Source organism: Apium graveolens, chromosome 7 (genome assembly GCF_009905375.1).
Source record: "Apium graveolens cultivar Ventura chromosome 7, ASM990537v1, whole genome shotgun sequence".
In the NCBI taxonomy this organism is placed as follows: domain Eukaryota; kingdom Viridiplantae; phylum Streptophyta; class Magnoliopsida; order Apiales; family Apiaceae; genus Apium; species Apium graveolens.
Window position 1 is genome coordinate 53345930 of NC_133653.1, and position 72089 is coordinate 53418018.

The following is a 72089-nucleotide window of genomic DNA, read 5'->3' on the forward strand; positions in this document are numbered from 1 at the left end:
CAATTCAACAAAAATAGTATCGGAAAATGCCGTTAAGCCTAGGGTCGTAAATGAGTGTGTGATTATATGAAACTAGCTCTATAGCCCGTGCGAGGCACGGGCATGTTCTAAAATATTATAATTTTTTTTATTAATTTTGGTGTATTTTTTGAATATTTGAAAATTTAAATTAGTGATTAATATTGGGGTTACCAATCTTATTTTTCTCTATATTTTTTAAAAAAGTTCTTGATGGCAGTTATATTATTGTCGACTTGTCCATGTATATTTGATATTGCATAATATATATATATATATATATATTATATTTTGTATTGTATTGGTGATATTCCGTGTAACACACGTGTATATTGTACATGGGACAATATACTATCGGCGTGACATTATATATTTTAAACTGTATAATATGGTTTTTGTGTTGTATTGATAAGAATTTCATGTAATAAATGTGCATGATGATGTGAATGTGATTATATTATTGTCTATTTTGTAAGTAAGTATTTGATGCTTTTAGTATGTCATAAATAATCGTATTAAATGTTAAACAATTTTAAAAAAAATATTATGGTTTACAATTGTACTATAAAATTAGTTAGCGATGATTTCTTTTTATCAGCTGCTTAAATCATAATTAATATGATACATGTTAATAAAAAATTGATGTAATTTAACCATGCTATATTAAGAACTATTTCAGATATCTAATTTTTAATTAAATTTATAACTTTTTGAATAATATATTATATTAAAAATAATTAATATGAAATAATATGCTTTAATATGAAATAATGATATATATATATGTAATTGTGTATGTATCTCTATATCTATTAATTACAAAATAATTAATATGCTTTAATGAAGAGTAGCTATTAATTGATATTAAATAGGGTAAGGGTTAAAATCGTCAATTTATATTAAATAAATTGTCTCACTCAACCCCCTATTTGTTCTACTATATATATATAATAGATTATTAGTTGTTTTTCAAATTGAACACGAGATATGTAAAAAAATTATTTTTCATGTTCATGAGAAATTCTTAAACATTAACATGCAAGGCACAATTCGTTAACAAACAATTTTTTTTCTAACAAGCCAAATTTAAATTTTGAACTTTATGACTGATTTCTATCGAGTAGCTCAACCATTTTTGAACAAATTATAACTTGATTACTTAATTGTGATTAATAGTTTGACTGGGCTAAAGTCATTTACGATCCTAAACAAAACGCTCAGCACACTTGATTCCCCAGTGGATATTATAAGAATTTGACAACTATAAATAAAATAATCAATTTGATGCTAACAAGATAAAGAGCCGGCCGCCCTCTCTAGTGTCACATAATTTAACTTCCAAAGGCCTTGTAATTTACACACATAAATCATAAATGGACCATTAAATTAATGTACACTTATTTAGCAACTAGAGACCATTCTCCAAAAAGCAACAACCGCGACTAATTAAATATTTAAATCATAATATCATACTTAACTTTAGAAATGTATATGTCGCGCTTAGATTAAACAATAATTATGATCGTGTGTGATAGTTATGTTTATGGTTGTGGCACTATCAAGGTGGGATTATGTTATGTAATTGCATTAATATAGTAATAGATATTGGTGAAGATTATGCAAGATGTCTACCCAATCTTTCTCTTGCCACATTGCCTAGTTAGTGAATAAAGTTTGGTTATAAAAGTAGAGTAATATATTAGGATTGTTATTACAGGGAGTAGAAGATTGTTAAGGCTATTAAACAATTGAAAAGAGGTTGGGACGGCCAACATTTGTTGGTGATTCACTTCATTCGGAACTGAACAAGTCAATAAGAAGAATATGCGTGACATCGCTCTTGCTAACACAGAAGTCTCTTCCGGAAACTTGATTAAATGTGTGCGGATAAGTTCCCATGTCACAGCTTACACCTCTGTTTAACCAAAAGACTAAAATTATCAACAAAAAGAGTAAAAACATGTTTTGTTTAAATTTAAATGTTAGGGCAGTGTGGGTTATAGGCCCAACAAGGCTCATCGAACGAAGGCCTAATGTGCAATTAAGCTACTGGGCCGAAGGTCCTTCAGGCCCGCGAGATGAAGGCCCACGGAAATCCCAAGCCAAAGCCCACTCTTCTTCCAGACCGTTGGAAATAACAACGGACATAACGCCCCTTTTTCACTCCCTCCTTAATGATACGTAACGAACGAGCAATCATGGCAGAATTGAATATAAAAACCCTTGAGAAGTAAGACAAAAACACACGCATTCTCGCATACACTCTGCTTTTCTTGTATTATTACCACACCCTTACAACCAGATTCTTATTCTCAAACCGGAGGTGAATCGGGGTTACAAACCCTCGCATTCTCTTCACTTTCAGGCATCAGCCGAAGCCACCTTCAAGGCATCCGAAGCCTGTTCAAGCTTCCGAAGGAATCAAGGCGTAACATTTGGCGCCGTCTGTGGGACATACAAGAGTTACAAGCTGAGAACGAGAACATGACAGAAACAATTCACGAACATTCACCGCCGCCTGGTTTTTCCGACAAAGGACAACCATCCACCCTAATGGACGGGGACGGGGTCATCACATTGACTCCTGAAGAAGAGGCCTTACTCCTAAAGATCCGGGCAGAAAAGGCCGCGGAGAAGGGTAAGGCCAAAACTGATCAAGTTGACAAAGAAGCGGAAGCGCGAGCGAAGAAAAGATAGGCTGATGCGCTCCGGCTAAAAGCCCTGCAGCTCCAAAGGGAGTAGATTGAACTGCAAGAACAAGCCTTGCGCGAAGCAATGCGGGCCGATAAGCACGGCAGAACGAATAAGGATAGAAGAGAACGGCGGGTGCATGACGAAGAAGATGAGTCAGACTCTGATTCGCATCCCCGAAGGAAAAGGACCAAGCAACCCATTTCTTCTGATTCGGATGAGGAGCCCGATGGATCCAGCCTCAGGCTCAATCGCCTAGAGAATGCCCTGTTCGGTGATAGAAGGCCCGATCGAGAACCGGTCGTGACACAAGAAATTGAGCAGTATCGACCCCCCCCCCGGCGAAGAGAGGCAATTCCCTAAGATGAGCGAGTTCAATGGAAAAGGAGACCCCGAGGAACACTGCGAAAAATATGAACTCCTGATGGTTGGGATGGGTCACAATGATATTATGTTGTGCAAAATGTTCAAGACTTATCTCAAGGGGTCGGCTTCGATGTGGTACAAGTCCCTCAAGCCCAGGTCCATTGGGTCCTACGAGCAGTTGAAGAGGAAGTTTTTGAAGTACTACTCGCACCTGTGCCGAAAGGCGTAGGATACTGAAGCCCTGGTCCACTGCAGATAACGGGCGAACGAAGAGATGGGGGATTATCTCGCTCGATTCAAGGAAGAAGCTAGGATGGTCACTAATCTGGACAAAATCAAGGCGATGGGCTTCTTAACGGCGGGGCTGGACCCCTATAAAGGTAAGAAGCTTCGCTCATCTCTTTACGATTTTTCCGCAAAATCCCTGAATGATATATATATGTGAGAGGCGAGAACATTCTCCGAAAGATGTAAAGTATTGGGTGGTATAAGGATTCAAGAAGGGATGACCGATAAAAGCGAGCCGACAGATATGAAGGCTCAAGATCAGGTTTTGACCAAAGGGATAGTAGGAAAGAAGGAAGGAAAGAAGCGGATCGTGGGGCCGAACGACAGCGGGATAGAGATTCGGCCGTATTCACCCCATTGAATGCGCCAATCTACAAGATTCTCCGTGAGATTAAGGGCAAACCAGGATTCGTCCATCCCGCCAAAATAAAGGTCCCAAACCACAAGAAGAACCCCGATAAATATTGCGACTATCACAGGGACAAGGGGCATAACACCGATGAGTGCTACCACCTCAAAAAGATCATTGAGTGTATGATCAAAGACGGTGAACTTAATCAATTCATCCAAGATCTGAGAGATAGGCTTGGGCCGAAGGAGAATCAAGAGGAGGAAACAGAGGCCGAGGAGCCAGAGCGAAGGGACGGGATAAGGGGCGAAGTAAAAACTATATATGGGGGCAGCATTCTGGACAAGGATAGTAAGACAGCAAAAAAGAAATATGCCCGACAAGTGTACAATCTATATCAGTTCGGACAGGCGAAGCCCCATATGCCCATGACCTTCAGCACAGAAGACTATGAGGATGTCATTCGCCCGCACGAGGACCCTCTAATCATCAATCCTATCATCGGGCAAATAAGATATGGAAGATAATGGTGGATACAGGCAGCTCGGCCAACATACTGTTCCACAAAACCTACTGCAAGATGAACTTGGCCGGAGAGCAACTAGAGCCCTGCAATGAGGCTCCCCTTTATGCCATTGGAGGGCATCCCATTCAGTTTGAAGGAAAAATTACTCTACCAGTCCTCCTAGGCAATTTTCCATATACTGTCGAGAAGCTAGTGAAGTTCTACGTAGTTCGGATCGAAAGCCCGTACAATGCAATATTTGGCAGGCCGTTCTCGTCGACCTTTGAAGCGGTGGAGTCTATACCCCATCTTAAGCTCAAGTTCCCAACTAAGAAAGGGGTAGGAGAAATGAGAGGCGATCATAAAACCGCCCGAATCATAATGCTGGAGGATCTCGAGAAGGATCAGGAGTACGAGGGGCCGGACGGAACTGAAAAGAGAAAGCGGGCTGAGTTCGAGCCCAGCGGAAGCCGAGAAACATTAAATATTGAGTTGGAGAAATTTGGGGCCGACCTCTCGAGCCCGATTGTTGAACCCGCCGTGGAAACCGAAGAAGCGGAATTGTACGCGGGCCATTCGGGAAAGATGGTTCGGATTGGAAAAAAATATGGGGGCAGATCTGAAGACAAAGGTAATAGTTGTCATTCGGCAATACCATGACGTGTTCTCCTGGGGGCCGGAAGACATGCCCGGATTGGATCCCAAGACGGCAAAGCACTGCTTGAATGTGCAGCCCGAGGCCAAACCGGTGAAGCAGAAGAAGAGGATATTTGAAGTCGAACGACAGAAGGTCGAAGTGGAAAAATTGTTGGAAGCTAAATTTATCGAAGAAATTGAATATCCCGACTGGCTAGACAACGTGGTGGTCATCAAGAAGTCGAATGGGAAGTGGAAGATGTGCGTGGATTATACGGATCTCAATAAAGCATGCCCGAAGGATCACTATCCATTGCCCAGCATCGACCAATTGATAGATGCCACGGCAGGATATGAGGTACTTAGTTTTTTGGATGCTTTTTCTGGTTATCATCAAATTGCTATGAATGACGAGGATGTGCCCAAGACAGCGTTCATAACTCCGAAGGGGACTTATGCTTATATTAAAATGCCCTTTGGACTGAAGAACGCTGGAGTCACATTCCAACGAATGGTAAATAAGGTCTTTAAAGAGTAGATCGGAAGGAACATGGAGGCATATGTGGACGACATGATTGTAAAATTGTTGTTCCAAGATCATGCCGAAGACTTAAAAGAATGCTTCGAAACGCACCGAAGGAACAACATGAGGATCAATCCGAACAAATGTACCTTCGGAGTCTTCAGTGGCAGTTTCTAGGTTACATGGTCAGTGCCCGGGGGATAGAGGCGAACCCAGAGAAGATCGAGGCATTTATTAATATTGAAACTGCCAAATACATCAGAGACATCCAGAAATTGACAGGCCAGCTCACCGCCCTTCGGCGCTTCATTTCCCGGTAGCCGAGAAGGCACTCCCCTTCTTCGTCGTGCTCAAATGGTCAAAGAATTTTGAGTGGGGGCCCGTGAAGGGTATTTAGCACATAGATGCAACGAAAACGTAAATTTAAATCTTAAAAAAAAACTTAAACCCTCCGCAAGATCCATGCGAAAAATAATATTTAATTCGTAGTTCAGTATGTTTATCTTAAGAAGCTTTACGTTAATGGAAAGATGGAGGTCTTTAATAGCGATCCAAGAACGATGAACGGAAATCCCTAGCGGCTGCTCCTCAAGTGTGAACCACTCCACCGGTATCCACTAAGAAATAACTATAATGAAGGAGGAGGAGATGGAGAGAATTAGGGTTTTGTAAATCTTTTTGGTTGAGGCAAAAATAGGGTCTATAATAATATATTTATAGGCAAAATTTTCAGCTGAAAATTTTCCCATAAAATATTATTATCATTAACCCTTTATTATTCTCACTAATAATTAAAACACCTTTTAATTATTAATCATTTTTCTAAACTCTTTAGAAATAATTCTCTCACTTGATTTAATTTCCAAAAATTAAATTCTTAATTAATAATATTAAGAACCTTTTCTTAATTAATTAATAATCAATTAAATCTTATTTAATCAATTATTAAATTTGCCAATTAATTATTTATTTCATAAATAAATAATTATCAACCATTATTAATTAATTCCTCCACCATTAAATCATTCTCTTTTATGGTGTGACCCTATAGGTTCAATATTAAGCCGGTAGTAGAAATAAATAATAATAAAACTATTTTATCATTATTTATATAAATTCTCTAATTCATTAAATATGATTAATTAATTAATCATATTTATTCTACATCGTGAGGGATACTTCTCAGCATATCGCGACTATCCGGATAATACGAATTCACTGCTTAGAATACCAAGAACCTATTCAGTGAGTAGTTACCATACAATTAATTCCTTCTACCCTGCAATGTCACGATTAAATACAAGGCATGGAATTTGTGTCAAGCCTATCTTATTTAATCACTTGCTTTCCCATTCACTATGCTTAGTTCTATTTAATGTAAATTAGAAACTCCTTTCTAATTTCATTCACTCTGACCAGAGATTCCTGAACTGACATAAGTGGATCAGCATTGAACATTCTCTTCCTACACTGGAAGGGGTGGAATCCTTTATTGATCATACACTATCTTCGTGTACAAATTTCTATACCCAGTAGAGCCCTTATAATTGTCCTTTGAGACTAAGAACTAAACCAAAGCATAGTTCAGTGTACACAAGATGACTATGATGACCTCAAGTCTAAGGATACTTGTACAACTATCATTATGTGAACAACTGCTGACACGTGAGTGAACTCCATCAGTTGTTCAGTTGTGTGAGTCATGTTCAGTGAACTTATTCTATAATAAGCACCTACATACTAGCTATAGTGTCACCACATAAATGTCTATGAGAACAGACATTCTTCATAATGAAGCAAGCATAGTATGTACCGATCTTTGCGGATTATTAATTACCAGTTAGTAATCCTACGACCAGGAACTATTTCAGTTTAGAGTTATCATCTTTTAGGTCTCAATATTATGATCTCATCACAATCCATCAAAAGCTTTACTCTAAACTGTGGTATATCTTATTTAAACATTTAAATAGATAGAGCCCGCAATAAAAACAAAACAAGCCTTTTATTAATATCAATGAAATCAAAACAGATTACATAAAAGTTATTCCTAAATCCTCATACATGATTGGACTTAGGACATCTCTCTTTCAATCTCCCACTTGTACTAAAGCCAATCACTCTGGTATCTAATACCCATCTTGTCTTTATGACGATCAAAGTGACTCTGAGAAAGTGGCTTTGTGAGTGGGTCTGCTACGTTGTTATGCGTGTCAACTCTCTCGATGTTGACATCTCCTCTTTCAACAATCTGAATTGCACCACCATTCAGAGTAAACACGTACCCTGACATGGATTTGCTATCACTTTCTGATTGAAAACTAGAGTCAATATAACCCTCTATTTTCAACTCAGATTCACCACCAGAAACAAGAAAAATGTCTTGAGTCCTTCGCAAGTACTTAAGGATGTTTTTCACTGTTTTCCAGTGGTCTTCACCTGGATTGGACTGATATCTGCTCATCACACTAATTAAATAAGCAACATCAGGCCTTGTACACAACATCGCGTACATGATAGATCCTATTGCTGAAGCATAAGGAATCTTACTCATACGCTCTCTTTCCTCAGGTGTCTTAGGAGACATTTTTTCGAAAAGGGACACTCCATGGCTTATCGGTATGAGACCTCTTTTGGAGTTTTCCATGCTAAACCTTTTAAGCACTTTCTGGATATATGTACCCTGGGTAAGACCTATCATTCTTCTAGATCTATCTCTATAGATCTTCATACCGAGAATGTAGGATGTTTCTCCCAAGTCCTTCATGGTGAAGTTCTTTGATAGCCATACTTTGACTGATTGTAGCATCGTTATATTATTTCCTATAAGAAGTATGTCATCCACATACAATACAAGAAATGTTACCGCGCTCCCACTAACCTTCTTGTAGACACATGGTTCATCAATGTTTTTGATAAAACCAAACTCTTTGATTGTCTCATCAAAACGGATGTTCCATCTACGAGAAGCTTGCCTTAAACCATATATGGTTTGCAGCAGCTTACACACTAGGTGTTCATTTCCCTTGGAAAGAAAACCCTCTAGCTGTGTTATATACACTCCCTTCTCAAGTTCCCCATTGAGGAAGGCTGTTTTCACGTCCATTTGCCAGATCTCATAGTCGTAGTAAGCAGCAATCGCAAGCAAAATCCGAATTGATTTTAACAGGGCTACAGGCAAAAAAGTTTCATCAAAGTCAATCCTTTGCCTTTATCTGAATCCTTTTGCCACGAGCCTGGCCTTATAGGTCTCCACCTGCCCATCTGCTCCAATCTTTCTTTTGTATACCCACTTGCACCAAATAGGCTTAACACCTTCAGGCGCCTCAACCAGAGTCCATACTTGGTTGGTATACATAGATTCCATTTCGGATTTCATGGCACTATGCTATTTCTCTGAGTCAACACTACTCATACCCTCATTATAGGTCACAGGGTCGTTATCATCAATGATTGACAACTCATTGTCATTCTCAATGACAAGGCCATAATACCTCTCAGGTTGGCGAGACACTCTCCCTGTCCTACGAATGGGTTGTTCCACAGAAGGTTGTTCAGTCTGAACAGGTGTTTCCACTTGATCCGTAGTAGTTTGTGCTTCTTGAACTTCATCAAGTTCAATTTTGCTCCCACTGTTTCCTTCAAGGATAAACTCCTTTTCCAAGAAGGTAGTATATCTGGAGACAAACACCCGATGATCGGTGTAAAAGTAATACCCTAAAGTCTCTTTAAGATATCCCACAAAATTACATTTTACGTATCGAGATTCCAGCTTATCTGGGTTAACTTTCTTGACATAAGCTGGACATCCCTAAATCTTAACGTGTTTAAGACTCGATTTTCTTTCTTTCCATATCTCATATGGTGTTTGAGGAACAGATTTGGAAGGCACCTTATTCAGTAAATATGCTGAGGTTTCCAATACATAACCCCATAGGAATACTGGAAGATTCGCATAGCTCATCATGGACCGAACCATGTCTAACAAAGTTCGTTTTCTCCTTTCAGATAACCCATTTAACTGTGGAGTATATGGAGGAGTCCACTGGGAGACTATACCATTTTCTTTGAGATAATCTAGAAACTCTCCATTCAAGTATTCACCACTTCGATCTGATCGAAGAGTTATAATACTGTGTTTGGTTTGTTTCTCCACTTCATGTTTATATTCTTTGAACTTTTCAAAGGCTTCGGACTTGTGTTTCATCAAATACGCATATCTGAATCTAGATCTATCATCTATGAAAGTAATGAAGTACGAAAATCCACCCATGGCTTGCGTAGAAATTGGTCCACATATATCTGTATGTACCAATCCTAGCAAATCTGCAGCCCTCTCTCCATGTCCACTAAATGGAGATTTGGTCATTTTACCCAATAGACAAGACTCGCATGTAGGATATGATTCAAAATCAAAGGGGTCAAGTAACCCTTCCTTATGTAATGTCCGCAGTCTATTTTCACTAATATGACCTAGCCTACAGTGCCATAAATAGGTCAGATTTTCATCATCTCGTTTTCTTTTATTAGTTTTTTCAATCTAAAGTAAATCATGCTCTACGTCACATACATACAGACCATTACTTAAAATGCCGCGTCCAAAAAAAAGAACATTATCTCTAAGGATAGAACATTCATTATTCTTAATAATAAATGAAAAACCATCCACATCCAACATAGGAATAGAAACAATATTCCTCACAATAGAGGGAACGTAATAACAATTATTCAAAATAATAGTCTTGTTCGTAGGCATATGTAAACTAAATGATCCTACAGATATGGCCGCAACCCTTGCTCAATTGCCCATACGTAGAATCACCTCATCTTTTTCAAGAGTCCTACTTCCCTTTAGTCCTTGCAACGAATTACAAATATGAGAACCACAGGCGGTATCTAATACCCGAGTAGAAATTTGACCTAGTGACATATTAACTTCGATCATGAACATGCCTGAATCAGAAGCGGTAGTCTTACTACCCTTCTTCTTCTTCAATTCTGCAAGGTAAACCTTGTAGTTCCTCTTCCAGTGCCCCAACTTGTTACAGTGAAAACAAACAGCTAAATTAAGACCAGTCAACTTGTGAGCATCTAGTATGCTCCGGAGTGATAGTGCAGAAGACATGACGAATATAGTAAATCTATAAACGATAAACACATAACAACACTTAACAAATATTCAATTTCATTTCAAAACACCATATGAATCGGGTCTTTATTCATAAGTGTCTCCCACTAGTTTATCTAATTTTTTTCAACCCCCTAAGTGAAAATTAAGCATTCATAATGCTAGTGGGAATAGGGATCCTACATTCCATCACACAACCTCGGTTGTGGCACGAAACGTCATGTGTTGTTCAATAGGCAGATAACATTTGTCAATTACATCTTATGTTATTCCCTAATATAAGTTTAGCCTCTTGAATAATTGAGTCACAGATGTGGCACGACAAACTCAATATTCTAAGTCAAGTCTAACCCAACATTTCGTACAATTGAATCAGTCTCCAACGGCCCACGGTTGTAGCACGTACCAACCTTTAGATTCTAATTCAATGTACACATCTCTATGTAATAGACAAGTATTTCTTATTTTAAAATCAAAGCCCTCGACTGTAGCACAAAACGACAATGATTTAAAAATAAGAACCATTTTCTACCATGTTGGAAGGCTATGACAGACACAAGCCCGTTGTGTCATTGGCCAATTACTACTTGATATTATTTAATTTTAGAGGGTTTATATTACGTTACAATCATAATCATATTATAAAGAGATTCTTTCTTTTAAATTAAATGTTTCAAATCAATAATCGATAATCAGATGATTCCCAGATCGGGTGGAGCATTGTCAAGAGGCGTCACTTAATAACCCTTTCTTACAGATAGAAATCTGTTGTTGACAGAATCATCCTTTCTCTCAATATTGAAAATTCATATTCAATTACGTGTTTCATAAACACAAGAATCTCATGATCGTATTCATAATATTTATATTAAGGCAAGAAACGTTTCCTAATCTAGATTTTCTAGAGCACGCCTTATATTGATTTAAGTTCACCTAAATCTATCATCGCATGGTAAACATAGGCATATATCTCATATATGAAATTAAATAAACAAGTAAATGTAAAGTGAAATAAAGTAAATGTGATTGGTTATGGCCCCATCCTATGTGATCTTTATCAAGCTCATGATAAACGCAACAAAAACGTAAATTTAAATCTTAAAAAAAAAACGAAACCCTCCGCAGGATCCATGCGAAAAATAATATTTAATTCGTAGTTCAGTATGTTTACCTTAAGAAGCTTTATGTTAATGGAAAGATGGAGGTCTTTAATAGCGATCCAAGAACGATGAACGGAAATCCCTAGCAGCTGCTCCTCAAGTGTGAAGCACTCCACCGGTATCCACCAAGAAATCGATATAATGAAGGAGGAGGAGATGGAGAGAATTAGGGTTTTGTAAATCTTTTTGGTTGAGGCAAAAATAGGGTATGTAATAGTATATTTATAGGCAAAATTTTCAGCTGAAAATTTTCCCATAAAATATTATTATTATTAACCCTTTATTATTCTCACTAATAATTAAAACACCTTTTAATTATTAATCCTTTTTCTAAACTCTTTAGAAATAATTCTTTCACTTGATTTAATTTCCAAAAATTAAATTCTTAATTAATAATATTAAGAACCTTTTCTTAATTAATTTATAATCAATTAAATCTCATTTAATCAATTATTAAATTTGCCAATTAATTATTTATTTCATAAATAAATAATTATCAGCCATTATTAATTAATTCCTCCACCATTAAATCATTCTCTTTTATGGTGTGACCCTATAGGTTCAATATTAAGCCGGTAGTAGAAATAAATAATAATAAAACTATTTTATCATTATTTATATAAATTCTCTAATTCATTAAATATGATTAATTAATTAATCATATTTATTCTACATCGTGAGGGATACTTCTCAGCATATCGCGACTATCCGGATAATACGAATTCACTGCTTAGAATACCAAGAACCTATTCAGTGAGTAGTTACCGTACAATTAATTCCTTCTACCCTGCAATGTCACGATTAAATATAAGGCATTGAATTTGTGTCAAGCTTATCTTATTTAATCACTTGCTTTCCCATTCACTATGCTTAGTTCTATTTAATATAAATTAGAAACTCCTTTCTAATTTCATTCACTCTGGCCAGAGATTCCTGAACTGACATAAGTGGATCAGCATTGAACATTCTCTTCCTACACTAGAAGGGGTGGAATCCTTTATTGATCATACACTATCTTCGTGTACAAATTTCTATACCCAGTAGAGCCCTTATAATTGTCCCTTGAGACTAAGAACTAAACCAAAGCATAGTTCAGTGTACACAAGATGACTATGATGACCTCAAGTCTAAGGATACTTGTACAACTATCATTATGTGAACAACTGCTGACACGTGAGTGAACTCCATCCGTTGTTCAGCTATGTGAGTCATGTTCAGTGAACTTATTCTATAATAAGCACCTACATACTAGCTATAGTGTCACCACACAAATGTCTATGAGAACAGACATCCTTCATAATGAAGCAAGCATAGTATGTACCGATCTTTGCGGATTATTAATTACAAGTTAGTAATCCTACGACCAGGAACTATTTAAGTTTAGAGTTATCATCTTTTAGGTCTCAATATTATGATCTCATCACAATCCATAAAAAGCTTTACTCTAAACTGTGGTATATCTTATTTAAACATTTAAATAGATAGAGCCCGCAATAAAAACAAAACAAGCCTTTTATTAATATCAATGAAATCAAAACATATTACATAAAAGTTATTCCTAAATCCTCATACATGATTGGACTTAGGACATATCTCTTTCAGCCCGAGTGTCAAAGGGCATTCGAAGAAGTAAAAGAGTATCTTATAAAGGCACCACTCTTGATGACACCCGATCCGAAGGAAACCTTTCAGCTTTATCTAGCTGTGTCCGACAGAACTCTGGGGGCGGTACTTGTGAAAAACTACGAAGGCAATCAACATCCCGTGTTCTATGTGTCCCATATCCTCAAGGATGTAGAGTCAAGGTATCTCAATGCCGAAAAATTCGCCTATGGGCTGGACATGGCCTCCCGAAAATTGCGACATTATTTCCAAGGCCGGACGATTCAAGCTGTTACCAGCCAACCTCTGAAGAAGGTTTTAACAAGGCCCGAAGCCTCTGGAAGAGTCGTGGCATATTCCATCGAACTCAGGGAATTTGATCTCGAGTACGTTCCCCGAACGGCGATTAAGGCTCAAGCTTTGGCCGACTTTGTGGTTGAATGCAAATTCTCGGGTCCGAAGGATCTTTCACCCGACCAACAACTAATACGGATCCCAGGGAAGTGGAAACTTTTTGTAGATGGGTCGGTAGCCGAAAAAAAGTGTGGGGTCGGCTTAATTCTCTCCAGCCCCAAAGGATTCGAAATATGACAGGCTATAAGATTCGACTTCCCTTGACGAACAATGAAGCCGAGTACGAGGCACTCCTCGCAGGGATGGAGCTGGCCCGAAGCCTTGAGGCGAAGCATCTAATGGCCTTCAGCGACTCCATGCTGGTTGTAAAACACTTCACGGGGGAATATGAGCAAAGAGATCCTCGAACAAAAACCTATGCTGCCAAGGTAAGAGATGCCTCTTTGTCATTTGAAACCTTTGAGCTAAGTCAAATTGGCAGAGAAAACAATGCTCGGGCAGACGCCCTTTCCAGGCTAGCTTCGGCCGAGACACAGAACCTAACTGGTTCTATTTACCTCACCGAAGGCAAGACGCCTTCGATCGAGAAGAAAGAATGTCTGGAGATTCACCAGGGAAACGATTGGATGATCCCGCTCAGGAACTTTCAGGAGAAAGGCATTCTACCTCCAGACCGAAGGGAGGCGCTAAAAATAAAATACAGAGCGTCGAGCTACACAATTATTAAGGGGCAGATGTATCGCCGATCAGTTAGTCAACCCCTTCTGCGATGTTTAAATATCGAAGAACAGCGACAGGCTCTAGATGCGGTGCACGAAGGAATTTGCGGCGAGCACCTGGTCGGTCGGTCCCTCGCCTTTAAAATTCTCCGACAGGGATTCTTCTGGCCCACCCTGAAGGCCGACGCCATCAACTATGTAAAAAGGTGTGTACAGTGCCAACTGTTCGCCACTGTCCCAAAATAGCCCCCAGAAGAGATGGCTTCGGTCCTAAGTCCCATTCCGTTCGCCGTGTGGGCCGTGGATATTATGGGCATTCTCCCTAAAAGCATGAGGCAAGCAAAATACTGCATAATTATCATCGATTACATGACTAAGTGGGTCGAAGCCCGACCTCTCTCTGCCATTACCGAAGACGCAGCAAAGAAGTTCTTCTTGGAACAGATTATTCTCCGGTTCGGGATTCCGAAGATCTGAATCTCTGACAATGGGACCCAGTTCATTGGAAACAAATTTCGTAAGTTCCTGCACCACTTCAGAATTGAACAGAGGTTTAGCTCAGTCGCCCCCCGCAAGGGAATGGAGCAGTAGAAGCGGCGAATAAATTAGTCTTTCAAGGAGTAAAGAAGAGGTTGGGAGAAGCTAAAGGAATATGGGAGGAATAACTCTCTTGGATCTTATGGGCCTACCAAACAACCCCTAGGACATCAACGGGAGAAACTCCCTTCAGAATGGCCTATGGAACCGAAGCCCTGATTTCAGTCGAAGTAGGCTTGGAATCATATCGAACTGAAACCTACAATGTAGAAACTAATAGCTTCGGGCTAAGGGCGAACGTAGACTTATTGGAGGAGGAAAGAGAAGCCGCCCACCAAAGAAACATGAAATACTTGCTACAAGCGGCACAACATTATGACTCCAATATCAAGAAGAGGTCTTTCGGAGTCGGAGACCTAGTCCTAAGGGAGCTGGCCGCATCTATGGCGGCCAAACAAGGAAAGCTTCAGCCTAACTGGGAGGGGCCCTATAAGGTGATCGAGGTCGTTCGGCCCGGAACATACAAGCTTGAAACATTACCGGGCGAAGCAATCAAAAACACTTGGCACGCCAGTCGCCTTCGGAAATTTTATCAGTAAGAAATTTCTTTAAAGTGTACTTGAATTTTATATGAAGAATGTAAGCAGTTCGAGTATAAATAAAGACGCATTTTCTGTCACATTTCTTTATTTACCAATATCGCGGCCGCATGAGTATTATCTGAGGGCGATCCCGAAGACGATAAACTCTTTGGCCGCCGCCATTGTCTAATTTGTTAATGAAGCATGTAACATAAGGGGCAATCACCCAAAACTCAAACATCCTTCACTACACTACTATTATTTGATTTGCATGTAGGGCACACGAAGGGCCTTAAGGGGCGAACATAAGATCAGCCCGCATCCTTCTCCCTTCCCTTTATTCGTATGATATTAAAGAGGTTCGAAGGAAACCCTGTCCAGGGGAAATCTTAGAGAAGGACATGATCCTTCGGCCTCAATCGTGTATGTATTTAAAATATATAAAGAACAAAGACGACGGGAAATCCCGAAGAAGACCAGCCGAAACATCTTATTAACCGGATGAACAAAGACATGCTGGATGAGGGCAATCACAGAACGATCAGCATCCTTGTTCCTTCGCTCAAGAGCAGCCTTTTAAAGAATTAACAGTCTGAAATCACCTTCGGCCTTTAACCCTTGGGACCATAAGGGGTAGTAAGGCATTGCTAAAATTGTTTGTTAAGGCGAATAAAGCCGAAGATACAATTCATTCTATTAAAATTGTTAAGGAGAATAAAGCCGAAGATACAATTCTTTTTATAAAAATTGTTAAGACGAATGGATAAAGCCGAAGATACAATTCATTTTATTAAAATTGTTAAGGCGAATAAAGCCGAAGATACAATTCTTTTTATTAAAATCGTTAAGGCGAATGGATAAAGCCGAAGATGTGATTCATTTTATTAAAATTGTTAAGGCGGATAAAGCCGAAGAAACAATTCTTTTTATTAAAATCGTTAAGGCGAATGGATAAAACCGAAGATGCGATTCGTTTTATTAAAATCGTTAAGGCGAATTGATAAAGTCGAATAAGCGATTCATTTTATTAAAATAGTTAAGGCAAATCGATAAGGCCGAAGAGACGGTTCATTTTATTAAAATTGTTAAGGCGAATAAAGCCGAAGATACAATTAGTTTTACTAAAATCATTGACAAATAAAAGAAATAATGATGACGAAAGATGAAAGATGCATTAAAATATAAAAGCCTGAAGGCTAGTTAAATTATAAAAGCTCGAAGGCAGGAGTACATATTACAAAAAATAAAATTACAAGTTAAGAAGACGAACGAAGAAAGCCGCTGCAAGAGTTGGGTACGACCATGGAAACACCAACGGCAAACTTCACAACAAGATCATCTTCCATCATATCAAGCACCTCAGTGTTGAAAGCTTAGGCCTGAGGGACTTCATCCGAGAGCTCTTCGTCTTCGCCGGAGGAGACATGAGGGGCTTCAACTATTGGCCGGTCGATAGGATCCTCCAGGCTGTCGTCCAGCAACTGCTTATAGTCCCAGTTCAGGCCATGGGCCTTCTCCAGGACATAGTCAGTGCCGAACTGGAAGCAGCGCTCCTCCGTCTGGTCCAGCTGCTTCTGCTTCTTCCGAAGCTCCTTGCGGGACCTCTTCAGCTGGACGTTCCGGTGGGAGATCCTGCGGTTCGCCTTCTCCAATTCATTCTCCAGCCGGGACTTTTCCTCCTTCAGCACGGTAGCCTCGCCGTCCAGGACCCCGTTCTGGGCTTTCACCCTTACAAGTTCCTCTTCGGCCGTTGTGGCCCTCCTCTCCATCTCCTTCACCTCTGCCATCCGAGTCTCCATGTCCCTAACTTTATCCTCCACGGCTGCGGCCCAAGGAGCAGCCTGCAAAAAAGACAAGACAAAAGCATTAGAAATAGGTGCCGAAGGAAAAAAGGACGAGCGAAAGAAAAAATGAAGAAAAATTAAAAATATACCAGGGAAAAAAGGATAGAAGCTCGGTACAATCCTCGGTCGGAGAAGCCGAAGCAAAGGCCGGCAGATCGGCCGGGAGCTGGAGACCGTGGCACAGGTTCGAAGCAACCTCCTTCATAGAGTGCCTCGCCAGGTAGACGGTGTGGTCGGACGTCAGCACACCCCATCTGGGGAGATAGGACTGAACGACCCCCTCCCGACCGTGGGTCCTCTTGGAAGGGTTCCCTTTCCTCACCACCACCGGCTCGTCATCATCCCTATCAGAGGCCGCCGGAGCCTGACGGAGCGGCGTGACCCTCTCCGCCTCGAGTCTGTCCTCCGTCTCCTCGGAAGGATTCGGTGTGGCCCCTCCATCAGCAGCTTTCTTTTTCGCCGCCTCTTCTGCGGCCCTCTTTTCGGCCGCCCTGACCTTCTTCCTCTCTATCAAGGCCTCTCTTGAAGATACTGAAATGTAAACAGGAGGCAAGTCAGCATGAGCATGTATAACAGGAATGCATAAAAAGGACAAATTATACAGGCGGTGGAACAAAACTAATTAAAGAAAGAACGAAGGAAGGAAGAAGTTTTGTTACCCCCACCCCACAAGCTGAGGAGCCAATCTCTATCCCGAAACTCCTCGGGACCCAGCTTGCTCACGTTGACGTCTACCAAGGTCGCGTAGTCCTCCTTCTCCCTCTCTGTTAGGCTCGGAGCGAGGAGCAGCGAAGGGTTCACGTCCCGCCAGACGGACAATGGAACCAATTTCCGATCACTCACAAAACACCAGTGAGTATGGGTCTGCTTGTTACTGGAGTTGGTGGCCGTCCAATCTGCCCGGCTAGCCCGACGAGCAATGGTATAAAATCCCGGGCTCTTCGGGTTCTTTCGGAAGTCATAATGCCACCAGAATAGCCTCGGAATTGGGCAAACTCCGGCATGAAGGCACCTATTCTGGAAGCAGTTGATATGGATGAACCCATTAGGATCCATCTCCCCATCTGTCTGAAGAGATACTTCACCATCTTCAGAATCGGCACTCTAAAACCGTACTTGAACGCCGCCTCCGAGATCTCGACGGCACAGTCACCGTACCCTTCAGGCACTCCAGGCGTGTCGTAAATCCGTTCGTTCTCCTTAGGGGCATAGAGCCAGAAGAAATTCCGAGGGACAAAGAAATCTGAATACATCTGAATTATCCTCTCCTTCGACAACTTCGACCGGTTATTCGCCGCCAGGTAATTCGCCACCGATCCGAAAAGGTCCCAAGTCTCTGGGGGGCGATTCGCTCGGTCCATGTCCCTGTATTCGGAAACAGAGCGACATTAGTCCATGTACTCGAGACAAGACAAAGGAAAAATGAAAAATATTAGAAGGCCGAGTACATGTCCCAGAACCGAGTGAACAGAAAAAAGATCTGGAGTCGGCTCCCGAAGGCTGTTCTAAAGGGCAAGTCCCCCGAAGGACGTACTCACCCCCAGAAAACCCTTCGCCTGCCATCTTTAAACTTCAAACCGTCTATCTGCCCCTGGGTCGGCTCCCGAAGGACGTTCTTAGGCCAAGAACCCCCCGAAGATAGTTCTTGGCCAAAAAACGCCTCGCGTGCCATTTTTAAACCCATGGGGGAACCCAGAAAAACTTCTATTTCCTACCCAGAAATGCCCACAAAGTTAAAACAGTCCAAAAAAAACAACAACGCACGCGTAAAACCCAGAAAAGTCCCATAAACTCAAAGCCCAGACAAAAGCCATTGAGCCCACATGCAAACACCATAAAACACAAAAACTTGCATGCAAATGTAAAAGGCAACTGAAAAGCAAGAAAATGGACTTACTGATTTGAAGGTGTTCTTGGATTGAGATGGGATAATCTGGAAAGACGGAGTTGTTGTTGCCCGTGATTGAAAAACTCGTCGCAGTTCGTTGCTGTGTGTAGAGAAACTGAAAATGATAAAATGAAAAGGAAATGCACAAATGGGCTTTATATAGGCGCCTAAAATGAATTCAGAAAGGCGACATTTGGGGGTTTTTAAAATAGACGTCCCAGATTAAAACGGTTGAGATTTAACGGCTGAGATTGAGCCATGAAACGACGTGCCAACAGTTGTCGCGTTAATGCACTACAAGTTCCCACAAGCTTGCCACGTGTACGACCGAAGATCGAGGCGGAACTGAAGCAGTCGCCCTAGGATTTCTTCAACCCAATATGGGCCGAGACCGGTGTCCATCGGTCGGCCCGAAGGCCCAGCCGAAAGACAGGGACATGTTGGTTATAGGCCCAACAAGGCCCATTGAACGAAGGCCCAATGTGCAATTAAGCTACTGGGTCGAAGTTCCTTCAGGTCCTTGAGACGAAGGCCCACGGAAGTCCCAAGCCAAGGCACACTCTTCTTCCAGACCGTTAAAAAGAACAAGGGATATAACGCCCCATTTTCACTCCCTCCTTAATGATACGTAACGAACGAGCAATCATGGCAGAATTGGGTATAAAAACCCTTGAGAAGTAAGACAAAAACACACACATTCTCGTATACACTCTGCTTTTCTTGTATTATTACCACACCCTTGCAACCAGATTCTTATTCTCACACCGGAGGTGAATCGGGAGTATAAACCCTCGCATTCGCTTCACTTTCAGGTATCAGCCGAAGCCACCTTCAAGACATCCGAAGCCTGCTCAAGTTTCCGAAAGAATCTGGGCGTAACAGGCAGAGACAATCTTCAATTCTTCGTAAATCTGTCTATTATTTCACGGGTGCTTGGATAGATACGTTTTCTGAACAGGTCAAAAAATTAATTCGATTAAAAAAAGAGCCACAAACACTACAAATGTCATACGCCATTATCGTACCCGAATATTTCGATCGTCAGCTGCCTAATAATAATCAGACCACCAGCTTATTTGACCTTTTCATACTACATGCAATAGACAAGCATCAGCCCGCATACTTATTCCCTTCCTTTTAGTCAGATGCAACTTGAAATACAAACAGGCAAAGAACGGGAGAGGGACCTTTGATGATGTAGATAAAATACACCCAAAATTGAAAATTTTAATATTTTACTTGGTACTTCCTACGTCCCTAAAAACGTTTTCTATTTATGTTGAAAACATTTCTATGCACAATTTTAATTGTTAATATCTTTAATTTCGGATTAGTATTAAATATTAAAAATTCATTGTATTAATATATTCATAAATAAAATTCAACAAAATCAGACTATATTTGATCTTATAGATTAGACGTAAATTAATAGTCAATCGATTATCATGAATAATACAAAAAATCAAAATAGGAAATATTTTTTGAGACGGAAGGAGTATATATTTTTATATGATTGTTGAGAAAAAATATCAACACAATTTTAATTATTAATATCTTTAATTTTATTTACACTCTTGTACAAGTCAACCAACCAAAAGAGGTGCAGCAGCATCCATGAATGCCGCCCGCCATTTAATTTTTAGCTCTTTCACACCTTTTCTCTGGGAGTACTAGATAGAGTGGATGACTATTTTTATGCACGCACCTCTATTAGTTATCTGCCTTTTTAACGTGTGCCCAATGACACACATTAGTCATTAACTCTAATAAAAATAGTCTTTTTTATTGATGAAACTAATGCATGGGTCATTAATATTTATTATTCAACCACTAATAAGAAGAACCAATTTATATGAGAGTTAATTTATATGAGAGTTAGTGACTATTATGTAGGGACACCATAAAAAATCTCATTAATTATTACTAATTATTACGTGTGCCTTTCAAAGCGGTGAATAGCCAACACCAATTTTGGAAATATTTTCCCTAAAGTTTATTGCTGCAAAAATTCACCAACAATATTGGTAACCATATCTCAAATTTTGCATTTCGTTTTTAGGTGTATTTCTCTCGTGCTAAATTCACTTATTTTTATTTTTTTAATTCGTGTAAATACAAGGGGTTCGTCATATTTTAATAAATTTAGTATTCGATTCGGTGTTTGTAATATGAAAAATATTATGAAGCAACTTACAAATTAGTTTCAGATAAAATGTTAATAAATTAACCCAGTAACATTTAAAATCATAAATATAAAATTGATACAGAGGTTATAGTAAAAAAATACATCAAATGCAAAAATATTCAATCTATAAATTTGTATTAGCTCTCCTCTCCTCCTACTAAACTAATGTGTAACTTCCGATTTGAATATTAAAAGAGAATGATATTTTCAAGATTAACTCAGTAAATTTATTTGAGGTACAAAATTAAATTATTTTATATTTGATAATTGTGTGTGGATATTTAATTAAAAATTATTCACTTCTCATACCCTGTATACAATCAATTATATTTTTTTCTTAACACAAATACATTTAATTATATTTATGACATGTGTCATATTTTTATTAAATTTTTTAGTATCATCTCCTATATGTTTTGTGATATAATTTCAAAAACTTTATTCTCAGGTTAAAATAATACTAATGGGAATTTATTTACTTTCATTTAGGAAGAAATTAGATAATATGTTATATTTTGTTACATAATAATAAAAAATTTAACCATCATTCGAAATTTAAAATGCGGACGGTTTTAGGGGGGCTACGCAGTACAGCCTCGAAAACAGATGGGACCCATAAACAGTGGTAAAAAGAGTCAAGGGGTGTGTAGGGTAAGTGGTCCCTTCCTTCAATAAAAAAGTAAGTGGTCCCACCAAATTGATATGTCGGCCGGAGAGGCATCGCATCGAATTGTATGTATACATACTTTTGAAATGTCGCGGCGACTCCGTCACGTTCGTTAATTTCACAGCACCAACGTTGACGGTCGTTTAATCAAGCTGCACATCTCCCTTGTCCGATTCTAATCATCACACTCCACTTTCACGGCGCCGTTACGTAAAGTTTGAGGCTACGTACGCGTCTCTTTATTTTTTAAACCCAATCAAATTGCTCCCCAACAAAAGTCTAATCATGTAAACACAAGTTCGTGTTTTGAAAATTTGTATGACGTAGTGGGATCATGTCTGGGTTAGAATCCGAGTTACCGGGTCTATCCTCTATTTTCCTTCTGAGAATAACTCGAGCGACCAGGTCCCGCATTTGGTATATTCAATTTTTTTGGATTTATATCGAATTCGATCAAATAAATTTATTTTGGATTTATAACGAATTCGATCAAATTATAAGAATGGCCTTCTGACATATATGGACTAGGATATGCAGTACTCCCTCAGTCTATAGTGTTTGACTTTTTAATAATTTAGTTGACTAATTTTTAATTGAAAGAATGCCCATAATAACTCATTTTACAGTCCTAACTGTCCAAAATACTCAGATACGCACGGACTGCTCAAAATACCGACGGATTACGCAGTACACAACCTTCAATTTTTTTTGTAAAGAATACGCATGTCTGCTATGCATATTCACTTTTTTGAAAAACAAGGAATACGCATTTCACACATGCGTGTTCCCTAAAAACAAAAAACTGAATACGCATGTTATGCGAATTTTGACAGGTAATTTGGGCACTCCGTCCCGCCAAATGGTATTTTGGGCACTAAGCCCCCAAATGATGGATATTTTGGTTTTTCACCATTTTTGATTGAATATTAAAATTTATTTGTTTATTATTTTGAAAAAATGAAAATTATACATTAAAATAGATTAAATATAACTTTTAAAATAGATTATTTTTAATTATTGATATAATAACACAAATTTCTATTACAACTCAGTCAGTTAAATTATCAAAAGTAAAAATATGATAAATGAAATGGGAGTAATATAACAAGGTTTTTTAATAATTTTATTTGAATAACAAGGGTTAGATAAAGCTTTGAGTAATTTATTATAACTTTATAATAAAACTCATAAATCTTTTTTACAAATTTAAGCAGGATATCGATTCTAGTTGGTCCTTTTGTGATTATAATCAAAGGCTATACTGTATGAGCAGGATGATGTTCAATTGACCGGGTCATTAGGTTCTAGATTGCGCCAGCTAATTGCACCTTTCATATCTTAAATCCGCTAAAATACATTCTCATCGTTGAGCTCCAAACTAATGTTCGTTTCTGGATTCAATCTTAATCAAACAGTTAATCTTTTGACATACACAACTTGTCAAAACGGATGTAAATTAAACAATTTGTAAATGGGGGTAAACTGCTGGCCTTAAGATTCTTCTTGTCACGGTTGGACCTAGAGCAAAATAATTAAAGTAATAATCCGTACAAGAAAATGCGAAGGTTCCTGACAAATTTGGTTTATTATTGACATTAGGTAAGAAAACTAGAAAAAGTAAACAGAAGGGTGGTGTCAGCTCAGAATGCAACAAGGTAAAAACACTGACATACATGTAACACATCCTTACACAAACCCATTCCCACCAGCCGCCCATGTCATAACGAAACAAATCGACCCAAGGAGTACTACTGGTATTTATTCGGAGCCAGCTATATTCATTTATGATTACGGTATACGACATATGAACACAGTACGAACTAACACGAATAATTAATGTTTGATTTCGAAAATTTGGTACCCGAACACGAAATAACACGAATATAATTAGTGTCGGGTTTAGGTTTCCGATATAGGTACACGACACGGAACGAAAGTACACGGAATAAATAAATAATTAATTTTTTTAAAAATATATAATATACATATATATATGCTAAATACCAAATGTTAATTTTATCTATTCTAAATTATATATATAATTGTAAATACTAAAATATATTTTATTATTCATTAACTACGTGAGTGAACATTTCACCATTTAATTATCTATTGCACTTTTTAATAATTAATATTTTTTGTATATAATCTGTGTACTTTAGTGTACTAAAACGGGTAAATACGAATATATTAGTACCGGTTTAGTGTCACCAAATTGGTACACGAATGCAAATCTGGGTCGGGTTCGGGTTTAAGGTTTGGTATACGAAAACACGAAAGTACACGGAACGTTTGTACACGACACCAAACCTTGTCGATCTAACCGTGTCTGTGACAGTGAAATCAATAAATATGTGTCGTTAATATATTTGATACTCCCTCTATCCCATTGAATTCTCTACATCACTTTTTAGCACGATTTTCAATGCTCCTTTAAAATAAAACTCCATTCTACTTTTTTAAAATATAATGCTCCCTCGTCAAGTGAAACCGAAGCCTGACAAGGTATCAAAGTGTTCCGGAACGTACGCAAACTAGTTTCAAGTTCTATGTAGCAAACTACTCAGTGATCGGGTTCTAATTCTAATACATGACTAAGACCGGGGAATTCCAAAAATTTATTATCTTATTAATCACAGATAACATGGCAAGTTACACAATAAATATGGAGCAACGAACAGTTATGTACATATTCATAACATTTAATCAAATAACTATCATACAATAATAAGGAGCAACTGATAGTCACTTACAGAACACATAAGCAAATATGTAATACGGAACAACGAGAATACTTGCCTCAATCACGTAAACATATAATTGACATTAGAGCACACATACAATCATTCGTAATCCATTAAACACAAAGCATCTAAAATCTTGATCTTCTCCACGATTCCAATTCTGATCAGATCCTTATTTTCACTTTTTGACCCTATAAACGATATTTTCTTGAAAAACACGAAACACGAAAGTTGTATAGAACGAAAAGACCTTTTCGAAAAGTCCAGAATCAACGAATTTCGATTTACGATGAATTTTCTACGAATTTTAAAATATTACTAATTTATGCTGATAAGAGCCCTGCAAATTATATGAATAAAAAATGTAAGACGACTATGGTGTATTTATAACGATATAAAATCCTATGTCTTAACCTAAAAGTTATCCATATTAAAATCTGATCCAAATTTTAGACCTATTACGTCTTGCATATTGCAAGTTCTTATGTCTTGTTCATGTAACAAGTGTTAAGTTTTAAGTTTGTCGTTTGTTTTTTATCGTAACAGGGTCAGAATTATGGCAAGTGGGGGAATGAATCTGGAAGACTTATATGCAAGGCTTAATTTGGAAGAGAAGGGAGATGGAGGGATTATAATCGGACAGGAGGATGCAGGACAGAGTAAGGATGTCTTGGTGTTGATTGGACGTTTTTTGACGGATAGGAATATAAATTTCTCAGCCATGCAGAATGTTTTGACGTCATTGTGGAGGCCTAGAGAAGGAGTAGAGATTCGTGATATAGGGGGCCAGAGGTTTTCATTTGTGTTCATCATTTATTTATTAAAAAATTTTAATTGTGGTATAATTAATATGAGTATACATGCATGTATTAATGCATGTATGCACATATTAATTATAAAATAATTAATAAGTTTTAATAAATGAAAGATTAGGTGAAATAACTATTATTTACATATTAATGTATGGGTATAATCACTATATTAATTAAATTTCTCACCAATCCCCTCTATTGTTATATTAATAATAATAATAATAATATTAATAATAATAATAAATGAAATATAAATCGTACATATATATATAAATAGTTTATTTTATTTTTTATTTCAGATAATTTAATATAATATTTGGCTATTTCATTGTGTTGGCGAACGATGTTAAATTGATGATAAATAAGAATATATGAGTATGTATTCATATATTTATGTGTGTACGTGTTGAACATGTGTGTGTATATTTGTGTATGCATGCATGCATGCATTAATATATATATATATATATATATATATATATATATATATATATATATATATATATATACATATTTATTGTTTGTATGGATGCATGCACATATTAATTGTATAATAATTAATAATTTTTAATAAATGAATGATTTATTATATGTATGTATGTATGTATGTATGTATGTATGTACATATTAATCATATAGCAATTAATAATTGTTAATAAATGATGATAGGGTAAAATAAATATAATATGTGTATTAATGTAGGGGTATAATCGTCATATTAATTAAATTGCTCATCAAATCCGGTGTTGTTGTATTATATATACTAGCTTAAAACTCGTGCGATGCACGGATCACACATTTTTTTTAATATTATATAACTTTTTTTAAAAAAATTGAATTCAATTCTTAATTTTGTTCATTTAAAATTTTAAATGATATGACTTCATAATAATTATATCAGTAGACGTGTATGTTCAGAACTTTTTAGAACATTTAAACTTATTTAAAGTGATAACATTGGTAAAGGGGGAAATGTTATTTTAACGAAATTATTATTTTATTGAGGGTAAAAATATAATGTCTACATCATGCTGGGACCTTAAAAAATATTATTTTAGCATTATGATTATTTAATCGACTAACTCTAATTTTATAAAAGATATTTGAAAAGGATAATATTATTGATTTAACGATATAGTTTTATTGATAATTTTATGTATATTTTTAAAGAAATAATATTTATGTTTTAATTAAAAATTGATTTTTTAGTTCACAGCAATAGGATACGAATTATACTTAGTTTAATATTAATTTGATTTATCTCCGATCAGTGGTTTACATTATTTTATTTTAGCTCAATGCCCAATACACCGACCGAATCAAACTAATTATTTTTAGTTTAATTTTAACGTTTTAAAAAGTCTAGACCAATAAGATAATTTTGTTTTAGAATGAATAACTAATATATATATGATTTTATTTTTGTTGGTCGAATTGTATTTTTATTTTAATTTTGTGTTAGTCTGAATCAATTGTATAATGTACTTTTTTTATCGTGGATAAATAAAGTAATATATTTTTTATCCAAGTTCATTAGTATATTTTTTTTAGGAGTATTGATAGTATTATTATTTTATCTTAACTCGATTCGCATGATGTATCAACTAAATCTTAATAATTATGTTAGTTCACTTAAATTTAATTTAGCCCGAATTAACAAATTAGAATAATATAGAACTCGGTATGAGTTAAAATATAAATTGATAGAAGAAAGTTGAATTTAATATAAATTACAATGATATAGAGTTCGATATAAAATAGTATTGAAATTGGTAAAGTAATCGAGGAAGTTGACTTTAATATCGATTAGAAATTAGGATTGATGACCCAATAATTAGAATTAGAATAATTAAGTAATGGTAATTAAATAATTTTAGCAAGTACCGACCGACCGACCGACTACCAAACTTTTAATGTTTCGTCTATTATATTATAGTATAGATAATAGATAATAGATAAATTATAAGAAAAATTGATAATGAATTATTTTTTATCCAACGAGATTTGGAAATAAATCTAATCAACAACAAGAAACTCTTTTTTATGATGAAAAAATAAATGAAGGAAATCTAAACCCAATACCGACAAATATAAAACTTTCGTTCTTCCCATAATTTAAGCCGGTATATAATGTATTAAAAAAATGAATTATATCAAGGAAGTTTTTTTTTTTTGTAAATGAAAAGAAAAACATTAATAAAAAGAAAGAAAATATATCATATTTAAAGAGCTATGCCAAAAGTGAAGTTTAATAACGAAATTCAAAGACAAATCGAAGCTATGTAACAATATCTGTATAGGCTACTTATTTAGTGGCGTACAGCTTTTCCCGGAAAGAGTCGGCTCTATCAAAAGCAAAATCTTCTCCAAGATTTAGAGGACCACATTATGGGTCCCTTTAACAATACCCGCCGCGCTTTTGTTTGCGCCGCCCGCGTGTATTGGGCCTACATCTATTCATCCCTTTATTTTTTTATTGATCAAATAATAGTTTGAAGTATCTTGTATTTTAGGAGAAAACATAATCAAATCAAACATATCTTAAATATACTTCGACTTGTTCGAGGAGAAGTAAGATGTACACAGAAATTATGATAATCCTCGAAGAAGTAAAAGAGTTGTTAATATTTTCTTTTTTAAATTAGGTTAATTTATCATTATGAATATCTTAGTAATTCGTACCTTTAACAAATTATAATAGGGTTATAAAATTTATCTTCTCTCGATACATTTTTATCTTCCAGTGTTCCAAATTTTGAATACAATTTTCTTACTCTTTCTTAAAATAAACATATTATTTTAATATTATTTATATTAAAAGATCCCTATTAAAAAATTGCATTATTCCACAAAATATCACAAATTCAAAAATATCAAGATTATTTACTGTGCGTTCCCGAGTTCATAAAAGAAAAGAAAAGAATAGAATATGAGTTATTCTTTTTTCTTTTTAAAATATTTTCAAAAGTTTTTTTTATCATAAATAACCTGCAGCCACTATCCTTTAGGTGCGCATTGGTTAAACCCTGATTTATCAGACATAATCATAAATTCTCCTCCAGTGAGATTCGAACCTGTGACCAAGAAGATAATTATTTATTATTTAACCGACTGAGTCAACCGTTGAGGACATTTTTATATTTATTTTTCAAAAGTTGGAAGAATTTTTTTTGAAATTTAATATTGAAGAAATTTTTTTCCAAATTTTTAATTTTTTTTCCTTTCCTTCTTAAAGATTACTCGGAAACATGTTAAAAAATTAAAATTTTCTCTTTCTTTTTTTTTTCTTTCAAAAAATTATCTCTGGAACACATAGTAATTAATTAGGTATTCAATTTTTTGATGAGGCATAAGTAATCAATGTTAGGGCACCTAAAACGCAATTTAACTTTTGTTTTTATAAGATTGAGAAAATAAAAAAATGAAAGACAGGTGAGAGGGGGGTACATTACACGTGACGAGAAAGCAGCTGGAATCTCGAGAGGGAGAGGCTAGCTTGCTTCTTCAAAGTTGATGGGTCAACGTGAAATTAGATCCGGTCGGTCTTTACCCAGAAGCCGCTAATCATGGACCCACTATTTTGCCTCCATTATAAGGTAAGCACGTATATATACTCCTCCCTCTTTTTTTGCAAAAATGCTTATCCTATATGCGCTAGCTGATGTCAATAAGTTTGAAAATCAAACAAAAATTAGTGGTCCTTGAAAGCAGTGCACTGGGAGATGTATCTCTAACCGCAGTCGTTGGAGGAATCAAACACATTGCAAGTAGGGTTGAAGTTGATGGTTTAACACAAGAAGCCTTCCTCCCAATTTTTTACGATTCAGCGAAATTATGAAGTAATAGGTACACGAGTTAGGATTGGGGTTAAAAATGTTGTTAAATAAAATATTTATTTTTAGTTTTAATTTATTTAATTTTCATTCTAAATCTATTTTGGGCACTACGAAGTCAAGCTGAAACAAATGTCATTCTCAAATAATCCGATGACGTACAAATATCTAATTATTTTATAAATAATATTTAAAATGGGTGGCAATTCATGAAGAGCTCTTTTTGATAGAGATTCATAGAAAATCATTATTTAAAAAATGTAAATACATAATTAATTTTAATTTTCATCATATATAGTTACAAATTTTAATTACCAAATTATAAACGAAATTGCACAATTTTTTATTTAAAAAATCATTGAAATTTGATAAAATAATTTAAAGTGGTTTTGTAGTCAATTACAGTAAAATCACACTTATCCAAAATTATTCCATAGTAGAATCAAATTTAAAATCACTTATTTTTTTCAAATTTCAATTGTTAAACATTTTATTGTATTTAAATATAATTATTATTCTATATTAACAACGAATTTGATGAAATTACATAATAGAATTATGAATTCTCTATATAACCTCTCTTGAAAAAAGGCCATATACAAAATTGTATAATCCTAATTTAAAACAGGGCAAAATATCGTGTAATCCGAATATTAGAAAACTGTAAAATATCAGTGCCGATATTTTTGCAGTCAATTTAATCAAAATTTAAATAAAATAAGATCACGTACAATTAAATTATTGAAAAAACCATATTACAGTAAAGTAGATTTAATATCTTTTAAATATATCTTGTTATTTTTTAACATTTTAAAATAATAATTTATTTTCTTTTGTTTTAAAAAGATGCACCTCAAAAGAATAGTAGGTTAATGTCTTAATGACAACAGAAAACGTACAATGGCTTTTTAAAATAACTAGTATATATCCCGTTTGATGCACGATTATTTTTAGCATATATATTATAAGTTATAATATTGATTAGACATATTAAAGAATATTAATTTTTTTATAATTTTAATATGTTACCGGTAGGATTCGAACATTATAACTCTCAGATAATACTAATTTTTAAAAATAAATCTAACGGTCAACAACAACCGACAACCAAACTTTCAATATTTCGTCTTTAATATCATAATATAGATAATAGTATTCTCGGGATTTAATATAGATTCATAATGGGATTATAGGATGATTAGCTTGTGTAATGTTTGTATCGGTTTCAAAATTAAAATAGCAAATTAAATAAAGTATAAGAAATAAGACTTTGATATTAGTTAGAATGATAATAAAAATAATTAAGGGTAATAATGTAATTTCAGCAAGTACCGACTACCAAACTTTTAATGTTTCGTCTATTATAATATCCAGTACTAGTTTAAAACCCGTGCACGGATGCACAAATCTTTTTTAATATTATATAATTTATTAAACATAAATATTTTGAATTGAATTTTTTATATTTGTTTTTTTAATTTTTTTATTTCTAACTTTTTAAATGATATGACTTCGTGATAATTATATTGATACACGTTTATGTTTATAGTTTTTAAAAATATTATTATAGCGATTTTATATTTTTTGAGAATAAAAATATAGTGTTTCTATTATGTTGGAACTTTAACAAAAATATTATTTTAGAAATGTTATTACTTAATCGATAAATTATAAAAGTTATTTGAAAAAAAAATCATAATACTGATTGAACGATATAATTTTATTGATCATTTTATGTGTGTTTTAAAAATAATAATTATAAGATTATGTTTAGTTAAAAGTTAATTTTTGGTTCATATAAACATGATACGAATTATGCTTAATATGATATTATTTTGATTTATTCCATATTAATGGTTACTTTATTTTATTTTAGCCTGAAGTACATTACTACGACCACATTCAACTAATTAAATTTAGTTTAATTTTAATTTTGTATTTCTAGATCAATAAGATAATTTTGTTTTAGCCCGAATAATTAATATATGCGATTTTATTTTAGTTGGTTAAATTATATTTTAATTATCTTGGATTACTAAAATATATTATTTTTTATTTTAGTTTGGAATATCAATTAGAATAATATAAAACTAAATATGAATTAAAATTTAAAATTGGTAGAACAAGTTGGCTTTAATATCAATTAATAATAATATAGAGTTGAATATGAAATAGAATTTAAACTCATAGAGAAAGCCGACTCAAATATCAATAAAAATTGTAATTGAAAGATCGACTAGTTGCCCAATTAGATATAGAATAAATATTTGAGGGTAATTAAGTAATTTCAGCAAGTACCGATCGCTCGACTATCAAACTTTTAATATTTCGTCTACTATAATATAATATAGTATCATTTATATATAGGATAGGTTCTATAGTGAATTATAAACCATATTAAACAATACAATACATACGTATTTTTATGTATTTTCATTTGTTGGAAGAAATTATTTTTATTTTAGAAAAGGGATGTTATCATAAGTAAAATCAAGGTATGCACACAGAAATAAAAGAAACACATGCTTATTGCAAAAGACAAATCTGCCGGCCGACAGGTTTGTATGTCAATGAAAGCCAACTCGATTTCAAACTTCCAGTACCTCGTTGCTGGGAAAACAACCCTAAACATTTCTAACCATAAAAACGCACAATTGTATAAAGAAATTTTATTAATGTAATTACAAACTTCCAGTACCGCGTCGCCGGGAAAACAACCCTAAACATTTCTAACCATAAAAACGCAAAATTGTAAAAAGAAATTTTATTAATGTAATTACAAACTTCCAGTAACTCGTCGCCGGGAAAACAACCCTAAACATTTCTAACCATAAAAACGCAAAATTGTACAAAGAAATTTTATTAATGTAATTACAAACTTCCAGTACCTCGTCGCCGGGAAAACAACCCTAAACATTTCTAACCATAAAAATGCAAAATTGTACAAAGAAATTTTATTAATATAATTAATAATATAGCCAGTTGTTTTCAATAGAAGAATTACAGTTGAATCTCAAAACAAACAGTTGGAAACCATTGCAAAAAAAGATCACAACGTTTTCTTCTAGAAATACTTCAATTAATTTCACTAAAATTAAATATCAACTATCAAATTTCCTCCACGACACCGTTTCCTTCAAAAATATTCCGGCTGTGGTAGCTCGTTGAGATCAATCATAAGTCCTCTCCGGTTCATATTCACATCAATAACCGAAGACGAGTCCGAATCACTCTGGGACCCGCCCTTAACCCGACCCGGCCCACATTCAGATTCCCGATAACTCGCCGCCGGCCATCCATTAACCGGAACGAACCCCAAAATCTGAACCGGCTGAATTTGAAAAGGGTACAATATGGGTGACCCGAACCCAGATCCACGATCCGACCCGACTTCATTAGCAGCAACGTTGAGATCCAACGTTAAAAACCGTTCCTGACTCGAAGACTCAACAGTACTAGTCGGGCTCTGACTCAGCTTCACATCATAATCATTCATAACTTTAGTACTGGTATCAATCTTCCTGAAATCATTCATATTGATAATCTCATCAGGAGTTGGAAAATTTGTCTTGGCCTTGTTGTTACGAAACCCGCGAGCGGCGGCATCGTAAGCTCGTGCCGCCGCTTCGGCGGTATCAAATGTTCCTAGCCATACCCTAGTTTTTTTGCCAGGGTCTCGAATTTCAGCTGCGTATCTGCCCCAGGGGCGTTTACGTACGCCCCTGTAATGTACTTCATCGACGTTGTTTTGCTTTTTGCATGGCACAGCCGTCTTTTCCTTAGGTGCCATTATTTAGAAAATATGAAGCGTGTGTGTAAATTTGTGTTGAGGGAGAGAATGGAGTTGAGGTGATGAAGAAAAGTGTGTGAAATGTGTGTGTATAAATAGGAGGGAGAGGCGAGGTTTGACTAATAATACGGAGGGAGGGCGGAGCCGCCCTATACGTGTGTAGTGGCAATTGAGTAATTAACATGCATGGTGGTGGTCCACGTGGCAACCAGGGTTTCGTTGGTGGTATCATTAATTTATGCCGTATATCTTGTACATGGGTGAATGAATGGAGGCCTCCCTAAATAATGGATGTGTATTTTATTATGACCAGCGTATTTACCAAGTTTGTTCCTCAGCTATATTAAATGATAATGTTTTTTTATATTAAAATAGATTCAGTTAGATATTTTTAAATGAAGATTAAAATTCATAAATTGAATGAAACTTACAAATAATTTCCTCAGCCCACACCTCCTGTAGAGAGGGTGTGTTTGGCGGTGAGTCTTTAAACTTAAACTATTTTTTTTTAAAAAAAATATTCTTTTAAAAGAAACTGAAATGCAAGGTTAGTTTCGAAAAAATAAATAAGGACGTAAGAAGATGACGGTTTGAGTCCTCCGATCCACGTCTGCAGAATTATTTCACACTTCAGATATGTAACAGACAAGTTGATCCTTGCATTATAATTTCAAATGGATCAATTTTACCTTTATAATAAAAATAAATAAGTTGAACGGGCATAGATGTACAAAGCAGCAATACATACGGACGGCAGACAACTATACTTTAAAATACAGTGTGTAAAAATGTGGTTGCGTGCCGTAAAATGTGTTTAAAAATTTAAAGTGCAAGTATTGACAAGGACAGACACCATATAATTTGTACAAGGGAATGGTGTTGCTACAAATTAAAGTTTTGTATATACCATAGTAAAGCTTCAGCATTCTGTTAGTATTTCATGATACGGGTGATTTTTTATATGGTTATCGGTATTGTCGATAGTTTTAGAATACATGTTTATTTTTTAAACAGTTTTTTCATTTGCAGGAAAAAAAATAAATTTTTATATAAGAAGCAGGAAATGAACTACGGTAGAACCTCGATAAATATATATTCAATAAATGAATAATTTCGTCAAACAAATAATTTTTAATGTTCCCAACATAATATAAATAATGTATTTTTAAATTGGATAATTGAATTATCTTATTAAATTAATTAAATTATCGGATTTCGTGTGTATTCAATTATCGAGGTTTAACGATAACATTTACTACTATATCTTGGCTGGACTTAAAAAAATGATTTCTACAAACTCAAGTTATAAATATTTGTTAGATAAAATAATTACAATTTATTTGTATTAAATAAACCCATGCACACTTTGACCACCTCCGCATGAAGCTTACTCAGTACTACGTCAACCTTTTTATATATATATATATATAAAAACACTGGTATGAGTTAAACGTTTTTTTTTAGAATTGACAGAAGTTCAATTATTTACACTTAAGAAAATGAACTGATAAGTAGTCAGTCGAAAGAAAAACAGAAAAGAAACATTCCAATTTCCCGACATAATTCAAATAGCAAAGCTTCCCCTAAAGGCAGGGTATGATAAATTGATTAACCACCTAAAATTCGTAAATATTATTCTGAAAATGTACTACTTCAAAGTGAACAAATGTCAATCTCCCAAATCCTGTTAGAGAATCCATCCAAGTAAATGAAGGTAGATAATCGAGTAGTGATTATTGAAGAAGTATACCAAAGAAGGGAACAAAAGTATCAAGTGGTCGTGATTATGTTATTATTTCCTCCAACTCAGTTCTTAACGTTTTAATTGATTTACATAGGTATTAACAAAATCATAAAAAAACAAAAGAAAAAGAAAATGCGAGTTAACTTTTTAAAAGTATTAAAAATAAAATCAGAATTCAACGAAAATTGACAAAATCTGAAACTAATCAATAGATTATTAGGGATCGAAATCCAAAATAGTGGGCATCAGAAAGCAGCGCGTGGACTGACCACAACAGCATAACATCCACAGTTCCTCAACTTGGTTAACTTGTCGCCATGCACAGGCTTCTCGCCGCGTGGGTTGGTTAAGATGGGGGCCAGAGGCTCCCTCGGTTACTTTGCCCACGTCTAGCCTAAGCGTGTGGTGTCGGATGGAGAGGAAACCTAGCCCAAGGTTTACAAAACCAGCTTTCGTTTTTTTGACACCCCACTTTCATTCTCATCCCACAATTTTGCATCACCCACGTGTCTCTTCAACACGTGCTCTTTACGCTCCTAGTATCAATCAATGGCTTTATTTCTTTATTTACTCCAACAACTGGGAACACAAACCTTATCTTCACCACTCACCATGTATTCGCCGTTCAACTTTATCCATAATAATTGGTGTTTGCTACTTTATGCTTTATTTGTTTTCTTATTTGGTGTTTGCTTTTCAAATATTAAAATGTAAAAATTGTGCAAGTATCTTCTAAATATTAAATATTTCTCAAAATTTTAAAATGTGGTCAACTACCCTTTTAATGTTAAGTTTATAAATATCAATTAAAATCAAGTTTTGTCGGAGAGACAAGGACCGGCCCGACATACTTATGTATTTTTGGTTGGGTTGGAGGTGATAAAATGAAATTAAATAGGAGATAATAGAAGTTGGAATAATAATATAAGAAAAAAATGAGTTTGTGCAAATTTATTATAATATAAATTATGAAGAGAATAATTATGGTATAGAAATTATGTGATTAATGGTATATATGATTTTGGATTTACAATTATATTAGAAAATTCTCAATACGATTGTGTAAAATTGTCGCATATTCACATTAAAAGTTGATAAGATCTGAATTTAAAGTTACAGTAAATGAGCGAGAAACACAACAACAAGTGTTTTGAAATTAAATTTATAAAAAAATATTCACACGAGATTTTAATGTTGAAAATGACTGTAACGGTGGCGACAGATGATTAGCTTTAGAAAACGTGTACAAAAATGATCCATGTATTTGTGGGTCTGTTGTTATAACTGAGTCATTTCAGTTCTCTAAATTCAAAAGCTACGAGCAGGACAACGGGTCAGATTCGAATTCGATATTGTAAAATTCAAATTTTAATTCAAATATTTTTGAATTATCAAATTCAAATTTGTCGAATTTCTGATTGGATCGGATAAAATATTTTCCGGTTATTCAAAATTACGAATAAAATAATCAAAATTTATATTATTTATACATGCAAAGACCATTAATTATATTTAAATATTAAATCAAATCAAAATACATTAATTTATAAATAGTTTAACACATTAAAAGAAATGATATTTAGTATTCCATCACAAATAATTTTTTTACTAGTAAATACTTAAAAAATACATCTAAAATAACAAAAGTTGATATTGAAATAAAGAGTTACTATTATTCACCGAAAAAGTGTGATAATCTTGACATTAATCTACAATTACACGAAAAATATACCAAAAATATGTAAATTATATGTTTAGATCTAAAATTCTTCGTATAATATATTATTTATTTGTCAGGTTTTAATCAAATTTCGGATTTAAATTGAGTTTCGGATTTCGATCAGGTATGAGTTTAGTAACATTGAAATCCAAATCTAAATCAAAAATTTCATAGTCGTTCTATTCAAAACTCTAAATTTTAAATTAAATATCTATTGGATCATATTATTTTATCCTCCCTACTTACCGGCTCGTTTCCAACTATCAATGAGTCCTGTTCTAATTCAATTCAATGCTTCAGTGTGTACACTCGGTTCATCTTTTAAGAACAGCCATACATTGATTTGTCCTTTTCTTTTGATTTTTGTTTTGAATGCAATGAGAATACAGTCGATAATATAACAGTCGAAGCAGGGAACACAAAGGGACCCTATTTGACGAAGACGAATAAGACTGATGCGTGACACGGAACCGCCAACGAATACGAATCTTTCTAACTGGCATGTGTCTATTTTTGTGTAGAAATTCTTGTTTGCGTAGTGGTGCAAGGGACAATCCAGAAGCAACGGCAGTAGTAGAAGCTGTGGACCCTATTTTCCTAGTTCGGCCCCACACGTTTAGCAGCCGCCAGCCGGCCCTTCACCTAAACAAAATTAAATCTTTTTAGATTTTGAGTCATGGAAACAAATAATAACTGCATTCATATAATTTACTTTTCTGACATATATACCTCCGTCTCATCTCACGTGAATTTTTTATTTATAATATTTATTTAAAATTATCACAATTTTATATTTGGATAATATACTTATTTTTAATATTTACTATTTTATTTATATGATTCATATTAAAATTATTTTTAAAAAATATGCTAATCAAATTAAATCGCATAAAATAGAACGGAAGAAATAATAATATATACAGAAGATATTGTACATCCCTTTCACATTTTTTTAAACCTAATGCTAAGTAACTTAACAATTAATTATTGACATGTTTACACCCCTCTCAATCACATTATCATTAATTAATCAACAAAATTTTGGGAGAAATGTCAATTTATGACCAAGATATATTATTTTCTATATAATATTAATTACATTAAAAAGGGATCCCGAACTGAACATGAAACATAAGATTCTACATACGAGTGTGAGACTTACCTTATAAAACGCGTGGTACCAAAAATGTTCGGCGTTACTAGGAAGATGTGAATGTGATATATAAAAAAAATTAAAATCCATTATCATGTGCGATTCTAGATGTAGGATTCCAATATCAACATCAAATAAGAAAGGGAATGATTTTATTTGTAGATCGTATAATAGAGTATTATTTCATTAGCTTTGTGATTTTTAAGCACGTTGTTAACGACTCCAACACTCTGATGTTGTAGTAAGCAGAATATAGCATCAGAGGATTTTGTTTAACAATCACTCTTTTACTTGTCTACCCAACTTTATTTGGAACATTTCTTCATTGTATAATTACAATTTTTTTAAAATATATCCGTGTATATAATAAAATTATGTTTGCATGAGATATGGAGTTATATACAAATAGGGAAATTACTATAGTACATAAACTATAAAAAAAGAATACTACAAATCGGTTAAAATGTAATTCCACTATAGAAGTACATAATCTTAGTATGAAATTTGTTCCAATAAGAAAAATTACAACAAATTGTGTAGCCTAAATAGTTTTTCGATCTTACATTGGTAATCTCTCTAGTTCCCCAAACATGAACTTACCATCATACTGACGATAATGCCATCACATCCGTGGTTCTAGATTCTCTCTTGTTGTAAACTGCATCGTCAGAAGACCAGTAAGGATCCATCTGTAATGATGCTTGAAACAATATAAAATGTCTTGTACAAGTAAATTTTAAGATAAAATGAAGACCAACTTTTGCTGTAATGCAGTAGAACTCTGGTTCTTGGAGCAGACTAGAAAACAAGCTCTGTCACAATGCCCACGAGTAACCGCAATGAAAACAACCAGAGTGCACCATGTTCTCTCTTTACCACAGAAAAACTCTAACTAAGTCTGCTTCGCATAACGAACTTTCATCTTTGGTTACTCAACTAACAGAGCTGAGACAACCAGATCTTGCATGAACATTGCTTTTCTAGCATCCTGACTGATTCGTTTCTGTCGCTCTTCAATACTTAATGACGGATCAAAACTGCAGGGTGGAAACAGGGTCAAAATTCTTTACATATAGATAATTAAGAATATGAACGGCAATATGTACAATGCCCTAGGTGGCACAAAATTGACTCAAAAGCTATACTCTGACATAATCATCAATATACTATGTTTAACATTCTGACAAATGCACATGAAAGCCAAACAATGTATCATGTCTACCCTTGTACAACAGCAGATATGGTGAAATACTGAGACCCTAAAGTAGTTATAGTAATAAAATCGAGACACTGAGAATGTTACAAATATATTTATTTTGTTAATCTACATATAATAGTGATTCCAACGGATTTTATGTAATACACGGATAGTTTATTTTGAGCTTCTCCGGTACTAGTCCTTACCAAATGGAGGTACAATTTGAATTAGTTTATCAGCTTTGCTGAACTTTTTTCGCTCATGAGCAAACTGCAGTATAAACAGAGTAAACAATAAAAAAGGGAGGTACAACAGGACAAATTTATATACCTTGATTTCCATAAATGTTGTGACCCCGTAATCTTTGTGGATGAATCCTCAGTACATGAGGTTACTGCTTTTGTAATCTCTTCAGCTTCAGAAGTAGGGTAGTTCATAATTAACGATGAAAGTAGAGGATCAGTGGCTGCAGCAGATGGGGCTACAGTACTAGATCGATAGGCACCACCTCCTAAAAGCACCTGCAAATGGGCCTCACGGAGATCTCTCCCCAAAAGAGACAATGTCTGACTGTCAGTAACTGCAACTCTACTTAATCTACGGCGCCTCTGCAAGTATTGGTCAATTAAGGAGAACACTTGTATAAGGCAAAGAAATGAGCTATCAGACCTATTTACTGTTATATATATGCATTCTAATTATATCACAAGGGAAAGCTACAAATTTTAACAATTTCCATTCCAAAGGATATCTTAAGCAAGTGCCCATGTTGCATCCTTATATGAGTTAACATATCCCTTGCAACTTTAACAGAACAGACAGGACAAACCTACAAAGAAATTGCGGATGCTTTGTTAGTTAAAACAACAATTGGTGGTAAGAAGTAGGAACCCTACGATCTTTGAAAAAATCAATAACAATGTTTTTTATAACTTTAAAATGATTTCACTCTCCAAAAAATTCGCTTAGCTTCTAACTATACATGACATTATTCCATTGCACCTATTCAATGAAAAAAAACTTGCAGAAAAAGGAACTAGGGCTAATCGGTACCTTCCAATCAGAACTTCTGGTGAACCAACTAAATAAAAAATGTTTCCCACCATATATAATAAAGAAAGTAGAAAAGCTCTAAAATATATTTTTGTACAAGTACGTCGAAGCAATATTGCCTATGAAAATTTCTGCCTCTTATATTACTTAAGTGCATATCAGCTAAGTTACCCGGACTCGGGTACGGGTGCAGATTCAAGTGTTAGACTCTTAGTTTTTAAAAAATTAGAATTCGTGGATATGGATCCGATATTGGACACAGGTGCGAGGATTCGGCATATAACTTCACATAAGTGATATTATACCTACTTTTTATACATTACATTTTAAATTTGTGTCTTCTACCACATAAAGTAAACATATAAATAATTGTTTTATGTCATATTTATAACATAAATCAAAATGATAACATGAAAATAGTAATTTATAGACATCCCTCGCTGGAATTGAGATGATTAAGTTGTTGTTAGGCCTTATAAATCATTTTGAACTAGATTTCTTAAGGTTAAAGTGTCCGGTTTCCATCTAAAGGATCCGACTCAGATCCCATACGCACACCCATGTCATGTCCGGTAGACACGGGTATAAGGGAAAAATTGAAGAGTCCGGGTAACTTAGCATATCAGTCAACACAGAAAAAGCAGTGTACGTCATGAAACATGAGAAGGTTCTATTAGTAAGCTTGCACGACATTTGTGAGTTTTGAGATTGATGCAAAAAGATATGGATGGAAAAGATGAAGTTTTGTTCTGCCAATTGCTTTAGCTTGTGAAAAGAATCGCCAAGGTCCTCAACTAAATGAATAAAATTGGAAGAGAAAGATAAGGTGAATATCTACTTCAGAGTCCTAACAATGATAAAACACCATAACTTCCTCCTTTCTGTGCACTTGCAAGCATATAATCTATCATCTTATTCACTTTTTATGACTTGTGATATTCTTGACAGATCCTTGTAACTCAAGCACTCTTGTTATGCTAATTGCAATTTAAATCATCATGTGTGTGTTTATATATTTGCAGCAATCATAACCTAGCCACTAGCTTCCGCTCTATACAGTGATAATGGTAATTAATTATTCACAAACATAATTGAGGCCAAAGTGAAATATTCCCTGCTTCTCCCAGATTAAACCTAAGACTTTAATCAAAATGCCTCAGATGACTAGCTTTCCCTGATTTAGTAAACTATCAAAAATCTCTGTTGGTAAGAAGTTGATCATTCAATGAAAAATGAGATTGTTGCTATCTAAATTTATGCAGGTAATCTTCAACAAAGTAGCAAATTAATATATTTAAAACCATAAACTCAGACCCTTGACAAAAATCCTTAGCTCCGGCCTTCTAAACACCTCAACATAAACTTCACTAACATCGATCAAATCATATCAGCACAAGCCGAAATCCAAAATACAGAAACACATAAACAAAATAATAAATTTCTTTTCGAGCCTTGATCAAAATAAATAACAAGAGCCAATAAGATCACATAACAACCATAAATTAAGCTCAAAGATCAAAACTTTATAACACACAAACAATATCTTTACCATTCTCATTAAATTTAGCATATATTAATAAAAACAGCCAAAAAGATCATAAAAATCTAATAATTAAGCACAAAAATGAAAACTTTACAACATAACAATCCTCAAGAAAATGACAATAACAAAGAAAAAAAGAATAAAAAGAAGACTCACAGTGACTCTAGACTCAGAAGGATGGTCATCTTTAAGATGCAAACAAAGAGAAGCTAAATCATATTCATCATAACAGTAAGGGCATGGAAAATCAGGACGACCCTCTTCTTCAACATCAACAAAATCATCCATGTTTAAACGATCTGATCAAAAGAACAATAGTTAATAAAAAAACCATTTAAAATTTATAAAAAAGAATGAATAAAATGGAATTAAATAAAATAAATACCCATATGAGAGGAGGAGGAGGAGGAGAGACGATTGTTGTTGTTGTTGTTGTTATGTTGGTGGTGGTGAATGAAATGACGCTTGGCCGCCGCTAGCCGAGAGGTCCAATATTCGGAATCCATTTTTCTACAAAAAAAAATGGATATTTGAAAAATAGACGATTTTATTTTTTTACATTTGTTTTTTGTATGTATAGCTTTTGTCTTTTTCTTGTATATAGCCATTGAATGGTGTTTATTGATTTGGATAATACATGCAATCTACAAAGAAAAATTAAATGTAATAAATTAATAATCGGGTTTCTAATTTTGTTATGTGAAAAATTAATCAAATTATATGTTAACTATATTTGAAAAAATTAATGAAGTAAATTGTTACCCTCTCTATCCCATTGAATTCTATACCTTATTTTTCAGTACGTTTTTCAATACTTATTTAAAACATAATTCCATAATATTTTTTAAAATTTTTTTTTCTGAATAAAAATTTAATATTTAAATTTTTATTAAAAAAAGTTAAAAAAAATATTATCAAACTATATTTTATAAAAATCTCAAAATACGTACAAAATATTTAACAGGAAGGAGTAGTTAATTACTTAAAGTAGCATTTACGGTGAAAGACTTTTACATACATGCATGTGCTGGGTTCTAAAAGAAAGATTCGGATAATGATAGATCGTACTTACGGCCGACAGGCGACAGGTTGACGAAATGAGAAACTATGGATCGCAGACTGTAGAGTTATGTTTCATCATTCGCCCGAATGATGAAGGATTCTAGTCTTGCATAATTTTACTCCATCGGTTCTGAAATAAGTCCATTTTTGTAAAAAGATTATTTTTAAAAAATTGTGCACTGACAGTTTAAATATCACTATTTAAATTAAAAAAAATTAGTTTATATCCCGAGATGTATTTTATATCATATATAATAATTATAAAGTAAATTGCATTTGGTGGCCTGTACTATTTTAAATTTGTACTCTGGTTGTCAAATTATTTCATTCAGCATTTGAGTGGCCGGATAAATCTTTTTAAAACAGAAAAAAGACTTGCGTGAACGATGTTAGAGCCGTTAATCGTAGAAAAAGGCAAATTGGGTCGTTCATATTGCAACGTCTATATTCTATGTATATACATGTATATATGTGTGTACAATTTATCTTAACACACCCAAATAAAAAAAACTCAAAATTCAAATCAAATCAAACCTAATAATGAACTATTAGTGTTTTTACAAAAATTGTACAACGGAGAAAACGTCATGGACTGAGTATAATCCGGGGTATCGATTCTTAACATGTGCCATCCAAACCTGCAACTTCTCCAAATGGGCTGAGTGGGACTTAAGTTCTCAAAGCAAATGTGTGATTAACGGTCTGTTGAGGAACATAAGAAGAAAGGATAAAGATCATATCATGTAGGTGGTGACTGCTCAAAATGAGTACAATGAGGAGATCAAACAGTTGAAGAATGAAGTAATTTTGTGTTGCTGTTATTATATGTTTTTCATGGTTGGTTTAGCTCAGTTAGTGAGGAAAAAGACAATGCCTAATGATGTTAAATGTAGTTGATAGAAGGATGTTGGTTTTAAGCCTTTATGTTCTTGTGTGTTCAAGTAGTAATTGGTTTAAGTTAGTTGTTGTTGTGAATATGTTGTGTACTTGATGATCTCATTAACAAAACACCTTAATAGATTTTACTTAGTGAAAAATGTAGCACTCGACGGATAAAGAATATAGTCCCGACGGATGACTCAATATAGTCCCGACGGATGATGATCAATTATCCATCGAGTGAGTAGCTTATGTAATAATGAGTCTGTAGCACATTTTTGCATACACCTTATTTAGTTTCTGTAGTAGCACTCAAGTCATGTTGACTTTAATTAGATATGCAGAATAGGTTGATTAATTGTACATAGATGATGTCTTGTAATTCTGCATAAATGAAGTGAAGTCAAGTGCCAGATAGCTACCCGACGGATAAACAACAATGCCACTCGACGGATGATCAACAAGGCAACCCGACGGATGATCATGTACCCGACGGATAATCAATTCAAACATCAGTTGACAGTGACAACACAGTCACATGCGTCGAGTGTATGCAAAAAGGAATGTGGAAGCCTATTCAACTAGGTTTTAGAGAATAAAGAAGCATTGCCATTTCCATGCTATTATGAAGATATTCAAAAATGCTGGAATAGATTAATGAAGCAGCATAATATTAGACTTGATAGGTTTTATTTTATTATCTTGTCTTATTACTTTGTAATCTTGGTGATATATAAACCAGGAAGTAGCAAATAGAACAACAAGAACACTAAGCAAGAAAATTCTTAGGGAAACATTTGTAAGCTGTATTCTTAGCATTTCTCTGTAAACTTAGTTGTTCAAATTTATAAACAGCTGTGAGCAAATCTTGCTACATAGAGTTCTCTTGAAATAATATATATCCCTGGTGGATACATTCAAATCCACCAGAAAGTTTTTAAAGACTTGTATTTTTAATTACTTGTGTTTTGATTCATTCCAAGTTATTATTCCGTACTTTGCAAATCAATTCACACATATATATATTTTAAGTTAGAACACTTTTAAACCAAGAAAAAGTTTCAAGAATTCCATTCAACCCCCCTTCTGTAATTCTTGTTGCATTGTTAGGGACTAACAATTGGTATCAGAGCAAGCTCTTGATAAACAAAGAGTTTAAAGATCACAACAAAATAACAAGATGAACAAGAAGGATGTTGGAGTCAAGATTCCTTTTCTGGATAAAGATAATTACCATCATTGGAAGGTTAAAATGCATCTCCATTTACTTTCTCAAGATGAGGCCTATGTAGATTGCATAGAGAGAGGCCCTCATATACCAATGCGAGCTGCAACTGGAAATGAGTCATCAGTCCCCAAGCCAAGGCATGAATGGTCTGATCACGATATTGAATAAGTCAGAAAAGATAAGAAGGCCATGAATATCCTGTTCAATGGAGTTGATGGTGACATGTTTGACAACATCATCAATTGCAAAACTGCCAAAGAAGTTTGGGATACTATACAAATTATCTGTGATGGCACTGAGCAAGTAAGGGAAAATAAGATGCAGTTACTCATTCAGCAATATGAGCATTTTCATAGTGAAGAAAATGTGTCTCTCACTGACATCTTTAGTAGATTTCAAAAACTACTAAATGCTCTGAAGTTGCATGGAAGAGTCTATCAGACAAAATACTCCAATCTTAAGTTCCTTAGATCTCTTCCAAAGAAATGGAAACCTATGACAGTCTCATTGAGAAACTCACAAGATTACAAGGAGTTTACTTTGGAGAGACTGTATGGCATCCTGAAAACTTATGAGCTTGATATAGAGCAAGATGAGAGGATGGAGAGAGGAAAGAAGAAAGGAGGATCCATTGCACTAGTTGCTGAGTTAGAGAAAGAGAAGAAGATGAAGATGGAAGCTGTTAAATCAACTTCAAAGGTCTGTGAAAATAAGGGCAAGGGGCTGGTAGCAGAAAATGAAGATTTTTTGAGCCAAAATGATATGGAAGATATTGATGAACATCTAGCATTTCTTTCCAGAAGATTTGCCAAGCTCAAGTTCAAGAAGAACTTTGGAGCAGCCAAGCCAAATAGAAATATGGTGGATAAATCTAAATTCAAATGTTTCAAATGTGGCTTGGCAGGGCACTTTGCCAGTGAGTGTAGAAAGTCAGATTTCAACAAAAAGAAGTTTGAGCCTGTGGATTATAAACAGAAATATTTTGAATTGCTCAAACAAAAGGAAAGGGCTTTCATTACACAAGAAAATGACTGGGCAGCAGATGGTCTGGATGAGGATGAGGATGTCAGCTATGTCAATCTAGCCCTAATGGCCAACTCTGATGAAACAGAGACAAGTTCTTCAAGTAATCAGGTAATCACCACTAACCTTGCACATCTATCTAAAGCTGAGTGTAATGATGCCATAAATGACATGTCTACAGATTTTTATCATTTGCGTGTTACACTTAAGTCTCTTACTAAGGAAAATGCTAAAATCAAAGAAAACAATTTGTTTTTAAGTGAGAGGAATAATGTGCTAGAGTCTCGGTTCATTGAATTTGAAAAATTAAGAATTGAGTGTAAAATTGCTAAGGATGAATTAACTGAGTCCTTGAAGAAAGAAGAGATCTTGAAGAAGCAGCTTGAACGCGAACATGAGGTGATTAAGGCATGGAAAACATCTAGAGATGTTCATGCTCAAATCACCAAAGTTCAAGGTATTGAGTCCTTTTCTGATGCAGCCTGGAAGAAGAATAAGGAGAAGCTGGAATCCAGTTTGGTTGAAGGATTGCTAACAGATGTAGACTCAACGGATGATGAGGGTCATCCGTCGGATAACAAAAAGGGTTATCCGTCGAGTGATATAAATCCTCATCCGTCGCCTGTGAGCAAACCTGTGTGTAAAGCCAAACTTACCAAGTTAAATGAGAAATATGGATCAGTTTCCAAGAATTTTGTTCCAGGAGAATCCAGTCAAGTGAAGAAGGAGAAAAAGGCTAATGTTGGTCATATGACTGTCAAACAATTGAGTGACAGACTGGAAAAGATTGAAGTTAAAATAGAGGCTAAAAAGAAAAACAATAGAAATGGTAAAGTAGGAATTAAAAAGCACAACAACTACACACCTGATAAATATGCTCCTAGAAAAATCCGTGTCAAGTGTGGTAGTGTAAATCATTTGTCTGTTAATTGCAAAACTGCCGTGTCTACTTCCATATCTGTGCCACCTCATTTTCCCAACATAAATGCCATGTCTTTTATGCCTATGAATGCTATGTCTACACAGAATATGAATGCACAGTTTGCTAATATGCCATTTGCACCTAATCCTTATTATGCTGCATTTAGTATGCCATTTCCTGTTAATCAAAATATGCATGATAATTCTGTTATAATGAATGGTTTCAAAGGTTCAACTCAAATGACTAAGGATGAATCTGAAATCCCCAAGTCAAATGAGATAAAGCCCAAGAAACAGAAAAAGAAAGCTAACAAGGCAGGACCTAAGGAAACTTGGTTACCAAAATCAACTTGATTTGATTTTGATGTATGTAGGGAAACAGAAAGAATCTATGGTACTTGGATAGTGGTTGTTCAAGACACATGACTGGTGATTCTACCATGCTCATAGAGTTCAAGGAGAGAGCTGGCCCAAACATTACTTTTGGAGATGACAGCAAGGGTTATACTGTGGGATATGGCTTGATTTTAAAAGACAATGTCATCATTGAGGAGGTTGCCTTAGTGGATGGTCTCAAACACAATTTGTTGAGTATCAACCAGCTTTGTGATAAAGGCAATTCAATAACCTTCAACTCAGAAGCTTGTGTTGTGACTAACAAAAGAAGCAACAAAGTGGTTCTCACTGGTGTGAGAAAAGGAAATGTGTACCTAGCTGACTTCAACTCATCAAATGCAAAATCTGTTACTTGTCTTCTCAGCAAAGCAAGTCAGGATGAAAGTTGGTTATGGCACAAGAAGCTATCCCATCTAAACTTCAAGACCATGAATGAACTTGTAAAGAAAGAACTGGTTAGAGGCATTCCTCAAGTGGAGTTTTCTAAGGATGGATTGTGTGATGCCTGCCAAAAAGGAAAGCAGATCAAAGCATCATTCAGGAAGAAGCTTGATTCAACAATTGAAGAACCTTTGCAACTGCTATACATGGATTTATTTGGACCAGTCAATGTGTTGTCCATCTCAAGGAAAAGATTTTGCCTAGTAATTGCAGATGATTTCTCAAAGTTCTCTTGGACATATTTCCTAAAGTCTGAAGACGAGGCTAGTGAAATCATCATCAATCATATAAGGCAAGTCAATAATCATCCTGATTTCAAAGTTAGAAGAATCAGGAGTGATAATGGAACTGAGTTCAAGAATTCTATCATGAGAGCACTTTGTGAAGAAAATGAGATTTTGCATGAGTTTTCAGCAGCAAGAACTCCACAACAAAATGAAGTAGTAGAAAGGAAGAACAGATCACTTATTGAAGCTGCAAGGACAATGCTTGAAGAGTCTAAGTTACCAACATATTTCTGGGCTGAAGCTGTAAACACCGCATGCTACACTCAGAATATTTCTCTAGTTAATCAAGCAAAATGCATGACTCCTTATCAATTATTCAAGAACAAGAAGCCAACTCTAAATTTTCTTCATGTCTTTGGCTACAAATGTTATATCTTGAGAAATCAAACTGATCAGAATGGGAAGTTTGATGCTAAATCAGATGAAGGAATTTTTGTTGGATATGCTGTTGGTAAAGCATATAGAGTCTAGTCTACAATCTAAGAACCAATATTATTGTGGAATTAATACATGTTGTGTTTGATGATAAAAAGATTGAAGGACTGCAAGATGGAGATTACCATGAGAGCCTCAAATTTGACAATGTGGAGATGGTTAGTAATGACAGTGATGATGAAAGTGATCAAGAAACAGTATCAAAGGATAATGCAGAAAAATCCACTACCAATGAAGCACAAAATTCAACATCTGTCGAGTTGCAAAATGCTTCATCCGTCAGGAGACAGTCTGCTTTATCCGTCGGGAGACAACCAACTTCATCCGTCGGTACTCAAAACTCACCATTCGTCGGGTCATCAAAAGAAGCTGGAAGTCAGGATAGATCACTTACAGAAAGTTCCCCTTTCTCAAATCAAAGATCCATTTACTCAGGGGGAGTTTCTAGCAATCAAAACTCAATCACACATCAAGACAACAATGAGGCCTCTTCATCTAGAGCTAATCTACCTCAATAAAGGAAATGGACAAATGATCACCCCTTTGAGCTTATAATTGGTGATGTATCTTCTAGAGTTCAAAAAAGGAGAGCAACTCAAGAAGAATGTCTATACAACAGCTTTCTTTCCAAGGAAGAACCAAAGAAGGTAGAAGAAGCTTTGTTGGATCCTGATTGGATTTTAGCTATGCAGGAGGAGCTAAACCAATTTGAGAGGAATAAGGTATGGAAGCTGGTGCCCAAACCTAAAGAAAAGAATGCAATAGACACCAAATGGGTATTCAGAAACACGATGGATGAAAATGGCACAGTAGTCAGGAACAAAGCTAGATTGGTTGCTAAGGGCTATTGTCAACAAGAAGGAATAAATTTTGATGAAACATTTGCTCCTGTTGCAAGACTTGAAGCCATCAGAATCTTCTTAGCCTATGCAGCCCATGCCAATTTCAAAGTCTATCAAATGGATGTCAAAAGTGCCTTTCTGAATGGAGATTTGGAGGAGGAAGTCTATGTCAGTCAGCCTCCTGGTTTTGAAGATCCAAATTTTCCAGAATATGTTTACTATCTTTTGAAAGCACTTTATGGACTGAAGCAAGCACCTAGAGCCTGGTATGACACCTTGTCAAAGTTTCTTTTAGAGAATCACTTCACTAGAGGTACTGTAGACAAAACTCTTTTCTTTAGAAATGTTAATGGCTCTAGAATACTTGTTGAAATTTATGTAGATGACATTATTTTTGGCTCTACAGATGAAAAACTTTGCAAAAAGTTTGCCAAATTGATGCAAAGTAAGTATGAAATGAATATGATGGGAGAACTAACTTACTTTCTTGGGTTGCAAGTTAAGCAAGTTAGTGATGGAATATTCATTAGTCAAACTAAATACATTTATGATCTTTTAAAGAAGTTTGATCTAATGGATTGTACATCTGCAAAAACTCCCATGGCCACTGCAACTAAGTTTGAATTAAACACTACTGAAAAGTCTGTGGATATTTCAAGTTATAGGGGCATGGTTGGCTCACTTCTGTACTTAACAGCTAGTAGGCCAGATATAATGTTTGCTACATATTTGTGTGCTAGATTTCAGGCTGATCCTAGAGAATCTCACTTAGTAGCTATTAAGAGGATTTTCAGATATCTCAAGGGAACACCAAAACTTGGCATTTGGTATCCTAGAGATTCTGGTTTTGATCTAACTGGTTATTTAGATGCAGATTATACAGGTTGTAGAATTGATAGAAAAAGTACAACATGAACCTGCCAATTTGTAAGAAACAAGCTTGTGTCCTGGTTCAGTAAAAAGCAAAATTCAGTTTCTACTTCTACAGCTGAATCTGAATATATTGCTGCTGGCAGTTGCTGTGCACAAATTTTGTGGATGAAAAACCAATTGCTAGACTATGGTCTACAAGTGGAAATAATTCCTATTTTCTGTGATAACACAAGTGCAATTGCCATCACTGAAAATCCAGTGCAACATTCAAGAACAAAGCACATAGACATCAAGTACCACTTCATAAGGGAACATGTAATGAATGGTACTGTGGAGCTACACTTCGTTCCAAGTGAAAAGCAGCTTGCAGATATATTTACCAAGCCACTGGATGAATCCACCTTTTCAAGGTTGGTAAGTGAGTTAGGTATGTTAAATTTCTCTTGAATCCTTATAGATTGTTTGCAAGTTGTAATGCAGCCAGAAACTTAATTGATTTTTTTTAGTCTTGGATGAAATTTTGGCTAAGTCAAAATTTACATCTCGACGGATGATCATTATCCATCGAGTTTGATCATCCGTCGGTATACATTTTGTCAATAAAATCAATTACTTTTCTGGAATATTTTATGACTCGACGGATAACTGATTTATCCTCATCCGTCGAATTGTCTGAATCTTAGCCGTTAATTCTCTGAACTTTATCCATCGAGTATACTTACAGTTTATAAGTATAACACGACGGATAATTGAAGAAATTTTTACAGTTTATTTTTAAACGGTTATTTTGGGCAATTCTTATTGGTTACTTTATTTTACTTTATTATTTTTGACAGTTATTTTTGAGATAGTATAAAATCTTAATTCATTTCTATTACTTTTCTTTTATCATTCTCAAATCATCTGCTCAAAATTCTCAATTTCTCAAAAGCAATTATCATCTCTATCTCTGCAATTTCCACTCTCTAACAATGGCACCGGTAGTCAAGATCATGTCACAAACTGGATTCATCTATGAGAAGAACAACTTCACGGCTTTAGTAAATAAGGGGATTCAACAGTCTAGAGACTACCACAAAATGATGGATTTTGTGATGAACTGCAAACTCAACTATGCCATGCTGGAATCACCTACCATCTTTTGTGAGGTTGTTGAAGAAATGTGGTCAACTGCTGTGTACAACTCAACTGATAAAACCATTACACTCACTATTAAAGGTAATGAATTCTGTATTAACAGTGATGTTGTTAAAGCATGTTTCAAAATTTCTGATAATACTGTAACTTCACCACTCACAGACACTGACATAATTAACATGCTTAACTCCATGAACTATGCACTCTCTACTTCTAAGTTAAGTGAAATTAGGAGGTTGGGTCCTAGAAAAGAATGAAGTTATCTATGTGATGCAGTTACTAAGGTCTTTTCTGGTAAAATCAGTAATTTTGATTATGTCAATATATCAATGCTTAACATGCTTTACATGCTTGTCACTGATAAGTTCTTTAACTTTAGTGACCTTGTTTTATTTGAGTTGGGGTTTAAGCTAGGTGAGTTAAATAAGAGGGGTAAAAATGTTTACTATGCTAGATTTTTCATGATGTTAGCTAACCACCTCTCTGAGGGAATTATGCTTGAGAACCCAACCAACAAATTAGATTGTTGGGTTCAAGAGAGAAGAATTATTGCAGATTTAAACATGGCAAACCATCACAAAGAGGTGCCACTCTTCTATTTCCCTGTAATGGAAGCACCTCAGGTAAGTGAGGTAAGTTCATCTGTCTCTACTATTCCAACCTCACAAATTTCTTTGCAATCTAGTGTAGCTATGGCAACTGTGTCAATGACCCAACAGTTGCCTACCCAAGCTGCCAAATCCAAAATTTCTAAATCCAAGTCAAAGAAAGCCCCCTCTTGTATCTCTCAAAAGATGCCAGTTGTAAAATCCACCAAATCAAAAAAGGGGAGTGTGAAGGTGGGTAGGGTAGGTGAGGGACAGGGTGAACATCAAAGAAACCCTAAGGATAAGGTTGGAAAGGTGAGTGTTGCCCAGCCTAGCCATACTGCAGTTTCCCAATAGACTACAGTGCTTTATAAGGAAATAAGCTCATTGCTAGTTGCATCCTCCCAAAAGGATGTAACTATTGAACAAAGCTCTCATCCAAGAGCACAGGCCAAAAGGGTAAGGGACATAAGCTCACCCCAAACCTATACTAGAAAGAAGAAACCAAAAACCCTTGGGGATGCACAGGTTTCACATACTGTGCAAACTGGTGCTAAAGACACAGTCACTGCACCTTCTCAAAGTCAGTTTGACGTGGCTCCAATAAATGTGGAGTCACAGCCAAAATATTTAGTTATAGAAGCACCCCAAACACCAAATTCTCCCACAAACTCTCTGGATGTGGATATGATCAACACATTAATTCCTAATTCCCCTTCTTTAACTCTGTTGGGGAATCCAAAATCTAGTGCAAGTGAGCATCATCTTTTGGATGATTTGTTGGCTCACTTGCCAATCCTTTCAGGAACCGTTGAGACATCTGTGCCAAAATTCTCATCAATCTGTACAGAGTCCATAATAGTTTCCACTCCTAACTCATTTATTCCTACTCTCTCGATGGATATTGTTCATCCATCGAGTAGTGATTGTATCCCGATGGATAAGCTTAACAACAGTTATTCGTCGGATAGTCAAACTGCTAACCCGACGGATATCCCTTATCCGTCGAGTGTCTCTGTACAACTTTAAATTTCATCAATTATTTCAAGTGTAGAAGACTTAGTAGTAGTACAATCACTCCTAGGATTGAGGGAAGAGAGTATTATGAGTGGGAGTCTGGGTTGCTCCCAGGAAAAAGGAGAGGAAAAGAGTGAAAATATGCAATCCAGTTCTTCAGGATTGGCAAAAGAGAGTGTGTGGAGTCCCCCCTTAGATGGTGAAGGTGAGGGTGTGAGGGTGGGGAGCCAAGGTGAGACCTTGATGCAACAAAAGAGAGATTATGAGAGAAATGTAGGTACAAGAGCTATAAGGGTGGATGTCATTGCAAGTGAGTTAATGAATATCCAGGATGCAGACAGGGAGGGACTATCTTAGCAACCTCAAGCTGTTATAGATTCTACTTCCCTTGATGTTGATACATTTACTCACCCTGTTCCAGCATATCAACTTCTAGCTGAACAGGGCAATGACAATACAAAAAGGATGCTCAACTTGGTGCAAACCACACAGTAAATGCTAAGAGCTAAGGATGCCATCACAGCTTTGCTCTCTACAACTGGTGATGTTGATTATGAGACTGGTGGTTCAGAAGACTTCTTTGGAGGTGAAGGTGGAGATAGTGAAGAAGAGCCATTGGACATAGGGGGAGAAGTAGGTTCTAGTTCAAGATTAGGCATGCCATCTTGGGCATTTTCAAAGCACTGTGATCAAACCACTTCAAGACAACCCTGATCCAACTAATAAATCAGACAATTCTGCTCTTCAAACCACCACAAATGCTGTAATAACCCCAATTTTTTTGAAATTTCTGAAACCCTTATGAATAGTGTTTTGCTGATTATGCTGAATAAGAAAACTTTTCAGGCCACACTATGTAGGGGTTCTTTTATTGATCTTCCGGGATATTATTAGTACTCTATGTGGTATATAAGTGTATGTAAAGATCGTCAGAATCCAAATCCGAACACTTTGATTTTTCCCAAAAATCCACCAGATATCGAAAGAATTGAGTATAAGGTAACAGGATAAAAAGGATTTAAATTCAAGGATTTTAATAGAGGATCATAAAAGAAATATAATGTATTGAGAAAGGTTAAGGGAACCTAAGTAATAAGATCCCGGGTATGATCCCTCAAACGATAAACGAAAATGAAAGTTAAGCGAACCGTATAACAGATCAGCGGTCATTAGCCAAATAATTAAAAGCTAATCAACGAGATTAGTGGGGATGATGTCATCAAACCAATGAGAAGAGGACAAAGGAGGGAGGGTGACATCACATGGTGACATAAGCATGACCAAGCAAGTGTGTTGTTGGTTGAATTAGAACCACACAAAAATTACCATGGTAAAAAGGTAACAAAACAAATCAAAAGGTCAACCAACCAAGCCAACACTTCATTTTCACCAAAAAAACAAATTTTTTTCACCATTCTTCATCTTTGCTCACGGCTTTTCTTCTTTTTCAAAGAAAGAAAAATCAAAAACCTAGTTCCAAGCTTTGTTAAATTGCAAGGTATTTATCTAAGACTCCTTATGCATAGTTATGGATATCCTATAAGTTTGAGCTCCTAAATCCTTCACAATCTCTTCCTAAAAATCATGGAAGAAGATGGTGAATAGTGTTTTTCAAGAACTAAAATTTTTGTTCTTGAAGTTTTGTTTAGTTTAAGCTTGGATAAGGACTTTAAGGGTGATTCCAAGCCATTCTCTTGATTCTCCACTCTCCAAGGAAGGTATAACCCCTCCAAACCCTAACTTTATTTGAGTAATTAGGTTTAGTTTTGTTGATTTTAATTCATGGGAGGCTTGCTTGTTGTGAATGTAGAGATTAGTTAGTTTTGTGAAGTTTTGGAGTGGTAATTCTTGGATTGTTGATTAATGAACTTAAGTGTAGTTAAATTCAAGTTTAAGAATAAGTATAAATTGTTAATGTTGAGTTGTTGGGGCTGTTATGATGTAGTATGGATGGAGTTTTGATTGGATTGTGATTGTGGATTGATTGTGGGTTGAATTGGAGTGTTTTAAATTTGGGTAATCGCGTAAACATAGCCGTCGTAATGTCCGATTTACTTTAGGCTGTTTTTGTTCTTAACATTAGGATCCGTGAACTCACTGATAGGTTTTGACCATTGCCATGATTAGATAGTTCATGTTACGAGCTTTGTTTTGATATGTAGTTCGTTTGATTCCGATGTACGGTTTAGGAGAAACGACCGTTTTAAGTAACGGCGTTTCGCGACCGAACCATTACCCCTCGCCTTAGTTTGAAACCTTGGTTAAGGACCTTAAATGACTAATTGGGGTATGAAACATTTATGTAAAGTGGATTAGGCAGTTGGTAAGGTACTCGCGAAAGAATCACCTTAAAACCCTTAATGGTTAATTTATTAAAAATGGTGGGGCCGAGGGTACTCGAGCGACTTAAGTGAATCGTTAAGCGCGAAAGCGAGCGTTAGGACTCTAAATGGTTAAAGTCTAGTTTCTTAAGCGATCGGGGTTTAATTCTAACTTATGTTGTTGTTCATAGGTTATCGGACCCACTCTAAGCTTAAGTCTATCCGGGAGCACTCAGGCAAGTTTTCTACCCGTATAACTGTTGTTGTGATGTATATGTGTATATGCATGATCTTGTGATAAATGCATATTTGTTATTAGCAAATTCTTGCGATATATTGTAGCATGTGATATGGTATATATGCATGTCTGTTTCATATTCTTGATATATATATCTGTTGGTTCAAATGCTTATTAGTTGCATAATACCTATGCTAGAGATAAGCAGTAGTTGCGTATACCCTGAGTATAGGGGACCCAAAGGTGAACCCTTTTCTAAAACCGGGAGTAGATGTTCCCATGTATATGATATATATATTTATATATATATATTGATATAGTTTTCAAAACTATTAATCGAATAAGGTTTATTCGATAAGTTTATATTATTTAATGAATATTACTTGAATATTCATTCGAGGACTTATGACTCAGTTTATATTATTTCGAATATTCATTCGGGGGCTTATAACTCCGTTTATTTTATTAATGAATATTATTTTGAATATTCATTCGGAGGCTTATGACTCCGTTTATTTAATTAATGAATATTATTTTGAATATTCATTCGAGGACTTATGACTCCGATTATTTACTAAGTAATATTCTTTATTTTATTAAAGAATAATGTTTCGATAATCAAACTTATTTTTTTTGATTATTCAAATAAAGATAGTACTTTCGTATAAGTATATCTTTGGTTATTTAATACCCATTTCAAGTATGAGTTTAACACTTCTACTTCGATTATTTTTATAGAGATTATCCTTTTTGGGAATATTATTTAAATAATATTATTCAGATATTTTCTAATATATTGGGACTGATTTATTTGAATAAATCAGCAGTACCACAAACATTCTTAAAAATGTTTTCGAGTCTTCAAAATGACTTTTAAAGTTTAGAGCGGATCCCAAAACTCGTTTTAAAATTTAAGATCTCCCTTTTGAAGGGGACTTGAATACTCGTTCAAAAATCTAAAGGATCCGGCTCTGGGGTGTATTTTATATTCGCAACGAGGTTGCTGTTTTGATAAATGAATTGATTACTTACCCAACGTTCGGGAAGTAAGTCCATCTATTGAGTCGGCATAAGCAACATGGGCTCAGTGGGCGTCCATGAAAGTGTAAGTGGCTCAGTGGGAGTCCATCAAATACGTAAGTGGCTGAGTGGCAGTCCAGCATAAGGTCCTATTGCGGCCAGGGTGATGACCAGTGGGGAATTCGTCCATCTACTAGTAGAAAAGGGTACTTATTGGTATCTTTGCCTGATCAGCAAGATATCAGGTTTATGCCAAGGTTTTCTCCTTTCCAAATTCATTGGATATAGCAGCTCTGTTTATAATTTTCATAACAGAGGTTTTCAAAGAGTGTATGAAATGTATATATATAGGTGTATATATATATCGGGACTTAATGAAGTATCTCGTAACTTCATTATTTATAATGATATTCAAAGATTGAATCTATTCAAATCTTGTCTTGTAGTCTCATCTATGTGATGAACTTTTGAAACTAATTATAACTTGAACGGTGGTAGTTCAAGTAGTATTCGGAAAAGATATAAGTATATTGGAGTATCTTGTAACTTCATCTTTTCAACTTATATCTGGTTAATGATTATCTTATGCATGACAAAGATTTTCACAAAAACGTTGAGACAAGGTTAGATATATGAGATCACCTTGCAACGGTATTTTTATACAGTTATAAACTGGAACTCTGTGTATATTATACATGTCAGAGGATTTCCAAGATTTTGAAAAGTATATATACTTATGTACTGAATATTTTGCGACTTCATCGCGTTAAGATATCAACTTGGTTCATTTCTTCTTGACCAAGACTTTCATGAGTACTATGAGAATGCTCATATATTGTAAATCATTATACATATTATTTTGGTGGGCTTGTTGCTCACCCTTGCTTTCTTCCTTCATCACACAACATCAGATAGACAAGATGAACAGGACCAAGCTCCCAATTCGCGAGCGGATAGGAAACGTTCCGCAGTTTCCTATAGGCGTTGATGTCGCTGTAGCTGAGGTAGGAACTACCAATAGGCTAGGCTTTCAACTTTTGATGTACCGGATTATGTATATTTATGAATTGTAATAATGACAAAGAAATGTAAATTTATTCAGAAACCTTTTTGAGGTGTAATGGCTTATAATTGTGGAATAAAATGACTTGTGTTATTTTTTTGGGTATTCATCTCTGAGACTATAACTTGCGGTGTGTGTGTTTATTGTGGGGTCACAGTACAGAATAGTTGATTATTTATTAAGATTGGGTGTTATTAAGGGAAATGGAACTCGTGACAACCCGGATCCCCGACCCCGGATTTGGGGGTGTTACAAATGCCAACACCAAAAAGCTCCTTCAAGCACATCTTGCTTCTCTGCAACTATAATAAATTCAAGGTTTTCAACATGCTCGAGATGTCAACACCATCAAAGGTGATATTGATGAGATGAAAAAGGCCATTTCTGACAAGATGGACTCTAAACTTCCAGAAGCTACAATGTTTGACATCAAGAGACAACTCAGGAAAAATTCTAATATTACCTCAAAGATAGATGCCTTAGATACAAGAATGTCAGCAATGGAAGCATCTCTAAAAGCAATTCATCTACACCAAGCACAACAGACAGACTTGCTTCAAAAACTGGTGGCTGCATAGACCTCCTCTACTCAACTTGCTGATAATAAAACGGGGAGAAAGAGAATTCTAGGAGTGAGGGGGAGCAAAAAGTGCTCAATATTGAAGTTAGCAAAGTAATTGTGCCTTCAATTACTTTCACCAAGCCACCAGCCAAAAATAGCATTGATTTGATAAATGAAGCAGCAGCCAATTTAAGAGCAGCTGAAGAGGAGCAGTTGAAGCCAATCGACTGGGAAAAGATTGATGAGGATATTTAGAAGAAGTTTGGGCTAGCAAATAAGCCAGAAAAGTCAGCCATTCATCACTCTCAAGTCAGGCAAATCTCTGTGAATGAAATGAGCATGAACTATCTGGAAAGAGGACAGCCATCCTGTATCAAATCTCCAAAGGCTGTAGTACTTTTGAAGCCAAGGGTGAATTATCCAAGAACCTCACTAAAGAACCCTTTGGATACAGTGTATGAGACACCTAAGCCTAATAAGAAGAAACTGTTGTCAAGATCCATTGCCTTCTACAAGGATCCAGCTGATTCAGCTTTAAAAAGGAGAATTGCTAAAGTTTTCAGAAATGGTAAAGAGATTTATGTGGTGGCTGGACATCCTTAATTTGCTGAAGCAAAGAGAAAAGAAAAGGCAAGATTGAAGCAAGAAAAGAAGCAAGCTGCTCTAGATGCTAAAAAGGCTAAATAAAAGAAAGAGCAATCTGCTATCTTGGCCAAGCTACAAGCTGTGAAACCAACATAACAAATTCCTGCCCAGCCATCTGAAATTACTGAATCTCAAGATCCAAAGAAGCAAGTTGAACCACAACAAAAGAAATCTCAAAGATACAAGGAATTGGCCAAAAGAACCAAAAGGAAATTGAACTTTGTTGGTAAGGAATTGGAGGATCAGTTTCCCAAGGAATCCACTCCAACTACAACTCAAGCACCAAAACCCTCAGTGGTATTTGAAGACATTAAGGTGGTGGATCCTTACAGGAACATTCATGGTGAACCTATTGTGCCTAAGGATGAACCAATAGACTGTGAGAGTCTACCAATTCCTGACTTCAATTTGCCAATCCTTAACAAGCCAAAGAGAACAAAGTCAAGAGCAGTCAAGAAAGTGAAGCTGTCACCTCTCAAATCCAAATCTCTAGTCAAAGCTCAATCTAAAGTCAACAAAGGAGATTACTTATACTTATGTGATATCAAGGAATTCTCTGACCTAAACCTCTATCTAGATGAACTTGAAGAAGTTAGAGGGATTGATGCCTACAGGAATCTACCTGAAAGGTTAGTTTTCAAGTACAAGGGAGGAAAGGAGATTCAATGGCCACTTCACAGGATCCTTCAAGAAAGCCAATCTGTGCTGATAAAAGTTTATTCAGCTTTCAAGAAGAACTTTGGTTTCAATATAACTGCAAGAAGAATGGTTCTAAAGAAGATTGAAGAACTGAGGAGTATTAGAGCTAAAGATGCACTCCCAAAGACTCTAACTATTCCTTACATAGGAAGTAGAGTGCATCTAAGGCCCTACTGGCTGATGGAGTTCATAAATGACAAAGGGGTTAGAAGATTTTTCAGATTAGAAGACCAATTGAGCATCTCTAGCAATGAGACTCTTTTGGAGATGCAAGAAAAGCTAAATCTCTCAGAATCTGATGAACTGGAATTCCACAGACAACTCCAAAATTAGATAGAAGAAAACAACAGAAAGCCTGGAAAGAGATCCAGACCTTCAAGGAATTAGATTAATCTGCTCAGGCTAGAGGAGCATCTTGAAAATGACCGTGAGCTAATCTTTGTACATTTTGTTATTTGAAGCACTTTACAGTTTTATCTACTCACTACTAGAAATAGTGCCTACGACATCACCCCTTTAACATCGGTTAGAAATGTCACCGATGTTAAAAGCAGTTTTAACATCGGTTGCTTTAAAACCGATATTAAAGGTACTTTAAGACATCAGTTTGTTTCCCAACCGATGTCTAAAACCCATTTTAAAAAAACTAAAAAACGCCCGCTTCTTTATTTCCCCCGTTAATACACCAAATATCCCCCCCTTAACCAAAAATTTCAGTTTTAGTTTCCCCCTTCACGAAAACTCTTTCCCTCTCTCTCTCATTCTCTCTCGCTCTCTCTTATTTTCTCTTCTCTCTTCTCTTTCACTCTCTTCTCTCTCACAGTCTCTGTTCTCGCTTCTCTCTCGCTCCCTCATCGTCCTCTCTCTTCTCTCTCATCTCTCACTTTCTCTCTTCTCACTCACTCTCTCTAAACCTAATTATACCCCTATGTGTACAAACCCTTAATTAAACTCAATTAATTTCTAAATCTAGCTCGATTGATGCTAAATAACCTTGAAAGAAGTTGGGTCTACTCGATTAGTTCAAGAAAAGTAAGTTTATTTTGAATCTATTTTCAATTTTTATGTTTTTATTTTAATAAAGTTTTGTTTATAGGTCTCTGGAGCTTTGTTAGTGTTGAAAGATGTTGGTTTTGCTTAATTAGGTAAGATTAACTTCTAATTTACTAGATTAAAAGTTGGTGTATGTATTGTTAATCTTGAAAGAAGTTGGATTTACAGATCTATATAAGGTAGATTACATTTGAAGCTTTGTTTGATCAGGTGAAAGACATCATATCCATTAAACTCAATGTTAGGAGAACCTTATCTCAATAGAAGTTTTTCTTATGTAAATTGTCAGGACCTTGAGTTACATGTCATGTTATTTTTTGTTTTTTCTTTATAAGCAATGATGATTTGAATGCCTGCAGCCATGGCCTTCATTACTAGAACAAACTACTCAAGAAGATCCAGGTAATGCGTTGGCTGACCAATCATCTCAAGCCATTTCTAAAGAAGCTCAAAATACTGTTTCACCAGGAAATGGATCAAAATCTTCTGAAAGAAAAGAGCTCCCAGCAGTTTCTACCAACCTCACTTGTATTGCTCTTGTGTTTGCTGTCCTCCTCTAAAATATTTTTTTTTCTAATTGTTTAAAGGAAAATCTTTAGGAACTTTTTACATTCAGCTATCCTGCATATCCTGCACCAATACATAATTGGCAGTTTTATCCACCTCGCGGAATGGGATATGGCATGCAATATGCTCCTTCACCGGTATGGCATATAACTTGGAACAGAGATGAACAAGTTTCTATATCAGTAGACTATTTCTTGATACAAAATGTGTGTCTCTTTATTCATATTCATTTTTATTAGAATGTGGCTGTTTTTCCCAGTTCTGCAAAATCAGGGAACCTTTTTGATATTGAAGATGACCCTAGACCTGTTCAAGGTGTAATGGTATGTACATCATCTAATTTTATATTTCCTTCTAGTAGCTGCATTGTGATCTAATCTGTCACGTATCTTAACTGATACTAGGATATAAGATGGTATGGACCTGCCAACTATTTTATAACTCACACTATTTCATTTTCATGGAGACTGAATACTTGACTCTTGATTCTTGAAACCGATAACCTTTTAATAGTTGGCCTCAGGGTTTAGAGTTACTGCCAAAATTTAAAGTCCCTGTTGCTTCTTAAAAGCTTAAGCTTATGTAAGAATATGCACTTAAAGCTGCAGTTTTTGATGTAAAACTCCAGTAGACTGCACTGTATTACACAAAAACTAAAATGTAATAATACATATGCAGATTGATTCATTGTCAAATCAATAAAAGCTTTAAAGATCACGCATTCTTTTCTGTATTTTTCTGCAGCCCTATTCTCTATGCATCCATAAAAATGTTCTTGATTAGATTACTAAGCCTTTACCTTTGAAACAGTTACCCTCAGTAGCATCTGTCCCTGGAGCACTTCCGCAAATGTCACCTCATGGAGGCATGCAGCCTCGGCCAGCACCTTATGCATCTGGACTTCCTCAAGAATCGCCTTCTTATGGTATGTACATGACTACAGGATATAATCAATCATCATATCTGAATTATTAACACATTGATAAAACAGTTACTGTTCCGCCATTTATTCTCTTTCTCTTATTTTATTTCATTACCTATAGGAGGATACATGGGGCAACAACTACCAAACAATACCCCAACCCAAAGGTACCTATTGGTTGCAGTTTATAGATGCATATGTTTAAATATACCTCTTCCTGATTACCAGACAACAACATTATGCCTGATCCTACTAAACAAATCATAATTTTCAGCAAATGTAGTTTTTCATATAATTTGTTTAGTCTTATCTAAATTTACAATTAGTATCACTTGATCACTTTGTGTGCATCTTTGTTCACCTGATTTCATTCCAGCAAAGCAGAACAAAGTCTTATTTCCTAGCCAATAACTTTTGATTGTCATTCATAGATTGCAAGGAACTGGTAGCTTTGGCACTGGCTCTACTTTTGCCTCATTTAACCCAGCTCAGCATAATCCTGGTTGTATGTATTGTTAATCTTGAAAGAAGTTGAACTCTTAGAAATTACATGATTTGAAGGTAGATCTCATTGACATTGATATAAGAAGCTATGCTTCCTGTACTAATCAAATAATCTACTTGGAGATCAATAAGCAAAATTAACTTTTCTAGATGTGTTCGGTATCCATTATGTAACTCACTTAAGTTAAAAATACATAAGTATCAGGTACTACATTTTTATGCTAGTTTATCTTGTTTTAACCTGCATTCTGAAATGGCGCATTTGCAATATACCACGTTCATAAAAACTTATTACTTAGCTTCTATATATTTATAGTAAATGTGTCTCATGGAATTTATGTATTTTCAAGGACTCTTTGGTACACTTGCAACAGGAGAATTAAAAGGTTCGAAGTATTCCTCACTCCATCGCTGCTCCCCTGGCAGTTAGTGGTAAGTGTTTAATTAAGGAGTATTAACGATCATTTATTTTGGCTTGGAAAAAATAACTACATATTTTTGGTGTCATATGCTGTTATGGATAAAAAACCAAGGTTATTACTTGCTATATTTAATACTAAGATTCGGGAGCTCAAGGCCTTTAATGGCTGCTCTCGTGTTTCGTGACTCAATCTGCCTTTACGAGATGCCTACGTATCTCTGTGAATTAGAGAATCAAGCCAAAAAACGTAGTTCTGATTGGTGGGGGTGAGACCCCTTATATAGATGTTGGGAGTCCTTGAATTGGACTTGGTATAGGAGACTTGGTGGGCAAGTCTCATAATTAGAATGGACTTTGGAGTCCTAGATAGTAGGAAACTGATTCCTTATCCTTTTAGGTCCCCTTGAGGCTAATCTCCAAGGATTTATATCCTTATCGGGACTCTTTTCAACATCTGATTTGTCCCTTATTAATTAATTACGAAATTAATTAATAATCAGGGCTTTTGGGCCTTTTTTATTCCATCAGGCCTGATCTGGTCCATCAGGCTTAACCTTTCTGGTCTGAGTATCATATATCTTTTTATTGGGCCTGGCAGCCCACAGTTTGTACAATTAATACAGTATTTAATTATACAAACATAATTTATTTATCCCTATCATTTGCCCCCCAACTTTTGGGAAACATTGATTAGGTTTCGCAGAAGTTAAGTCTATTTGTTCCCTTACAGGGTTTCGTTTTTCCGTAAAGTGTGGAGCGACCTACACATTTACAACGAATTTTTCCTTTTATTCAGGAATTATCTTAATTTCCAGGAATTTTTCCCTTATTTCCGGGATTTTTCCCTTATTTTCTGGAATTTTTCCCTAATTTTCTGGGATTTTCCCTAATTTTCTGGGATTTTTCCCTAATTTTCTGGAATTTTCTGGGATTTTTCCTTATTTTCTGGAATTTTCCCTAATTTTCTGGAATTTTCTGGGATTTTTCCTTATTTTCTGGAATTTTCTGGGATTTTTCCTTATTTTCTGGAATTTTCAAATTTCCAGCCCTTTTTTTCGACCAGGATCCAGGTCGAAATTTCGACCAGGATCCTAGTCGAAAAATGGGGCCAGCCTTGTCATCCTGGTCGAAGGAATTCGACTAGGATCCACGACCTGGAATTCGACCAGGATCCTAGTCGAAATTTCGACCTGGATCTAGGACCTGGATCCTGGTCGAAATTTCGACCTGGATCTAGGACCTGAAATTCGACCAGGATCCTAGTCGAAAATTCGACCTGGATCGAGGTCGAAAATTCAACCCTTTTTTTTTTTTTTTTTTTTTAAGCCTATCGACTAGGATTTCGACTAGGATTCTAGTCGATATTTCGACCTGAATCCTGTTCGAAAATTCTTTGGTTTTCTTGCTTCCTGGTCGAAGGATTTCGACTAGGATCCACGACCTAGAATTCGACTAGGATCCTAGTCGAACTTCGACCTGGGTTTTTAATCCCTATTTTTTGAAAGATGCTTGGTTTTATTCGACCTCATTCCTGGTTGAAACTTTGACCTCAATTCAGTTCCTTTATTCCAGCTATTTTCGGGTGTCTGCTCGAAAGATTTCGGGCAGGATTCACGACCTGGAATTCGACCTGGATTCTGGTCTTTTTTACCCGCTATTTTCGGGTGTCTGCTCGAAAGATTTCGGGCAGGATTCACGACCTGGATTTCGACCTGGATTCTGGTCTTTTTTACCCGCTATTTTCGGGTGTCTGCTCGAAAGATTTCGGGCAGGATTCACGACCTGGATTTCGACCTGGTTCCTGGTCTTCCACTAGCCTTCTTTATTTAGCTTTAATTTAGGGTATTGTATTTTCCAAATCCTAATTGGATTTGGGCCTAGCCTTTTTTGTTGGGCCTTATTAAATTTTTCTGAGCCTCTATTATTGGGCTTTTCCAAATCTTATTGGGCCTTTTCAAATCTTATTGGGCCTCTTTTATTGGGCCTTTTCAAATCTTATTGGGCCTCTTTTATTGGGCCTTTTCAAATCTTATTGGGCCTCTTTTATTGGGCCTTTTCAAATCTTATTGGGCCTCTTTTATTGATCTGGGCTTAATACACCCTGTTAAGAATGCTCTAGAATTCCTTGGAATATTCTGGAATATTCTTTTTTCTGGGCTTTTTCTTATGGGCTTTTGTCCTCAATGGGATTTTCGTCCCTTCAACTTCCTTTTCCTCTTATATAAAGGAATGAGGAAAGGCTATTACTCCTCACTTTCTCATTTCTTAGTTTTCTTCTTCATCTTCCTGCTAAGATTCTCAGAGGAATAACAGCAAGTCGGAGCTCAAAGCCTTTTTTCAGGAGCGCTTCTTCAGGTAAGATTCCTCCCTTTGCTTTTCATTATTTTTCCATTGTGTGCCATTTTAAGATAGCCTATTTACGTGCCTCATACTTTTTTTCAGATGGCTGACAAAAGAATGACTCGTTTGGCCAAGATGAACGTGGCTAGAAAGTCCAATGATTTTCCTATTCGATCGAGGTATACTTCCTTAATCGACATGATCAACACTCGAGGGGACGAGTATCCGTCTGATGCGCATCTGGACGCGCACGATCATATCAGTGCTTTACGGGATCCCAAGGAGCTGGAAAAGTTGAGCAGCTGCTTCAAAATCAAGGAGCCTTTTAAGCTGGTTCTTGCGGGTCCGGCAGACAGGGCCTGTCAGTGGAAGAAGGACGCGCTATGCGTCTATAGGGATACTCTGAGGGCAGGTATTAGACTCCCTTTTCATCCATTCATTCCTTTGCTACTGGCTGATGTGGGCATCAGCCCTTGCCAACTTCCCCCTAATTCCTGGAGGTTGATTCTGTGTTATCTGTCGCAATGCGCCAAGCACAACGTCCCCACATCTGTTGCTGTCTTCAGGAAGATTTTTCAGTTTAAAAACAGCCCTGATAAAATTCCGGGTTGGGTTTCTATCAACCAGCGCCCCACTATCCCCCATATCGTAAATGGGAAGTCCATCCCTGACAACAACTTGGGGTGGAAGAAAGATTTTTTGTTTGTTATTTGGGAAGGTGGAGATTGGGGCTCCCTGTTTCGATCATCCTTTGGGCTGGCCGTAGACGGGAGCCCGAATGACATAACTTTATCTGAGGAGGAAGCTAGAGGTTTCAACCTCCTTACGCAAGACAACGGCACTTCCCATTGTTGGGACCTTATCCGGGAGACCGTCCTGGTAGAACGCGGCCTTTCGCCCGTTAATAAGAAAAGTAAGTTCCCTTTCTTATCTCCTTTATTTCCTGCACTTTTATTTCATTGATTTTCAACTGACTTTGTTTCTTGCAGTGGCTGAGAAGATTGAGGAGGCTACCAAGCCGAAGGACCTGGAGACAACCAGGATGAAGAGGGCCGGGAAGATCTTTAAGGACCCTCGACTGGGTGACCGCTTCCCGGAGTTCCTTCTTCAGGCGACGGAGCCAGATGAGGAAGGCCCCAGCCAAGTTCTGCGCACCAAGCAGAGGCCAGGTGCCTACTTTCAACCTGCTTGGGGGATCCGGGGCAATGACTCAATTGTGGGCAGCACGGCCCTGTCCAAGGAATGGTCTAAGCATTCCATTTCCCCGGTGGATTATCAAGATTTTGTCCTTCAACAGGACTTGGAGGGGAATGAGCTGTTTGGAGCCCAAGCTCTGGCGACGGTATGTACTTTACTTATGCTTTTTACAATTCTCTTTTCTTTTTTTTTTTTAAACCTTTGCTGTTTTCTCCTGCAGGCTAACGCCCATTTTCAAGGGGCTATTCACCAAGCCAATGCTTGGAAGGTTGGCCTGGAAGATGCCAACAAGAAGTTGGAGGAGGCCAATCAAAAAATTGAGGCCCTTGAAGCTCAATTGGCCTCTTCCACTTCTGACCTGGAGACGGCCCGGGCTGAAAATGTCATCTTGAAGGCGCAGAAGGAAAAAGCCTTTGATGGCTGGATGGACACTCAAGAATTCAAAGACTTGATGGTGGAGCATGACGCCCTTCTTCATCCTGTTAGCTATAAGGAAGGCTGGGACGCTGCTGTGGAGGCCATCCAGGATGAGTTTCCCGAGGTCCTTGAGCAGTTGCCCTTTCCTTGCCCAGTGCGGGTTCCAGAGCTTGGAGGTGTTACTGAAAAGCTTGCTGGTATGATCAAGGATGGAGAGGAGGAAGATTCCCCCGAGGAGGAATTCGAGCCTGTTGCTAAGAAGGCCAGGGTGGAAGAATCTCCCAAAGCAGCGCCTCAACAGCCATCATCTTCTGCCGAGGGAACTTCTACAGGGACTTCGGAGGGGACGACCGAGACGTCCGAAGAAACGACTGAAACTTCTGAAGAGACTTCGGATAGTGGTTCTGAGGAATCTCATCCTTCCAAGGCCTAGCTTTTTGTATATCTTCTTTTTGAACTTTATTTGTATCAGAACTTGTTACCCTTCGGGGTTATGTTTTATACGTTGCTTTTCTTGCCTTTTTCTGTTTTATCTTTACAATCTTAATATGCATTTGAACCTTAAGCATCCTTAGATAGAAATAATTTCAAACTCTTTAATATGAAGTCTGGTTTTCCAAAACCTTACATAGCATGGGTTTGACCCTAATCAACAATAACTAGACAATGTAAATTCTACTGGAATATAAAATCCTATGCAAGCAAAGCTTCAAGGTGCTTTTAAACCTACTTGTCAATGACAAGTGAGAATCATACTTCTCCTATCTTACACATAGTAAACCTTCAGGTTTTGTGCGTGCCAGGTCCTCGAGACTTCAAAACCTTCCATAGTTTCCAGCTTGTAGGTTCCTCTACCCTGAACGCTCTTGACTCTGTACGGCCCTTCCCAATTTGGGGCAAGCTTTCCTTTCTGTCCAACACCAGAAGCCTCTATTTTTCTCAAGACTAGATCTCCTTGTTTAAAAAATCTCTCTTTAACCCTTAGGTTGTAATAGAATGAAGCCTTTTTCTGATATTCTACTATCTTTGCATGTGCCTCATCTCGCACTTCATCAATTAGATCCAGGGCTAACCTCTGCCCTTCCTCATTTTCTACAGCATTGAAAGTCTGAATCCTTGGAGAGGAATGCGATATCTCCACGGGAACTACTGCTTCTGCCCCATATGCCAACATGAAAGGAGTTGCTCCTGTCGTGACTCTACAGGTAGTCCTATAGGCCCATAATATTGGAAGTATCTCATCCACCCAATTATTTCTTGACTTCTCGATCCTCTTTTTTAGTCCATCCAGGATTATCCGATTCGCTACCTCTGCTTGCCCATTGGCTTGCGGGTGAGCCACAGAGGTGAATCGTAACTCAATTTCATTTTCTTCACAATACTTCTTGAATTCCTCATTGTTGAATTGTGTTCCATTGTCAGTGACGAGGATACGGGGAATTCCATATCGGCACATAATGTTTTCCCACAGGAATTGCGCAACCTGCTTAGTTGTGATTTTGGCCAAGGGTTTGGCTTCGATCCACTTGGTGAAATAATCAATGGCTACAATCAGAAATTTCCTTTGTGCCGTGGCCATAGGAAAAGGCCCTAGAATATCCATCCCCCACATGGCAAAGGGAATAGGCGAGTTGATAGAGGTCAGCATCTCGGGGGGTTGTCTAACAACTGGTGCATGCTTCTGACAGCGATCACACTTCTTCACATATTCTTTGGCATCAGCCATCATTTCTGGCCAATAGAAGCCTAAACGGGTTATTTTATAAGCCAAGGCCCTGCCCCCCAGGTGTTGTCCACAAATACCTTCATGCACTTCTTCAAGAGCCAAGCGTGCCTCATCGGGCCTGAGACACCTCAGGTAAGGAACCACGAAAGATCTTTTATATAGAATCCCATCTATCAAAGAGTACCTTAGTGCTCGAACAGTTAACTTCCGTGCCTCAATTGCATCACTTGGCAACCAACCGGTCTGAATGTGAGCCTTGATGGGATCAATCCATGACGTCCCCAAGCCTACGGGAGCCACAAGCTTAACATCTATGCTTCGTGTCTTCAAAACACGGAAGTACACACTTCCTGAACTTTCTTCAATCTCAGATGAAGCAAACTTTGATAGCGCATCTGCTTTAGCATTTTCTTCCCTTGGAATGTGTTCAACATGGCATTCATTAAATTGGGTCATCACAGCCCTTACTAGGCGAACATACTTAGCCATCGTATCATCCCTTGCCTCAAATTCTCCCTTTACCTGGGATATGATCAGCTTCGAGTCTCCACGGACCTTTAAGTTTTTGACTCTAAGTGTCCCAGCTAGACCAAGGCCAGCAATCAGGGCTTCATACTCTGCCTCATTGTTTGTTGTTGGGAAGTCTAGCTTCATGGCATACTCAATTAAGAATCCATCAGGGCTTTGCAAAACCAACCCTGCTCCACTGGAATTTGTTTTTGATGCTCCATCAAAATAGAGAACCCAATATTCTTTCTCCTTGTCCCCATTGTCGACTCCCTTGTCTTGAGGTATGGTATTTTCCTGCCCCCCGACTTCTTGGTTGGGTATGGTACATTCCACCAGGAAGTCAGCTAGTGCCTGGGCTTTTATGGCCGTACGTGGCTTATACTTGAGATCGAACTCTCCCAACTCTATTGCCCACTTAATCAGTCTCCCACTTGCCTTGGGACTGTGAATGATATTTCTCAGTGGCTGATTTGTTAGCACTTCAATTTGGTGAGCTTGAAAATAAGGACGCAGCTTTCTTGAAGCCATTACCAAGGCTAAAGCGAATTTCTCAATGGCTGAATAATTCAACTCAGCACCATGCAAAATTTTGCTGACATAGTATACGGGTTTCTGGACTTTCAGTTCCTCCTTAACCAACACGGCGCTCAAGGCGCTCTCTGAAACAGCCAAGTACAAAAATAAAACTTCATTCAGAACTGGCTTGGCCAACAACGGGGCCTGGCCCATATACTTCTTTAACTCTTCAAATGCCTTCTGATTTTCCTCATTCCATACAAAGTCTTTGATGTTCTTCAGTGACTTGAAAAATGACAAGCACTTGTCTCCTGACTTGGAGATGAATCGTCCTAACGCAGCAACCCTTCCTGTGAGCTTCTGAACATCCTTGACAGTTTTGGGGGGTTCCATGTCCAGGATCGCCTTTATTTTATCGGGATTTGCCTCAATTCCCCTCTTCGAGACCATCAATCCCAAGAATTTTCCAGATCCTACTCCGAAAGCACACTTCGTCGGATTCAACATCATCTTGTGGTACCTCAGGACCTCAAAAGCTTCCCTTAAATGGGCTATATGATCAGTCTTTACTAGACTCTTGACTAACATGTCATCAACATAGACTTCCATAGTCTTACCAATAAGATCCTTAAAAATTCTATTCACCAACCTTTGATAGGTGGCTCCTGCATTCTTGAGACCAAACGCCATAACAAGATAACAATAAACACCAAAGTCAGTGATAAATGATACCTTTGGAATGTCATCCTTATGCATTTTGATCTGGTTGTATCCGCTAAACCCATCCATGAAACTCAGCATCTCATGTCCAGCGGTAGCATCAATCAAAGTATCAATTCTAGGCAGCGGAAAACAGTCTTTGGGGCATGCATCATTCAGATCGGTGAAGTCTATACACATCCTCCACTTTCCATTAGCCTTCTTCACCATTACAGGGTTTGCTAACCACTCCGGAAATTGAATCTCCTCAATGAATCCAGCCTCTAAGAGCTTTTCCACTTCCTGCTTTATAGCCTCTTGTCTTTCCGGGGCAAAATTTCTTTTCTTTTGTTTCACTGTCTTCCGGCTTGGATCTACGTTTAGCTTGTGAGTAATTAACTCCGGGTCTATGCCTGGCATATCAGCGGCTGACCATGCAAACACATCACTATTTTCTTGCAAAAATTTCACTAACTTCCCTTTAAGGGGCTCCTCTAATGTGGCTCCAATGAAAGTCGTCCTCTCAGGATTCTCGGGGTATAAAGGAACCGAGACCAATTCTTCTGCTGGCCTTCCTCTATTCTCATCATTTTCTCGAACATCCATATCTTCAATAGGAAGAACCTGCCCCCCGACTCCATCTGCCCTCAAAGAGGCCACATAACAGCTTCTAGCCATTTTTTGATCTCCTCTCTCTTCTCCAATCCCGTTTCAGGTGGGAAACTTCATGACTGAATGGTAGGAAGAGGGGACTGCCTTGAAGGCATGTATCCCTGTTCTCCCCATGATAGCATTATAAGTTGAACTAGCCTTTACCACTACGAAATCCAGCATCTGCGTTGCTTGCCTTGGCTCCGTACCTATGGTGGTTGGCAACTTGATTATCCCTTCCACAGGACATTCTACTCCAGCAAATCCATATATCGGCATGTCGGTTGGTGTTAACTGGGAGTCGTTATACCCCATCCTTAGAAAGGTGTCGTGGAGCAAGATATCCACAGAAGCACCATTATCCACAAGGACCCTCTTAACCGGGCTATTTCCTATTATTGGTGTTATGACCAGCGGGTCGTCATGGGGAAACTTCACACCCTCTAGGTCGGAATCATCAAAAGCCAATGTTGCTTCTGTCCTGGCCCTCTTCGGGGCTTCTCCAACAATATGCATAACCTCTCTAGTATATGCCTTTCTGGAATTTTTGGACAATCCAGCAGCAGTTGGACCTCCAAAGATCGTGTTTATCACAGGCCCTCGAGGTCTCGGCCCTCCATAAATGGTGTTTATAACTGGTCCTCTAGGCTGGGGGTTTCGCCCCTGATCGTCTTGGTCCCTCCTACGATCTTCAAAGTTCTTCCTTCCATTATTATTTCTGTCCCCTCCATCTCCAGTATACTTGTTCAATCTTCCTTTTCGAATCAAAAACTCAATTTCATCTTTCAATTGCCTACACTCATCGGTGTCATGGCCAACATCTTTGTGAAACCTGCAATACTTGCCCTTATCTAGCTTGGCGGGATCAGCCTTCAAGGGCTTAGGCCAGCGAATATCTCTGTCTTTCTCAATCTCCATCAAAATCTGACTTCTGGGAGCATTCAACTTAGCGTATTCAGTGAACTTTTGCCCAGGTCCTCCCTTCTTGGGGGTTGAATCAGGGTTTTGTTCGGTTCTAGGATATTTGTCCTTAGCGATATACTCCAAATCAGTTTTTCGTTTCTTGCCTCCAGTGGGCTCATTACTTACTACGGTCTTCCTCATACTTTCTTCAACCTTGATATACTTCCCTGCCCTCTCTTGGAGCTGCAACATGCTCTCAGGGGGTCATTTGGCCAAAGACATCTTGAAAAACTCATCCCTAGTTCCTTGTTGCAGTGCTATCATGGCTACCTTATCATCAAGGTCTGGGACTTTTA

At 36.4% G+C, this 72089-nt stretch overlaps 4 protein-coding genes across 6 annotated transcripts; 2 read left to right on the forward strand and 2 right to left on the reverse strand.

Annotated features, from left to right (window-relative positions):
• Positions 1-13853: 13853 nt before the first annotated feature.
• Positions 13854-14585, forward strand: LOC141673647 (uncharacterized). Its single transcript, XM_074480394.1, has one exon. It carries the CDS (start codon positions 13854-13856, stop codon positions 14583-14585), a length of 732 nt encoding a protein of 243 aa, XP_074336495.1.
• A 485-nt stretch (positions 14586-15070) lies between these two features.
• On the forward strand, positions 15071-15475 carry LOC141673648 (uncharacterized). The gene has a single exon (XM_074480395.1). It carries the CDS (start codon positions 15071-15073, stop codon positions 15473-15475), a length of 405 nt encoding a protein of 134 aa, XP_074336496.1.
• A 16894-nt stretch (positions 15476-32369) lies between these two features.
• Positions 32370-33305, reverse strand: LOC141672458 (ethylene-responsive transcription factor 4-like). Its single transcript, XM_074479063.1, has one exon. It carries the CDS (start codon positions 33218-33220, stop codon positions 32567-32569), a length of 654 nt encoding a protein of 217 aa, XP_074335164.1. The 5' UTR covers positions 33221-33305; the 3' UTR covers positions 32370-32566.
• A 4986-nt stretch (positions 33306-38291) lies between these two features.
• LOC141672489 (protein DEHYDRATION-INDUCED 19-like) lies at positions 38292-42177 on the reverse strand. 3 transcript variants are annotated; one of them, XR_012555551.1, is made up of 6 exons: positions 42017-42177; positions 41788-41930; positions 39766-39864; positions 39366-39643; positions 38596-38874; positions 38292-38495 (listed from the first exon to the last, which is right to left on the reverse strand). XR_012555551.1 is itself a non-coding variant. In XM_074479105.1 (5 exons), the coding sequence occupies exons 1-5, from the start codon at positions 42135-42137 to the stop codon at positions 38766-38768; spliced, it is 750 nt and encodes a 249-aa protein (XP_074335206.1). In that variant the 5' UTR covers positions 42138-42177; the 3' UTR covers positions 38292-38765. The 3 variants fall into 3 exon arrangements, 2 of the variants coding, with proteins under 2 accessions (XP_074335206.1, XP_074335208.1); XM_074479105.1 differs by having other exon boundaries at positions 38292-38874; XM_074479107.1 differs by lacking the exon at positions 39766-39864 and having other exon boundaries at positions 38292-38874.
• Positions 42178-72089: the final 29912 nt, after the last annotated feature.

What these genes read in the sequence shown, in the direction of transcription:
- LOC141673647 (XM_074480394.1), top strand. Translation starts at nt 13,854, where the DNA reads ATGACAGGCTATAAGATTCGACTTCCCTTGACGAACAATGAAGCCGAG.
- LOC141673648 (XM_074480395.1), top strand. Translation starts at nt 15,071, where the DNA reads ATGGCCTATGGAACCGAAGCCCTGATTTCAGTCGAAGTAGGCTTGGAA.
- LOC141672458 (XM_074479063.1), bottom strand. Translation starts at nt 33,220, where the DNA reads ATGGCACCTAAGGAAAAGACGGCTGTGCCATGCAAAAAGCAAAACAAC.
- LOC141672489 (XM_074479105.1), bottom strand. Translation starts at nt 42,137, where the DNA reads ATGGATTCCGAATATTGGACCTCTCGGCTAGCGGCGGCCAAGCGTCAT. An exon ending in CTTCTGAGTCTAGAGTCACT is followed by an intron (nt 39,865 to 41,787) that starts GTGAGTCTTCTT and finishes ATTTCTTTGTAG; the next exon opens with GTTTGTCCTGTCTGTTCTGT. An exon ending in CAACATTTATGGAAATCAAG is followed by an intron (nt 38,875 to 39,365) that starts GTATATAAATTT and finishes TCCACCCTGCAG; the next exon opens with TTTTGATCCGTCATTAAGTA.